The sequence below is a fragment of the Triticum dicoccoides genome, chromosome 7B (genome assembly GCF_002162155.2).
Source record: "Triticum dicoccoides isolate Atlit2015 ecotype Zavitan chromosome 7B, WEW_v2.0, whole genome shotgun sequence".
NCBI lineage: Eukaryota > Viridiplantae > Streptophyta > Magnoliopsida > Poales > Poaceae > Triticum > Triticum dicoccoides.
In genome coordinates this window covers 74,124,350-74,189,848 of record NC_041393.1, presented here as the reverse complement: position 1 = coordinate 74,189,848, position 65,499 = coordinate 74,124,350, and the positions used below count along the sequence as shown (strand labels likewise).

The 65,499-nt window shown below is 45.4% G+C and overlaps 2 pseudogenes; one reads left to right on the top strand and one right to left on the bottom strand.

The window, feature by feature from the left end:
- Window positions 1–34,146: 34,146 nt before the first annotated feature.
- Window positions 34,147–35,205, bottom strand: LOC119338641 (annotated as a pseudogene).
- A 1,092-nt stretch (window positions 35,206–36,297) lies between these two features.
- Window positions 36,298–57,090, top strand: LOC119338640 (annotated as a pseudogene).
- Window positions 57,091–65,499: the final 8,409 nt, after the last annotated feature.

Sequence of the window (65,499 nt, the reverse complement as noted above, 5' to 3'; positions counted from 1 at the left end):
TTTAAAAAAAATAAAAGAAAATGATGAAAATGTCAAAAAAAATAAAAGAAAATAAGTTTCCCATGTGATATGTGGTCTAGTTGTTGGGAAAATTTGCAAATATGAATTTCGACTTTATTTGCAAAATCTCTCGAGAATTTGTAAAAATGGGCATAACTTTTGCATCCTAACTCGGATGAAAAAGTTTTTTATATGAAAAATCATCTACTCAAAAAGTTACATCCAAATTTAACCGGGGGAACCACGTTAAACATTTTCAAAAACCTCAAAAACCTAACAGAAAAAAAGTTACTGGGCTTTTAAGATCTTGAGGCAAAAAATCATCAAATTTCAGTTTTTTTATTTTTTCTTAAATCTGGTCAAACTATCGTCAAATTAATTATTCAAGAATATTAGTGTTACTAAATAATTATTTCTGTTTTTTTGAATTTTTGTCAAATCTGGTCAAACTATGGTCAAACTGTGGTCAAACAATGGTCAAACTAATTATTCAAGAAATATTAGTGTTACTAAATATTAGTGTTATTTTTAGAACAATAGTTTCAAACTCAAACAGTGAAATGTGTGACTTTATGCTCAAGCTAAATTCCTGAGGTTAATAGGATTGACATCTTACTATTGTCAGGAAAACAACAAGTGCAGACTTGGAAACGAGGGAGAATAGAACCCGGAAGTTAAGCATGCTCAGGCTGGAGTAGTGAGAGGATGGGTGACCATTCGGGAAGTTAGATGACTTGGAATGATGAGGGGTGATTAGAGATTAAATTGAGCAGCGATGAGGGGTGATTAGAGATTGGAGGTTAAAATAATTCAGAAATTTGAAAATTAGGGGAAAAAATCGAATTTTAAAAAAAAAATTCAAAAAATCGAAAATTAGTAGTAGCACGGGTTTTTACCCATGCTACTACTAACGGACGTAGTAGTAGCGCGGGTGGCACCCGCGCTACTGCTATACATTAGCTCTAGCGCCTTATTAGTAGCGCCGGCCCCCGCGCTACTAATAGGCCCAAAACCCGTGCTGCTGCTAGGCTTTTCCCTAGTAGTGGGAGAGCATGGGTGGTGGGAGGTAGCTAGTTTTAGGAGTAGCGCGGTATAGGTAAATGCGCTACTGCTAAACTACCTAGCAGTAGCGCCCTTCTAATTAACGCGATGCTGCTATAACTAGCTTTCTGGCGGGGTTGTGGGAATAGTAGCAGTAGCGTGGCTTATTGGAGGCGCGCTACTGCTACTTTTCTTTTAGCAGCGTGTTGTAGTGGAACGCGCTACTGATAAATTGCAGAAGCGCCTTATTTTAAAACTCGCTGCTGTGTATAGGCTTTTCCCTAGTAGTGTATGCCTTTATCTACTTTGATTGAGAATAATAATGAATCTATGGATGTGAATTTTGTTGGTAGGAATAATTTTGGTAACAACGTGTATAGAGGAAACTTTAATCCTAGGCCGTTTCCTAGTAATTCCTCTAATAATTATGGCAATTCCTACAACAACTTTTATGGAAATTTTAATAAGATGCCCTCTGATTTTGAGAATAGTGTTAAAGAATTTATGATCTCTCAAAAGAATTTCAATGCTTTGCTTGAAGAAAAATTGCTTAAAGTTGATGAATTGGCTAGGAACGTGGATATAATTTCTCTTGATGTTGATTCTTTGAAACTTACATCTATTCCACCTAAGCATGATATCAATGAGTCGCTCAAAGCCATGAGAATTTCCATTGATGAGTGCAAAGAAAGAACCGCTAGGATGCGTGCTAAGAAAGATTGCTTTGTAAGAGCGTGTTCTTCTAGTTTGCATGAAAATAATGATGAAGATCTAAAAGTGATTAATGTGTCCCCTATTAAATCTTCTTTTTGCAATATGAATCTTGATAATGATGGGACTAGAGATGAGTCAACTTTAGATAAAAGGCGTCCCAATGATTCGGAGTTTTTGGATCTTGATGCTAAATTTGGTAAAAATGGGATTGGAGAGGTCAAAACTTTACATCGCAATGAACCCACTATTTTGGATTTCAAGGAATTTAATTATGATAATTATTCTTTAATAGATTGTATTTCCTTGTTGCAATTTGTGTTGAATTCTCCTCATGCTTATAGTCAAAATAAAGCTTTTACCAAACATATCGTTGATGCTTTGATGCAATCTTATGAAGAAAAACTTGAATTGGAAGTTTCTATCCCTAGAAAAACTTTATGATGAGTGGGAACCTACTATAAAAATTAAAACTAAAGATCATGAGTGCTATGGTTTGTGTGATTTGGGTGCTAGTGTTTCCACGGTTCCAAAAACTTTATGTGATGTGCTAGGTTTCCGTGAATTTGATGGTTGCTCTTTAAACTTGCACCTTGCAGATTCCACTATTAAGAAACCTATGGGAAGGATTAATGATGTTCTTATTGTTGCAAATAAAAATTATGTGCCCGTAGATTTTATCGTTCTTGATATAGATTGCACTCTTTCATGTCCTATTATTATTGGTAGACCTTTCCTTAGAACGATTGGTGCAATTATTGATATGAAGGAAGGAAATATTAGATTCGAATTACCATTAAGGGAAGGAATGTAACACTTTCCTAGAAAGAAAATCAAATTATTTTATGAATCTATTATGCGAGCCACTTATGAGTTGAATACCAAATATGGCAATACCTAGATCTATTCTCGCTTTTATGCCTAGCTAGGGGCATTAAACGATAGCGCTTGTTGGGAGGCAACCCAATTTTATTTTTGTTCCTTGATTTTTGCTTCTGTTTAATAAATAAATCATCTAGCTTCTGTTTAGATGTGGTTTTATGTTTTAATTAGTGTTTGTGCCAAGTAGAACCTATAGGATAACCTACGGTGATAGTTAACTTGATTCTGCTTAAAAACAGAAACTTTTGTGCGCACGAGAATAATTTTAATAAATCACAGAACGTGATTTTTAGTTGATTCTTTTTGCAGTAGATTAATAGACAAATTTCCCAGGACTTCCTATTTTGGAGGAATTTTAGAGTTCTAGAAGTATTCGAAAGTTACAGATTGCTACAGACTATTCTGTTTTTTGATAGATTCTGTTTTTCGTATGTTATTTGCTTATTTTGATGAATCTATGGCTAGTATCGGGGGGTATGGACCATAGAGAAGTTGGAATACAGTAGGTTTAACACCAATATAAATAAAGAATGAGTTCATTATAGTACCTTAACTGGGGATTTTTCTTTCTTGCACTAACTGAGCTTATGAGATTTCCTGTTGAGTTTTGTGTTGTGAACTTTTCAAGTTTTGGGTAAAGATTTGATGGACTATGGAATAAGGAGTGGCAAGAGCCTAAGCTTGGGGATGCCCCAGAAGGAATCCCCTCTTTCATTTTCGTCTATCGGTAACTTTACTTGGAGCTATATTTTTATTCACCACATGATATGTGTTTTGCTTGGAGTGTCTTGTATGATATGAGTCTTTTCTTTTTAGTTTACCACAATCATCCTTGTTGTACACACATTTTGGGAGAGACACAACATGATTCAGAATTTATTAGAATACTCTATGTGCTTCACTTATATCTTTTGAGCTAGACAATTTCGCTCTAGTGCTTCACTTATATATTTTTAGAGCACAGCGGTGGTTTTATTTTGTAGAAATTATTGATCTCTCATGCTTCACTTATATTATTTTGAGAGTCTTTTAGAATAGTATGGTATTTGCTATGGTTACAAAATTGGTCCTAGAATGATGGGCATCCAAGTTGGGTACAATAAAAACTATCATAGAAGTGAATTGGATGCTATGATCAATTTGATGCTTGATAATTGTTTTGAGATATGAGGATGGTGATATTAGAATCATGCTAGTGGAGTAGTTGTGAATTTGAGTAATACTTGTGTTGAAGCTTGTGATTCCCGTAGCATGCACGTATGGTGAAGAGCATGATTTATTTATTGATTGTCTTCCTTATGAGTGGCGGTCGGGGACGAGCGATGTTCTTTTCCTACCAATCTATCCCCCTAGGAGCATGCGCGTAGTACTTTGTTTCAATAACTTATAGATTTTTGCAACAAGTATATGAGTTCTTTATGACTAATGTTGAGTCCATGGATTATACGCACTCTCACCCTTCCACCATTGCTAGCCTCTCTTGTGCCGCGCAACTTCCGCCGGCACCATACACCCACCATATATCTTCCTCAAAACAGCCACCATACCTACCTATTATGGTATTTCCATAGCCATTCCGAGATATATTGCCATGCAACTTTCCACCATTCTGTTTATTATGACACGCGCCATCATTGTCATATGCTTTTGCATGATCATGTAGTTGACATTGTATTTGTGGCAAGGCCACCTTCATAATTTTTTCATACATGTCACTCTTGATTTATTGCATGTCCCGGTACACTGCCGGAGGCATTCACATAGAGTCATATTTTGTTCTAAGTATTGAGTTGTAAGTAAATAAAATGTGATGATCTTCATTATTAGAGCATTGTCCCAAGTGAGGAAAGGATGATGGAGACTATGATTCCCCCACAAGTCGGGATGCGACTCCGGACTTTATGAAAAATAAAAGAGGCCAAAGAAGCCCAAATAAAAAAAAGAGGCCAAAGAAGCCCACCAAAATATAAAAAATGAAAAATGAAAATGAAATGAGAGAAAAAGAGAGAAGGGACAATGCTACTATCCTTTTACCACACTTGTGCTTCAAAAGTAGCATCATGATCTTCATGATAGAGAGTCTCCTATGTTGTCACGTTCATATACTAGTGGGAATTTTTCATTATAGAACTTGGCTTGTATATTCCAATGATGGGCTTCCTCAAAATGCCCTAGGTCTTCATGAGCAAGCAAGTTGGGTGCACACCCACTTAGTTTCTTTTGTCGAGCTTTCATACACTTATAGCTCTAGTGCATCCGTTGCATGGCAATCCCTACTCACTCACATTGATATTTATTAAATGGGCATCTCCATAGCCCGTTGATACGCCTAGTTGATCTGAGACTATCTTCTCCTTTTTTGTCTTCTTCACAACCACCATTCTATTCCACATATAGTGCTATGTCCACGGCTCACGCTCATGTATTGCGTGAAAGTTGAAAAAGTTTGAGAACATACAAGTATGAAAAAATTGCTTGTCTTGTCATCAGGGTTGTGCATGATTAAATACTTTGTGTGATGAAGATAGAGCATAACCAGACTATATGATTTTGTAGGGATAGCTTTGTTTAGCCATGTTATTTTGAGAAGACATGATTGCTTTGTTAGTATGCTTGAAGTATTACTATTTTTATGTCAATATGAACTTTAGTCTTGAATCATTTGGATCTGAACATTCATGTCATAGTAAACAAAATTACATTGAGAAATATGCTAGGTAGCATTCCACATCAAAAATTCTGTTTTTATCATTTACCTACTCGAGGACGAGCAGGAATTAAGCTTGGGGATGCTTGATACGTCTCCAACGTATCTATAATTTTTGATTGTTCCATGCTATTTGAAAGACCGTGGATGTCGCCTAGAGGGGGGGGTGAATAGGCGTTTTAAAATAATTACGGTAGAGGATTGAACAAATGCGGAATAAACCTAACGGTTAATTTGTCAAGCACAAAACCTACAACAACTAGGATCACCTATGTGCACCAACAACTTATGCTAAGCAAGATAAGCAACTATGTGATAGCAATATATATGACAAAGAACAATATGGCTATCACAAAGTAAAGTGCATAAGTAAAGGGCTCGGGTAAGAGATAACCAAGGCACTCGGAGACGATGATGTATCCCGAAGTTCACACCCTTGCGGATGCTAATCTATGTTTGGAGCGGTGTGGAGGCACAATGCTCCCCATGAAGACACTAGGGCCACTGTAATCTCCTCACACCCTCGCACAATGCAAGATGCCGTGATTCCACTAAGGGAACCTTGAGGGCAGTAACCGAACCCGTACAAATGGCAACCCTTGGGGGCGGTCATCGAACCAGTACACTTTGGCAACCCTTGGGGGCGGTCACCGGTACCCGTCAAATTGCTCGGGGCGATCTCCACAACCTAATTGGAGACCCCGACGCTTTCCCGGAGCTTGACGCCACAATGATTGAGCTCCGAATAACACCAACCGTCTAGGGCACCAAGGCTCCCAAGAGGAACAAGCTCTAGGGTGTCCAAACACCCAAGAGTAACAAGCTCAAGGGTGCCAAGCACCCAAGAGTAATAAGCTTCTTAACTTGTAACTTCCACGTATCACGTGGAGAACTCAAACCGATGCACCAAATGCAATGGCAAGGGCACACGGAGTGCCCAAGTCCTTCTCTCTCAAATCCCATCAGCAACTAATGCTATGGAGGAAGATGAGAGGAAGAACAAGAAGGAGAACACCAAGAACTCCAAGATCTAGATCCAAGGGGTTCCCCTCACATAGAGGAGAAATTGATTGGTGGAAATGTGGATCTAGATCTCCTCTCTCTATTCCCTCAAAAACTAGCAAGAATCCATGGAGGGATAAAGTTAGCAAGATCGAAGAAGGTCAACATGGGGGAAGAACTCGAGCTCAAAGGATGAGGTTCAATGGGGAAGAAGACCCCCTTTTATAGGTGGGAAAAAAATCCAACCGTTATGCTCACAGCCCGCACAGAGCGGTAGTACCGCTCTAAGGAGCGGCACTACCGCTGGGGCGGTAGAACCCCTTTGAAAAACAACATCGAGGAGGTAAAATGCCAGTAGAACCGCCAGAGCGGTACTACCGCTCGTCCTCACGGTACTACCGCTCGACCTCACGGTACTACCGCAAATGGTAGCGGTACTACTGCTTGCGAGTGGTACTAAAAAAAACTTCCGTGCCTACCTCCGCTGAGCAAAACACGAGATTTTGGTCCGGAGCGGTACTACCTCTCAGGAGCCGCGGTAGTACAGCTCTGGAGCGGTACTAAGCGGTAGTACCGCTTTGGAGCGGTAGTAAAAAATTTACATCCGCTCTAGTCGCGGTAGTACCGCTGCAGCCTTTACCAAAACAGACTCCGAATTTTTGCAAACGGACTCCGAATTCAACGAAACCAAGTTTGTTGGAAAGCTAACGACATGGGCTAACACAATCTTGATAGAAATATCAATAATAAGCAAATGAGAAAAGGCCCATAAGAAAATGGTGAGAATCCTTCCTCGGATAAAACAGGTAAAACCTCCAACACCGAAAACATCATAGAAGACGCATGCGAATTCCGTTTTCGATGAACTCAAGCTTGTCATCGAGATGACCATAAGCTCTAAGACTCACAAAGAGAACCAAACAAGAACCAAGAAACATGATGCAATGATGCAATGGTTTGAGCTCTCTAATAACGATACGATCAAGCTACCAACTTGAGAGCCCCCCTTGATAGTACGGCAGACGATCCTATAACCCGGTCTCCCAACTACCACCACGAGACCGGTAAAATAGAAAACCTATCAAGGGCAAACCTTTGCCCTGCACATGGTCCACTTGAGCTAGATGAGGACGATCTTGACTCCCTCAAGTTGGACCACCTTTCTTGATTGCGTTGGCTCGATGAAGACTAGATGATTGCTCCCCCATAGTCCACTATGGGTGAGCCACTCTTTGGCACATCTTCACAAGTCCATTGACACCACAATGGATGGAAAGATTCAAGCACTTGATCTCTTCGTGATGCTCCACTTGAACTTGCACACGGCAATCTTGATGATGATCACCACTTGATGTCATCCTTTCCATGGTTCGTATGATATCTTCCTCTTGACGCAAGCCCATGGACACATACCTAACCCCACATAGAACTCTCACATAGACCATGGGTTAGTACACAAAGTTCAATGGATAATGCCTACCATACCATGGGATAACTTGATCCCTCTCGGTACATCTTCTATGCTTAGTGAGTTGATCAACTTGATTCACTCTTGACTTAGTCTTGATCGACCTTGAATCTTTCCAACTCTCTTCATTTAGATGATGTCTTGAAGGTAAACATGAATGATGACACAATCTTATTCTTCAAGACATGCTTGCAATAATCTCAACACTCACATGACCAATCTTTGGATAATTCCTGAATAGCACCTTGGTCAACTCATAAACTCCTTGAAACCAACACATGGACTTCAAGAAAAGCCTATGGACAAATCCTTAAAATATAACTCAAGACAACCATTAGTCCATAGATATTGTCATCAATTACTAAAACCAAACATGGTGGCACCGCATGTTCTTTCAATCTCCCCCATTTTGGTAATTGATGACAATCACTTTCAAGAGAGTTTATATAAGGAATTATGCATCACCATGCAATGCAACAACCAATAGTGCATGTGAATGAGATGCAAATGCTAAGGAACAAAACCAAAGCAAGAGGAGATAACTCTCTAAACTTCTCCACAAAACTCTCTGAAACTTCTCCCCAATTGGCATTGATTGCCAAAATGGGCGAAAATCTAAGAAGACCAATATAAATTGTGGTCCTCCATAAATTGTGTATTTCTCAACAAGAGAGTGTAATGCAATACACATACCCAAAGGTAAATACTTGGAGGAACACAAACTATATTGAGGCACAAAGATTTCTAAAGAATGATATGCCACAAAGACATAACAAAGAGAGACACAAGCAATGAAGCAGTCAAAATATACCAATTGAAGCAAGCAATCAAAGGATATCAACTGAACCAACTAGACCAAGGATCCTACGAGCCACAAGAATAAATGATATTATGATATGAGGAGAGGAGTGTTCTAAAGAAACTAGAGAAGCTCCCCATGATTTGTGCACAAATAAGAATTTTTGTATTTGAATACAGAGTGCACAAAATAGGATCATAGCTCCCCCAAAATCAATAGAAACTTACAACAAGTGCAAGTGAGCATATAGGAAACCAAGCCTAGCACTTGCAACAAACAAATGGTTGAGCAACATATAAACGGAGCAACTTAAGAGTAGGCTCAACCAAAATGATGTGTGTGAGTCATGGCAAAGCACTTCAGAAGACTAATGTAAGGGTGAGCATTAAGCATCAACATGGTCTTGAAAAGTATGAGGCACACGGTCCAAGGCCTATCATTCCCACACGCAACTAGCAAAAAGGGTTCACAAGCTTACTAATAAGCAAATAAGGAACCTATGCTTGTGACAACCCATGGTGAAGATATAAAAGGAAGCTCCGTTAAGAGGAGGGATACCAATTAAATTGGAAAAGCCTCATCATAACAAGCAAGAGGGAAATAATCTTCACCACACAAGAGTGCAACAAGATGCAACGAGAAATGGCCTGCACTCAAGATAGATCCTTTCACGAAACCACCAAGGAAAAAGGTGGATGTGAAAGAATAAGGATATCAACTAGAGATGTAATTTCTCTCAGGTGTATAAGGTTCTAGGTAGATGAAATCATGATGATATATGTCTACAAAGAAGGATGTACACCTGACATAGTTACAACACGAAGGAACAAGATATCCAAAAGGAAGTCATACATACCAATAAGATATTTGCTTGGAAGCATAGCACATGGCTAGATATGGTCTTATTGTATATAAATGAATTCCTACCACACAACCATCAAAGACATCACAACTAGCAACATGAGATCATCGTTGAGATGCTTTGAGAAAGGAAACAAGTATCACAAGAAAGAATGAATTACATGCCATGATATAACCTACACAAGGTTGATACAAGAAATATGTGCATGAAGAAGATGATGATACTTGTTACCGAGATACCATTGGAAGGATGTAGTAGATACCAATTGAAGGTAGATGGTAGTTCATTGATCATCCTAGCTTGACTCCAATAAGCAGATGGTGACAACACCTTCCTTGTGAGTGATTCGAGCATCCAATGCATCTCCAAATGTTCCTAGAAGAAGAACACAAACTAAATGGTACCCAAACTCATTGGGACCAAATAGTTAGAAGCACCAATACATAGGACAAACTCCACATAAATATGTGCATATAGATATGAAAATGAATTTCATGCACATCTCATCCAAATTGAGACTAGGTGGAGTTTCCCTTATATATTGGGTCAAAGAAAGAGAGCATGCCAAATAAAATACATGAAGTAAACATGCATGCTCAAGACTTTCAAGAACCGAAACCAATTAACAAAGAAATGCCAAGTGAAAAGGATACCAAATGGTGAAATCATCACTTGGAAGATATCATTAAAGATACATCAAAGAATGAGATATACATTGAAGCACACTAAATTAAAGATGTCAAACTCCCAAAGAGAGGATGGTTCCAAACAAACCAAGCTCTCAACAAAGTTTCATGATGGCACAAAGTACCAAAAAGAAATGGCTTGCCTTGCACCAAGACACACTTGATAAGGATCACAAGAAGAGTGTTCTAAAGAAAATAGGATAGCTCCCCCACAAGTTGTGCATTATATAGGATTTGCATTTGAATACAAAATGCACAAGGTGGGATCACCACTTTCACTATATCTAGAAAACCCTAGACAAGAACAAGAAATAAACAAGATCCACAAGTGGTAGGGAAGACAATGGGAGTTGACACAAACCTTGGCAAGAGAAAAGGCAAATAAAAACAAAAGCCAATGTAAATATGATCAACAAAGTCTACCAAACATAAGTGACTACCAATTGTCAAAAGACAAGAAGTATTTGGAAATAATTCCCGGTGGTAGATAACAAGGGCATCCAACATCATCTTCACAACAAACACAAGACAATTGCAACTTGTAGAGCTAAAATGTCACTTAGGAACTAGATAATTAATAATATCAACTCTAAGTGACAATATCTCAAATGAACACATTTTCTAGGCTTGTAATATGCACATAGCATATTACTCCCCCATAATCTGATACCAAAGAAAACTTAACAAGAGGCAATAAGACGATCCAACGAGAGATAATCAAGGACTTTTTTTAGAATTTGAATTTCTCATGAGAGATATACCACCTAGCGACTAGATAATCTTGAAATATCACTACTAGATGGTATTCCTCATGTACACACATTTAGGATTGTGAGGTGCACAAAGCACATCACTCCCCCAAAATGGGATGTTCCATTAATCTCTCACACGAGCCAACTAGGATACAAACAAGAAGCAAAAAAAGGCTCAACGCATGACACACACGTACATCATGTGCAAACCAACACACACATATTTGATTGCTCAAGATAAGAAAGTTGGAAGCACAACATATACAAACACATGTAAGAAACAAAACCAAAACATGCATGGGGGCAAGTAACTTTCAATGTAACCAATTGAAGTACAAGTTACCGCAAGGAGGCACATTAGATATAAGATAGAAACTTGATAATCCAATTGACTTGGCTTGAGACAAAAGGAATGATGATGTCCCCTTAATTCTTAATAATGTAGCCAAGTCTCCAATGCCCTCCAACAACACATATTGATCAAATTTTAGCATCGTGGTCCCCAACCAAGTTGGGTCCTAAGAGGTTAGTCACAATAGGCTTGGCTACACAAATGGTTCTTTTCTTGATACCACTTTGAGTACCAACAAACTTGGCAAACACATCGCCAACCTTATCCTTCCCAAGAGAATAGATATCACCAATAATAATTGGGTTGTATAAGTTACCATTAGTGCATGAAGAAGCGACATGACCTTTCTCACGACATAAGTAGCAACGTCTACTCTTCACTTTCTTCTCACTTGATTTCTCAACAAGAGAAGCATTAACTTGAATCTTCTTGGGAAGTGGCCTTTCTTCAACTTGAGGTTGAGCATGAGATTGGACTTGTGGCCTCTTCCATTGTTTCTTGACACTAATGGACTTCTTCTTCAATGGGCAAGATCTAACATGATGCCCTTCAATTTTGCACTTGAAGCAAATGATCTTGGCCGAATTCTTGACTTGTTTTTGGGCATTCTTCTTGTTGCTCTTGGACTTCTTCTTCTTATGGAGTTGAATCCAAGTCCACCTTTGTCATTGGGAGATTTTTGCACACTCAAGATATTGTTGAGTGTGGCCTTCCTTTCATGACACTTTTCCAAGTCTTTCTTCAAAGAAGTGACTTGGGCCTTGAGCTCTTTGATTTTCTCTACATGGTTAGTCTCAACACACACACTAGAGGAAGTATAAGCTTCATCGTTAGAGCAACAAGGCAAGGAAAGCAATTCATCACAAGATGTACCAATGTTATGCATGGATGAATCACGAGGACTAGCGCAAGGCAATATAGTATTTTGACTAAAAGTATTGCTAGTATCCACATGAGGCTCACTAGATGTTACCTTAGCAATCATGGCCTCTTGAGCTATCTTTAGCACATTACGGGATACTAGAAGATCATCATGAGAGCTTGAGAGCTTTTCATGGCTTTCTTCCAATTTCCCATAATTGCTAGATAGCAACTCAAGTTGAGCATGTAGCTCAACATTCTCCTTCAAAATGGATGCTTCACTAGAAATAGAGTTAGTAGCACAAGCATCATCAATATTATCAAGAGGAGAAGGCAACTTGGCAAGCTCTTTCAAATAGGAAGCTTTAAGTTGAGCATGAGACTCGGTGAGTTCGATTAGCTCACTCTTAATGACCCTAAAGCCATTTTCGAGGTGCTCAAAGTCCTCATGGAGTCTAGCATGAGCAACTTCAAGCTTAGCATTTTTAGTTTTGAAATCATTGGTCATCTCAAGAGCTCTATCATGAGATTCCCTCACTCTAGATAATTCTAGAGCAAAAGTCTCCTCAAGAGATTCGGAGGTGGTTTGTTCATGTTCAAGAGCTTGAGATAGCTCTGCGATCTCATTTGCGTAATCACGCTCATGAGCTTCCATTTTCTCAATGATGACCTCATGCCACCCTAGATGAGATTCCAACTCCTCAATGTATTTCTTGCCATCAATGGCAATGGAAATTATTTCCATGAACCTAGAACGAGCAATCTTATTTTTATGAAGAGCTTTAAAAATCATTTCCCCCTTAGTTTTTAAGGAGGCAACATTATCATTCTCTTCATCATTATCCTCATCATCATTAGCATCAACGTCATCATCAAGAGACATATTGTGGTACAAAGTAGGAGATACCTTTGACGCCTTAGCCATAAGACAAAAAGCAATAGATGATGATGTAGGAACCCTTGAGGCAGCATTAAACACCACATCTTGTTCCATGGAGTGTTTGGTTTCCTCTACATTGTTAGCACAACAATTCGAGGAAATAGATGCACTTTTATCATGGAAACAAGACATAGGAAGCATATCATCATTAGATTTAGTCAAGCAATTTCTACATGATATGCAAGGACTATCAACACAACCATGTGAAACATTTGGAGTGCTCGAAGTGTTAAAGCCCAAAGAAGGAGCATTGCAATAAGATAGTGATGAAGGATCATCCACAATAAGCATACTATCATCATTGCAATGACCAACACTACTCACCATATCATTACCTTGTGGCAAACCACATGTAGGTGAAGTAGAAGAAGTTGAGAAGATTATACGACCGGAGGTGCAGGGAGAACAATCATCCCCACAAATCTTGGACACACCATATTCATCTTGAAGCTTCGTCCACAACTCATGAGCATCTCGGAACGACATGAGTTAAAAAATAACTACATTGCTCAAAGCATCAAAAAGCACATTAGAAGCTTGTGCATTGAGATAAGAGTTTTTCTCATCCTCTAAAGCTAATCTTTGGGGATCCTTTGGAGGAGAAAAACCCATATCTACAATTCGCTCTAAATTTTGGTCCATGACCCTAAAGTGATTAAGCATGTGAATTACCCAAACATCAAAATTTGTGCCATCAAAACTAAGAGTGTTAGAGAATCCTAATCCCCTAGTCGACATCTTTACTCTCTAGGCGGTAAAGCCTAATAAAGAGAGACGAGGCTCTGATACCAATTGAAAGACCGTGGATGTCTCCTAGAGGGGGGGTGAATAGGCGTTTTAAAATAATTACAGTACAGGCTTGAACGAATGTGGAATAAACCTAATGGTTAATTTGTCAAGCACAAAACCTACAACAACTAGGCTCACCTATGTGCACCAACAACTTATGCTAAGCAAGATAAGCAACTATGTAATAGCAAGATGTATGACAAAGAACAATATGGCTATCACAAAGTAAAGTGCATAAGTAAAGGGCTCGGGTAAGAGATAACCGAGGCACTCGGAGACGATGATCCCGAAGTTCACACCCTTGCGGATGCTAATCTCCGTTTGGAGCAGTGTGGAGGTGATGCAAGATGCCGTGATTCCACTAAGGGACCTTTGAGGGCGGTCACTGAACCCATACAAATGGAAACCCTTGGGGGCGGTCACCAAACCCGTACACTTTGGCAACCGTTGGGGGCGGTCACCTGTACCCGTCAAATTGCTCGGGGCGATCTCCACAACCTAATTGGAGACACCGACGCTTTCCCGGAGCTTTACACCACAATGATTGAGCTCCGAACAACACCAACCGTCTAGGGCGCCAAGGCACCCAAGAGGAACAAGCTCTAGGGTGTCCAAACACCCAAGAGTAACAAGCTCAAGGGTGCCAAGCACCTAAGAGTAATAAGCTTCTCAACTTGTAACTTCCACGTATCACCTGGAGAACTCAAACCGATGCACCAAATGCAATGGCAAGGGCACACGGAGTGCCCAAGTCCTTCTCTCTCAAATCCCACCGAAGCAACTAATGCTAGGGAGGAAGATGAGAGGAAGAAAAAGAAGGAGAACACAAAGAACTCCAAGATCTAGATCCAAGGGGTTCCCCTCACATAGAGGAGAAAGTGATCGGTGGAAATGTGGATCTAGATCTCATCTCTCTATTCCTTCAAAAACTAGCAAGAATCCATGGAGGGATGGAGAGTTAGCAAGCTCGAAGAAGGTCAACAATGGGGGAAGAACTCGAGCTCAAAGGATGAGGTTCAATGGGGAATAAGACCCCCTTTTATAGGTGGGGGAAAATCCAACCGTTATGCCCACAGCCCGCACAGAGCGGTACTACCGCTCCAAGGAGCGGTACTACCGCTAGGGCGGAAGAACCCCTTTGAAAAACAACAGCGAGGAGGCAAAATGCTAGTAGAACCACCGGAGCGGTACTACCACTCGTCCTCACGGTACTACCGCTCGACCTCACGGTACTACCGCAAATGGTAGCGGTACTACTGCTTGCGAGCGGTACTAAAAAAATACTTTCGTGCCTACCTCCGCTAAGCAAAACATGAGATTTTGGTCCGGAGCGGTACTACCGCTCAGGAGCTGCGGTAGTACATCTCTAGAGTGGTACTACCGCTCAGGAGCCGTGGTAGTACCGCTCTGGAGCGGTAGTAAAAATTTACATCCGCTCTAGTCGCGGTAGTACCGCTGCAGCCTTTACCAAAACAGCCACAACTTTTGCAAACGGGCTCCGAATTCAACGAAACCAAGATTGTTGGAAAGCTAACGACATGGGATAACACAATCTTCATAGAAATATAAATAAGAAGCAAATTTTAAAAGTCCAATAAGAAAATGGTGAGAACCCTTCGCCGGATAAGACCGGTAAAACCTCCAACACCGAAAACATCATAGAAGACGCATGTGAACTCCGTTTTCGATGAACTCAAGCTTGTCATCAAGATGACCATAAGATCTAAAACTCACAAAGAGAACCAAACAAGAACCAAGAAACATGATGCAAGGATGCAATGGTTTGAGCTCTCACTACTATGAAAAGGCCTACTAATGGCGCACCGGTTTTGCCTACTAATGGCGCACTACCGGTGCGCCATTAGTAGCACGCCATTAGAATTTTTTACTAATGGCGCACCTGGTAGTGCGCCATTAGTGTGTAACTCCATGCGCCATAAGTATGCCTCCCGGGGGGCCATATGTAACCATGTGCTTTGTCACACTAATGGCGCACTTTGCCTTGATGCGCCATTAGTATCCTTTGGCATACTAATGGCGCACTCTGCCTTGATGCGCCATTAGTATGAATATTTGGGTTTTTTTTGCTTTTTTGATTTTTGCACAGGTTACAAAATATATTATTGGACAGAATATAGACAGCGGCACACAACAACATCAGATTCATCGAATACAATAGAAGATTAGTCTCCGAATACAATTCATCATATTAGTCTCCGAATTCAAAAGACCGAACAAAGATAAAACATTACAAGTCTCAAGACCGCGAGTATCGAGTTTGTCTTCACATTACAAGTCGATATCGATCATCTAAACTACCATCACATAAAAGAGAGTTGTGGTCATCACGATGAGCATCATCGCGATCAAACTGGTCCTCATCCGGTTCATCCAACGCTCCCTCCTCTCTCCCGCTAGATAGCGGGCATATCTAGATTCGGCCTCTGCACTAGTGGTGTACCCTTTGTAACTGTTACCGCTGAAACGGTGAACCTGTCTCCAACACTCCTCCCAGTCGTCATAGACTCTGGGAACCTTACCCTTGTACTTGAGTGAATTCCTCCTTGATGGTGCGGAGCGCATTCGGACGCCGGTCCTTCCTTTGCTTCTTCGATTGGCTGCCATCTGTGTGTGCTCTGCCATCATCAGTGGTGGCATCCTCGGCGGCACCATCAGTGGTGTCATCCCCGATGCCACTAGGGGTTGTGTAATCAGGATCGGTGTCTTCCGCGGTGTCCTCATAGTGGTGAGGTTGTTCCTCCATCTCCTGGGACAGCTCCCAGAATTGCTTTCCGCCCGAACCACCGGCATCATCATTGTGGGCCATGTTTCGCTCTAAATAGGAAAAAAGTTTGGTCAAAAAGTTGGTTATTGTCAAGGAACAAGATCATGGTCTCATCATTTAGGGTTTGTCGACACCGAGGCACCCTAAAAGCCTAAGCTTTCATCATTTAGGGTTTGTCGACGCCGAGGCACCCTAAAAGCCTAAGCGTACATCATTTAGGTTCTCATCGACACCGAGGCATCCGGGGCAGCCAAGTTAAGTTTTCATCATTTAGGGTTTATCGATGCCGAGGCACCCTAGGTTGGGCCTAATCACTTGGCACTAATCACTTGGCTCTATTGCCACCTATGTTGGGTTTATCATCTAGGGTTTATCGATGCTAAGGAGAATTCTAAGTTGGGCCTAATCACTTGGCTCTATTGCCACCTATGGTTTAATGCAGCAAGAATGGCGGGGCAGTTGATCCTACTTAACTAAGTACTAAGATACCCCGGGCCATGCATTAGTCGCAAGTACCCCATATGTCCTATTTTTAGCAAAGTCATGCTAAAATTCACGGAAAATTTCAGCATGACCTTTGCTAAAAATAGGACATATGGAGTACCCGAATTTGCCGGAACGGAAGTTAATCAACATTCCGACAAACTCAAGGGCCTCTTGGGGTACCTGTAAATTCATCACGACACGATGGTCGGAGACATGACCTTTGCAAAATGGTCGGAGACACGGTGGTCTTTCTCAATGTGATCAATTGATGGATCAACACATAAAACATGTCCAATAAGTATGATTTATAGAGTCAACATCAGTATGAATATATATAAAGTTTTTCTTCATCAGCCAGGCCCATGCAAGTAACTGCATCAGTATGAATATATATAAACAAGCAAAGAATGCATGCAAGTTTAAAGTAAAACATTTCAGTTAATGCAAGTACTCCTCTTGCTCTCTACTTTCTCTCTTCTCTTCTTCAGTTAATTAACTGAATTTTACTGATGTTGTTGTTAACTGAATTTTAATCAGCTGCTGAAGAACACCTTCAGTTTCGTCAGATATAGGTGTAGTTTTCAGAAACAGGAGGGCCCACGTCTCCCCTCCTGGACGTTTTAGAAACAGGAGGGCCCACGTCTCCCCTCCAGAGTTTTTGAGGGCCCACGTCTCCCCTCCAAAGGGCAGGACGTTTGAGTTTTCGAGGCAACTCCCCACATCTCCCCTCCACTGGCAACTCCCCACGATGCAGAGGGGGTTTTCTTCCCACGTCCAGGTAATTCCCCTCCTATTCCATTTCCGCTCCATCTTCCTCCCTCTGCCTCCCCCCTCATTCCATTGCCGCTCCATCTTCCTCCCTCTACCTCCCTCTGCCTCCAGCATCAAGCAACTCCCCTCTGCCTCCACCATCGCTGGCCAGGAGGGCAATGGTGGAGGAATCGTGGAGCAACTCCCCTCCGTCTGCCAAGAGAATGGCGGAGGCATCATGGAGAAACTCCCCTCCGTCTGCCAAGGATCACCGTGGTGAGGCGTCTGGCAAGGAGCCGCTGGTGGTCGACGACGACGTTTTGGTCCTCGGGCAGAAGCGGGACTACACCGTGATGCTCAAGGTTGATATCCACCTGAAGGAGCCGCTGGATGTCGTATGCACCAGCAATCCAGACGAAGCCGACAAGATGATCCGCAAGATGAGGAGGAGGCTCGGCGGCATGCTTCCTCGGAATATCAGCGTTGATGTCGAGTATACCAGGGAAGACAAACCTCCGCAAATCACTGCAGTTTTGCAGTTATGCGTGGAGGATCTCGTCCTGGTATACCACATCACCGCGGCAACCAAATGGTAAAAACATCCAGTTCTGAAGTTTCTGTCTAATTAGTAGTTTCTGAAGTAGATGCAATAGTTATGAAGTTCTGAAGTAGATGCAATACTAGTTTCTGAAGTTTCTGAAGTAGATGCAATAGTTCTGAAGTTCTGAAGTAGATGCAATACTAGTTCTGAAGTTATGAAGTTTCTAAAGTTCTGAAGTTTCGTTTTAATTAGTAGTTTCTGAAGTTTTTGAAGTTTCTGAAGTTTCCGAAGTAGATGCAATAGTTCTGAAGTTCTGAAGTAGATGCAATACTAGTTCTGAAGTTATGAAGTTTCTGTCTAATTAGTAGTTTTTTGGTGATCATACAGAATGTTGTCTACAAGTTTTTGTGATCATTTAGTAGCTGTTATGAATGTTGTCTTGTAATGCAAAAGATTGCAAAAAAATACATCATTGAGATGTTATGCTTGCTGTTTTGATCATACAGAATGTTGTCTTGTAGTTGTTGTGATCATTTAGTAGTTGTTGTGATCATACTGTTTTAACTGAATTTTGTTCAGAACTGAAGATGCTATTTTAACTGAATTTTGCTTCAACTGAACCCATTTTAATTCTGTAGTTTCTGAAGTTTTTGAAGTAGATGAATTTGATGCACCAGATTAATTTGATGCAGGCCCAAGGAACTCCGCCCGCTCCTGCGGGAGAAGAAGCTGTACACCTTTGTTGGCTTCTGCATTAGAGGCGACAAGGAGAAGCTGAAGTTGTCTGGCTTGGAGATCAATCCCGACAAGTACGTCGACTTGCAGCGCAAATGGAGAGTTCCAAACAATGGAAAGAAGTGGCAGTCTTTGGCTGGGTTTGCAGCCAGCCTCATCCACCCATCCTACTCAAAAATGAAGCAGAAGGTCGACAGGAATTCGGACCACCTACTATAGGGGGACAGCCCACTGCCAAACAAGCTCATCGAGTACGCCGTGAAAGATGTGTACGTCACCTACGAGGCATGGAAGAAAATCGAAATCACCAAAGAAGGTTTGGAGCTCTGGCAAGAGGCGGAGGATCATTGGGATGACCCCTACTACTGGGGATATTGAGTTGTTTGTGTTATTGGGATGACCCCTACTACTGTGTCTCAGTTTGTAGTTATGTGGTTGAACAAGTTTGCTTTTGTTATGTTGAACAAGTTTGCTTTTGTTATGTTGAACAAGTTTGCTTTTGTAATGATGAACAAGTTTGCTTTGGTTGTCAGTTGACATCATCTCATCGCTGAGCATGGTTTAGTTTTACCTTTATCTATTTATTATTTAGGCAGAGCTATTCAAGCATGGAAGATATAATCATCCTTATGGTGAGGATCGCAATGTTTTTAGCTTCCAAGTTTCTAATGACACATGATCTTTCCAACCACATAACTTAACTGCAAACATTTCCCCTGTAAATTGTAGTTACACATTCCAACCAATACCTGCAGGTTGTAATTTCATACTGAATGACCATCAATGACTAAGTGAAGCAAATAATTGCTATGCATTTCTTGGAACGCGAGAAGGAAGAGGGGAGAGGAGGCGGAGCTCACCGGGGAGGCGCAAGGAGGCCCTGCGACAGCTTAGTAGCAACAGAGGTTCCCGAAGTTGAGGAAGACAGCGGCGACCCGAGGAAGAAGAGGTGGAGGGGGGGTGGAGGGGTCGAGCGCCGTGGCGCCCTGGTTCCGCAGCTCGCCGGCCCGGTGTTGAAGCAGATTCTGCCCGCCGCCTTGCCTGTCGCCTCGCACGGTTGAGCTCGAGGGAGGGGGTGGGTGGGTGCGGTGAAGGCGAGGGAGGGGGTGGATTGGGAGCGGACGGCGATGGGGGGCAGGGCAGGGGCTGACTGGGTGCGGCGACGGAGATGGAGGCGCGGGGGCGGCGGCGGCGTGGGTTGGGGCAGCGCGCGGGTGGATCTGGTGGCGAGGGAGAGAGGATCGAAGGGGATCTGGCGAGAGGGAGGGAGGATAGCTAGGGGAGGGTTCTAATGGCGCACCGTCCAGTCGTGCGCCATAAGTATGACTATTCTAATGGCGCACCACCCCTCGGTGCGCCATTAGAATTTTGTTTTAATCTAGCCCACTAACCATATCTACAACCTAACCCTATCTACAACAGAACCCACCCACTAGCTTGACTGGTCAGCATGCAGCACACACACCAAGAGGTCCTGGGTTTGATTCCCAGGCTCCCCAATAATTTTTTATGCATTTTAAATGCTGTTTTTTATATTTATTTGTGTTTAAATATGTTCAAACTTGTTTAAATCATAACAGTAATATTTTTTTTATAAAAACAGTAATAATTTTTTAAAAAATATGTTCAAATTTCTTACTTGAAAATATCATCGGCGGCGGTCGAGCGGGGGAGGGTGCGGGGATCGAGATCGAGATGGAGGGGGAATCGAGATCGAGATGGAGGGGGATCGAGATCAAGTGTCCTCATGAATTCAAAAAGTGCCCATGAAATTTGAAAATATTCATGATATCAAAAAGTGCCATGAAATACAATCGAGAAATGAAGACTACGATTTAAATATAATCAATCTTAGCTAGCTATCTGTTCACAATCTTCTTGCCCTTCTTTTTCGCAAATGGAGTTCTTCTGTGGAAGGGACGTCCTTTAGGTAGGGTGGTCCTGCTTCTTCTTGTGGTGTGTGCTGCTACTTCGTCGTCGTCGTCATGTTCGATCTTTGGGTCGCCGTACTTGTCGAAGTCTTGCTCATTGGCTACTCCATCCATTCCAATGATCTTCCTTTTGCCTCTCCTCACGACAACACGACTGGGCTTTGGCGGGTCGGTAATGAAGAAGCATTGGTCCACTTGGGAAGCCAGTACCCATGGCTCATTTTTTGCGGTGACGTTTGCGCCCGCGGTCTTGGATTTGGCTTCGGGTATAAACATGACTGGGCTTTGGTATAGTGCGCCATTAGTAGGTTTGCAAAAAAGTAAAAAAAAATTATATACTAAAGGCGCACTGTCTTGGTCGTGCGCCATTACTAGTTCTAACTAGTAATGGCGCACTTTGCCATCCCTGCGCCATTAGTTTGTATGGAAAAATGGGGAAAAAATAAATAGTAGTGGCGCACCGTGAGCACGGTGCGCCATTAGTATATAGTAGTGGCGCACTACTTACCTGGTGCGCCATTAGAATCAGTCCTATCTATAGCCCTTTTCCTAGTAGTGTCTCTACTAACGATACGATCAAGCTACCAACTTGAGAGCCCCCCTTGATAGTACGGCAAACGATCCTATAACCCGGTCTCCCTAATACCACCACGAGACCGATAAAATAGAAAACCTATCAAGGGCAAACCTTTGCCTTGCACATGGTCCACTTGAGCTAGATGATGACGATCTTGACTCCCTCAAGTTGGACCACCTTTCTTGATTAAGTTGGCTCGATGAAGACTAGATGATTGTTCCCCCATAGTCCACTATGGGTGAGCCACTCTTCGGCACATCTCCACAAGTCCATTGACACCACAATGGATGGCAAGATTCAAGCACTTGATATCTTCATGATGCTCCACTTGAACTTGCACACGGCAATCTTGATGACGATCACCACTTGATGTCATCCTTTCCATGGGTCCTATGATATCTTCCTCTTAACACAAGCCCATGGACACATACCTAACCCCACATATAACTCTCACATAGACCATGGGTTAGTACACAAAGTGCAACGGACAATGCTTACCATACCATGGGATCACTTGACCCCTCTCGGTACATCTTCTACGCTTTGTGAGTTGATCAACTTGATTCACTCTTGACTTAGTCTTGATCAACCTTGAATCTTTCCAACTCTCTTCATTTGGATGATGTCTTGAAGGTAAACATGAATGATCACACAATCTTCTTCTTCTTCAAGACATGCTTGCAATAAGCTCAACACTCACATGACCAATCTTTGGATAATTCCTTAATAGCACCTTGGTCAACTCATAAACTCCTTGAAACCAACACATGGACTTCAAGAAAAGCCTATGGACAAATCCTTCAAATATAACTCAAGACAACCATTTTTCCATAGAGATTGTCAACAATTACCAAAACCAAACATGGAGGCACCGCATGTTCTTTCACTATTATATTACCCGTTTTTGATGTTATGGGCTTTACTTTACACTTTTATATCATTTTTGGGACTAACCTACTAATTGAAGGCCCAGCCCGAATTGCTGTTTTTTTGCCTATTTCAGTGTTTCGAAGAAAAGGAATATCAAACGGAGTCCAAACGGAATGAAACCTTCGGGAGCGATGTTTTTGGAACAAACGCAATCCACTAGACTTGGAGTGGAAGTCAAGAAGCAGCTGAGGCGTCCACGAGAGTGCCAGGCACGCCCCCCACCCTCGTGGGCCCCTCGTGGCTCCCCTGACTGACTTCTTTCGCCTATATATACTTGCATACCATGGAAACACCGAGGGGCAGCACAAACACCTATTTCCACCGCCACAACCTTCTCTACCCGTGAGATCCCATCTTGGAGCCTTTTCCGGTGCTTCGCCGGAGGGGGAATCGACCATGGAGGGCTTCTACATCAACACCATAGCCTCTCCGATGAGTTGTGAGTAGTTTACCACAGACCTTTGGGTCCATAATTATTAGCTAGATGGCTTCTTCTCTCTCTTTGAATCTCAATACAATGTTCTCCTCGATCTTCTTGGAGATCTATTCAATGTAACTCTTTTTGCAGTGTGTTTGTCGAGATCCGATGAATTGTGGGTTTATGATCAAGTTTATCTATGAGAAATATTTGAATCTTCTCTGAATTCTTTTATGTATGATTGGTTATCTTTGCAAGTCTTTTCAAATTATCAGTTTGGTTTGGCCTACTAGATTGATCTTTCTTGCAATGGGAGAAGTGCTTAGCTTTGGGTTCAATCTTGTGGTGTCCTTTCCCAGTGACAACAAGGGCAGGAAGGCACGTATTGGATTGTTGCCGTCGAGGATAAAAAGATGGGGTTTATATCATATTGCTTGAGTTTATCCCTCTACATCATGTCATCTTGCCTAATGCGTTACTTTGTTCTTATGAACTTAATACTCTAGATGCATGCTGGATAGCGGTCGATGTGCGGAGTAATAGTAGTAGTTGCAGAATCGTTTCGGTCTACTTGTCGGGGACGTGATGTCTATATACATGATCATGCCTAGATAATCTCATAACTATGCACTTTTTTATCAATTACTCGACAGTAATTTGTTCACCCACCGTAATACTTATGCTATCTTGAGAGAAGCCACTAGTGAAACCATTGGCCCCCGGGTCTATTTTCCATCATATAAGTTTCAAATCTATCTTTATTTTGCAATCCTTACTTTTCAATCTATATCATAAAAATACCAAAAATATTTATCTTATCTTATTATCTCTATCAAATCTCACTTTCGCAAGTGGCCGTGAAGGGATTGACAACCCCTTTATCGCGTTGGTTGCGAGGTTCTTATTTATTTGTGTAGGTACGAGGGACTTGCGTGGAGCTTTCTACTGGATTGATACCTTGGTTCTCAAAAACCGAGGGAAATACTTACGCTAATTTGGTGCATCACCCTTTTCTCTTCAAGGGAAAACCAACGCAGTGCTCAAGAGGTAGCACATGTCTGCCACCAACACACAACTGTGAGTGTCGCCACCGACTGCAATTGCATGTCTTCAACGCAACTGCAACTTGGTGTTGTTTTGTTGGTGTAGGGGCGGTTGCATGTCTGCCACCAATACGCAACTTCAAGTGTCACCCCCAACTACAACTGCATGTCTTCAATGCAAGTACAACTTGATGTTTTTTGTCCGGGGAGGGTTTGTTGCATGTATGCCACCACTAAGCAACTGCAAGTGTCTCCCACGACTGCAACTGCATGTCTTCAACGCAACTGCAACTTGCTGTTGTTTTGTCGGTGGAGGGGTAGTTGCATGTCTGGTACCAACACACAACTGCAAGTGTCGCGTCCGACTACAATTGCATGTATTCAACATAACGACAACTTGGTGTTGTTTTGTCGAGGGAGGGGCAGTTGCTTGTCTATCACCAACATGCAACTGCAAGTGTCACCCCCCGGTTGCAATTGCATTTCCTCAGCGTGACTGCAACTTCGTGTTGTTTTGTCGGGGAGGGGAAGTTGCATGTCTATCACCAACACGCAACTGCAAGTGTTGCCCCCGACTGCAACTGCATATTTTCAATGCAACTGAAACTTGGTGTTGTTTTGTCAGTGGAGGGGCAGTTGCATGTCTGACACCAACACGCACCTACGAGTGTCGCCCCGACTATGATTGCATGTCTTCAACATAACTACAACTTAGTGTTGTTTTGTTGGAGGAGGGTTAGTTGCATGTCTGCCACAAACACGCAAATACAACTTGGTTGCAACTCGACTTTCATTTTTGTTGTACGGGGAGAGGCGCCAATTTGCATGTCCCACAATGGGCACGCAACTGCATGTCTTCTAGCTTGGTCGTAACTAGTGAACCTTTGCTTTTGTCGGAGGGGGTAACGTTGAGACAGATGGGGCTCAGTTGCATGTCCCACACTAGGCATGCAACTGCATGTCTTCTAACTTGGTCGCAACTGCATGTCTTTTATAACTTGGTTGCAACTCGACTTTCATTTTTGTTGTATGGAGAGAGGCGCCGGTTTGCATGCCTCACAATGGGCATGCAAATGCAAGTCTCTAGCTTGGTCGCAACTGCATGTCTTATAACTTGGTTGTAACTCAACTTCTTTTTTTGTTGTACGGGGAGAGGGGCCCAGTTGCATGTCCCATGCTAGGCACGCAACTGCATGTCTTGAAGCATGGTCAAATTGTTTTTGTACCAAGAGAGGGGCCAGTTTTGGAGGGGGCGGCGTCAAGAGAGATGGGTGAACTTTGTTTTTGTTCCGAGGGGGCGGCATCGAGAGAGATGGGTCCAATTGCATGTCCCACAATAGTCACGGAACTACATGTTTCCTAACTTGGTCGCAACTGGGGGGACCTTTTGTTATGTCGGAGGGGGCGGCGATGAGAGAAGAGGGGGGCCAGTTGCATGCCCCACACTAGGCACGCTACGCATGTGTTTTAACCTGGTCGTAACTACATGTCTTACAACTTGGTCGCAACTCGACTTCCTTTTTTGTATGGGGAGAGGCGCCTGTTTGCATGTCCCACAACGGGGGAACGCAACTGCATGTCTTTTAAGCACGGTCGCAACTGCGTGTTTTATAACTTGCTTGCACTCGACTTCTCATTTTTTGTTGTACGAAGAGAGGGGCCAATTGCATGTCCCACACTAGAACACGCAACCACATGTCTTTTAACTTGGTCGCAACTGGGTGGTCTAGTTGCATGTCTACTACTAGGCATGTAACCACAGGTGTCTCCCTCGATTGCAACTGCAACTCAGTTGTGTTTTATCTCGATGGTGGGGCAGTCGAATGTCTATTGATAGACATACAAGTGCAAGTGCCACTCTCGACTGCAACTACATGTCTTCAACACGACCTCAACTATGTGTTGCTTGGGGGTGGGGGTGCTTAGGCGGCTTGTATGTGGGTTTATTATTTACTTTTTCATTTTCCATTTTTGTACTTTTTGTTTTTTTGTTTTTGGATTTGTGTTTTCCTTTTTCTTTTCATAATGGTGATTTTTGGAATTTTTATAAATAACGTCACTCAATTTTCACGAAGGTCGATCGTGCACAATTGCATGTACTCCGGCCATGCGTGTGCACTTCATCTTTTATGTGCTCAAAGTAATACAAACACACTACATTTTTTATGCATTATATTTCATAGAGACACACTCGAGTGCACATTGGATGGGATCGTTAACATGAACACTGGTATCCCAAATACAAGTCAAAAAAAAGAACCAACCACTACCTCTGTCCTGGTTTATTGATCCCCTTTGTAATTTGTGTCAAATTTTGACCAAATAAATAACTAACAAAATGTTTATGCATATTATAAAAAATTATATCGTTGGATTCGTATTTGAACATAATTTTCAAAGATATATTTTTTTATGATATGCATGAACATTTTGTTAGTTAAATTTATTATCAAAATTTGGCACAAAATACAATAAAGACTAATAAACCAAGACAGAGGTAGTAAGTAGGAGACAAGAAAACAAAAAAAATTGAAAAAACTGCCCACATACAGCAAGAAAAAATGACAGCCAAGCACGAGATCTTTGGTATGTACAACAGCCACTTAAAATGACAGGTAAACAAATACAAAGGACAAAGCCGCGTACATGATAAACTAGGCCAAGCTAGCCCAAGTGAGCGAGTATAAACTAGCCCAAGCAAGCCCAAGCGAACAAGTAGGAAATCGATCAGGCCATCGGGGCATCAGGCCTATACCAACAATGCTGACGTTAGCCGGTTAAGTTCTAGCCAGACCCATATGAGACTACACACAATGGGAGTAATATATGTAGTAACATCACACATATCTAGATAAAGTAGATGATGTGACAAGCAATAAATGAAGAAACAGAGGCATGTGGTAACATAGCTAGTTACTACTAGTATGAGGCTGGTCATAGTGGGGAGTAACTTAGACTAGTAACATGCATATGTTACAAGTATGTGTTACTATCTCTATAGTATATAGTATTATAGATTAGTATCATAGGTGGTCTCATTTATTGTCATGCATGACACATAATAGCATCACATTTATTATGTTAGGGTATCTATCTATGTTATTATGACCATCTCTCTCTTCTTTAATTGCCTGCCACATAAGCATGTTTGCGAGTCCCAAATGCATGATACTATTTATGTTACCCCCACTACGGCCAGCCTGAGTAATATCACACATATCAAGTCAAGATGTGTCTATAGTCTAATAAATGAAGTGTTACATGTTACCACATATATGTTACTCTCACTATAGAGATAGTAACATAGAGTAGTAACATGGGCATATTACTACTTTATGTTACTATCCATTGTGGCAGTCTGAAAGATCCAAGAGGCACACAAAGCTAGACACAAACTGCTGGTACTAATGTAGGGGATCGTCCGGGACTTTGCGCCGTTATGTCTAGACGCGCTAATGAAGGGCATCGTTATTCCTGAACTGCATGGAACGCTGCCTTCTCTGATGCCTCCTAGGTCTATTCTACACTACTACATGCACCGAAGGATAGTGGTAGCTAAATGAACTTCAAGTCAGTCACCTTTACTGAAGTGCAGAGGCATGCCTTGTTTCTCCTATTTTATAGGACGAGCAATGGAATTGTACTTTGTTTGATTTGGTTCAACAACCTCACAGCCATAGATGATATGGTTCGAGAATGATGTACTCCCTTCGTCCAGAAATACTTGTCGGAGAAATGGATATATCTAGATGTATTTTAGTTTTAGATGCATCCATTTATATCCATTCATGCGACAAGTATTTCCGGACGGAGGAAGTACTCCGTTAGTAATTCTCACAACCATGCATTTCCGACCACACATTAGTGATTCTCGGTTGTATTGGAATCTACATTGATTATACTGTTTGGTTAAAAAAATTATACGGTTGTTAAAGAGGTTACTGAAGCTGTAGATTCTCTGCATCAATAAGGCTCACTACAACGACAGGAAAATCCATGGTGCAAAAGCTTCAGAGCAAAAAATATCATGAAAAAATTGCATGTTCTACTAAGCTTGGCGTCTTAGTTAGCTTAATTGCCAGTTGAAATTACCAACTCGAGGGTCGTCAATATATTCTCGAGGTGAAACAAAGCTTTTAGCTAATTAATCACACTAGTTTCTCTTTTCAAATGGGGGATAAAACCCAGACCTCTACATCGTAGATGCCATGACCATATAATACTAATTTTTGAATGATGATATGCCACGCAAAGTCAAGCATTAGTGCAGAACGTATCAATTTTAAAGAAAAAACCCAAACTCATCCACATTTCATATGTCAAATGGCATCATATCTAAATCCTACTGGGTAGAAGGCAAAATTTGCAACACTAAGACAACATTTTCAGAAAAGATTCACAAAACAATAGAGGTACTCACACAAAGGGAGTACATTCACTTAAAACAGGTTCACTAGTGAGTCACAAAATAATAATTCTATATTCACCTCAGGGTTTGTTCGGTTAATCTCTTCCTCCCGCAAAGAGATTGAAAAGTATATTGAAGAGGATTTTGACGAATTTATTCTTCGAAGGGCATCTCTACATGCAGCAGAGAACGATGTTCTCTCTGCACCGTTTACTGAAAAAGAGGTTCATCTGACCATAACCCAAATGTAGCCGAATAAAGCACCGGGACCAGATGGGTTTCCAGCTGAATTCTATAAGAAATGTTGGCATATCATTAAAGATGATCTTATGCCTATGTTTCACGATTTTTTTCGATGGCCATTTGGAGTTGTTTCACCACAACTTTGGTACGATAACGTTGTTACTTAAGAAGAATGAGGCGGTTCGGATCGAACAATTCCGACCCATTTGCTTGCTGAATGTGAGTTTTAAAATTTTCACAAAGGTAGGAACCAATAGAGACTCAAATTGCTCACTCAGTGGTCCAACCTAGTCAGACAGCTTTCATGCCAGGACGACACATACTAGAAGGAGTGGTCGTCTTACATGAAACGCTCCATGAGATTCACTCGAAGAAACTAGATGGGGTTATCTTCAAAGTGGATTTTGAGAAGGCCTATGATAAAGTAAAATGGCCTTTTCTTCAGCAGGCAATGCGCATGAAGGGTTTTAGTGAAACCTGGAGGAACCAAGTGGATACTCAAGTCCAGAAAGGTAGTGTCGGAATTAAGGTGAACGATGACATCGGTCACTACTTCCAGACGCATAAGGGGTTGAGACAAGGGGATTCCATGTCACCTCTTATGTTCAATATTGTGGTAGATATGTTGGCCGTTATTATTGGCAGAGCTAAGCAGCATGGCCATGTAGAGGGTCTAGTTCCTCATCTAGTTGATGGAGGGGTGTCCATTCTACAATATGCTGATGACACTATTTTATTCATGGAACATGACATGGCTAAGGCATGTAACATGAAACTTATTTTGTGTCTATTTGAACAATTGTCTGGCTTAAAAATTAATTTTCATAAGAGCGAGGTGTTCTATTTTGGGAAGGCCAAAGACGAGGAGCATACCTACAGACAATTGTTTGGATACGAATTAGGTGCTTTACCTTTTAGTTATTTGGGTATTCCGATTCATCACCGTAAGCTATCCAATAAAGAATGGAAATGTATTGAAGAACAAACTGAAAAAAAAACTCAGCTGCTGGAAGGGCAAGCTGATGTCATATGGAGATCGGCTAGTTGTGATTAACTCAGTACTGACTAGCATGCCAATGTTTCTACTTTCGTTCTTCAAAATTCCGAAAGGGGTTCGAAAGCGACTTGATTTCTTTAGATCTCGTTTCTTTTGGCAGTCTGATGAGGCCAAGAGGAAATACCGTCTCGCGCCATGGGATATCCTTTGTCGACCTAAAGACCAAGGGGGTCTCGGTATTGAGAACTTGGAAATTAAGAATAAATGCCTTATGAGCAAATGGTTGTACAAGTTAGAGACAGAGCCGGATGGCATGTGGTCTCAAATCCTGCGCAATAAGTATTTGCACTCGAAAATGCTAGCCCAGGTTACCATCAGACCGACTGATTCGCCGTTCTGGAAGGGACTCATGAGAACGAAGGACATGTTCTTTTGTAGGGTCAAATTCTTCGTTAGCAACGGGATGTCAACAAGATTTTGGGAGGATACGTGGTTAGGAGAGATGCCTCTGGCCTTACAATATCCTACCCTATATAATATTGTGCAACGTAAGGAGGATTACGTAGGTATCGTCCTTAAAACTATTCCCTTGAACATCCAGTTCAGACAACGTTGGTGGGCGAGCGATGGACAGCCTGGATGCACTTGGTTCGGAGATTGATTGAAGTTCGACTCTCCGACCTGCCGGACTCAACACAATGGAAGTTAACTAAAAATGTGATATTTACGGTGAAATCCTTTTATACGGATCTGATTAATTCTGGCCCACTCTCAAGGTCACTTCATATTTGGAAGGTTAAGGTTCCTTTACGGATTAAAAATTTTATGTGGTTTGTCCACAAGCAAGTAATACTCACAAAGGACAACTTACTTAAGAGGCGATGGGTAGGCAATTCGCGGTGTTGTTTTTGTGCTCAGGATGAAACAATACAACATTTATTTCTTGAATGCCCACTTGCCAAGTTACTTTGGGGAACGATTCATATAGCTTTCAATATCAATCCTCCAGTAGATATTGCGTCTTTGTTTGGGACGTGGTTAGCTGGGGTGGAACATATCACGGCAGCTCGTATTCGGATTGGAATATGTGCGCTATTATGGGCTATATGGAACTGCAGAAATGATATGATCTTTAACAGATAACACAATTTAACTTTTTTGCAGGTTATCTTCAAAGCTACAGCTTGGATCCGTACATGGTCCTTACTCACTCCTATGGACTTCGGGGAACCTTTGGTTACTCGGTGCAACCAATGGGAGATGGTGGCTCTGGTTATATTCAACCGGTTTGGATGGCGTTCACATAACAAGATAGGAGTCTAGAGAGCTTATCCTTATTATTACCGTCCCGGTTGTTTTTGCTCGCTTGTAATTTTTCGGTTTATTTATTTTGTTGTGCTCCGTTTGCGAGCTGTAAGATCTTTATGACGATACTTTCTAGATTTTTAATAAGAGGGCCGTATGCATCATCATGATGCAGAGGTCGGGGGTATTGCCTCCCCTAAAATGTCAACCCCTAAAATGTCAACCCCTAAAATGTCAACCCCTAAAATGAACACGCTATTTGTGTGTTGACTGGTCCAGACCAGTCTACAGACACGGATACAGGAGTCAGCTTCCAACTGCATGCATCCCCTAAATGTCCGCTCCGATCTGACCAACCTTCATTTCAAATTCATTGAAATATGAGCAAATTAAAGTGCTATGTTCATAGCGCCTGATCACAACCAAAAAGAGAGGGATGTTCATAGTTTTACACATGCCTCATCATAAAAGATCTAGTCAGACAGTCCATGCAAAACGAGCATTTTTGCCCTCCTAGGTTGGCTGTCCGAGCCTCCTCACTCGCTCTGCCACCGCCTCCTCCTCACCAGCCACCAAGCTCTTCAACATCCGGCTGGTCTGCATCATCATATGTCGTGAACAAACAGCGGGCATTGAGCTATTTCGTACTCGGCGTCTGCGATCAGACAAGCCGCGGGGATGACGATTTGGCGAAATGGAGTGGCGTTGCATGGACGTAGTAGCAATAGGACATGTGTCCAGGGACGAAGGCATTGGACTACTGGCCGAGCTGATTGGCCGCATAGAAGTAGGGCATCTGAAATTGCTCCGGCCAAGTCGACACGTGCATAGACAATAGCTGCGGCGCCTCGCGTCCCCGCCCTGACCGGCCCCTACCCATGTCCTCACCCCCGCTCGACCCCTGCACCCCAACCGCCACCCCTCCCAATGCCCTCTTGAAGTCTACCTTCCTTTTGATGCAGTAGGCTTACCATGTTGCCGAGTTGATCTTGCGTACAACCACCTTATATGAATCCTCCACTTCCAATAGCTCTGGCAGGTCTTCGTAAGGGTCCATGCGGTGGTGGATGGCGAAAGGCCGGGAAAGGGGATGGAGAACGGCAAGGATTAGAGGGTGGGAAAGCGCAGGTTTTTGTGTAAAAATAATGCGGACCATTTCAAATGCGCAGAGTCTGCCTCAATTTTGGATGGGCCCGGGATGTCGGAGTCCTACGTGGCGGAGGTCCGCACTCCCGCAAAACCCTCTTTTTGTGTTCAGTTTAATTGGGGAAAATGGACAAGCGGACAGGTCCTCATACAAATATGGATCCAGATCCGGACATCTCAATCGGAACAATTACAGGCATTTCGAGGGTCCACGGAGATGCCTTTAACGTCAATTTTTGTGTGGCTTTTTGGGTATTTTAGAATAATATGTCCTCAATCTGTACTCACCTAGTTTATTCTAAAAGTCCAATCAAAACGTTATTCCGAAAGCCTACTAGTCAATTTTTAATTAGTAGACTTCTAAAAATATAAATTTGGTTGGTCTTCCAAAATAAACTGGGCAGGGGGCTTCCAGCTTATTGTACAAGCCAACAAAAAATGCTGATCTTCCTAAAAAAACTGTTTCTCAAAAAAAAAAACAGCAAATAAAACTAGGCTAAGTCCCCTTCAATTCCCAAGAAACGGATTCGAGTCCTAAAGAAACTAGTAGAATGCCCGTGCGCTGCTACGGGCTTTTAAAATATTTACTCATCGGAATACCAGTTGGGAATAAATGTTGCCATAAACGTTTATCGTAATTCCAGCCGGTTTGCTTTATTTTGAGTGCGTTGTTGTTGTGGGATATCATCACTTGCACATCTTTTTGTTGTATAAAACATGGTGAATTTTTGTCCCCTTCCAATGACGTCGCCCCAAAAGCCCTCTGAATGGTTTTTTTAACCCCGACATAATTCATCTTCTCTCTCTCATATTCTACCAAATTAAATATATATAGAAATATACCTTTTGAGTATTATATCATGTGCAACATACATACAAAGAAGAACAATTATTTGCATGCACCTCTTTTGGTTGTGTAAAACTCGTTGAATTCTTAGCCCCCTCCATCATCGTTACATCAGGGTCTTTGTCAGTCGACATCTCTGAAGCACAATCAAATCCATCAGTTTTTATGACGTACAAAGGTATTCTAATATAAACAAAGATTAGAATAATTTTTTTATGATGGTGGTATGGAAAATATATATTCATTGGACAAATGCTAGAAATGTGCAGTTTCTAGTAGATTGAGTGGCATCCCAATTTTAATAATTTTAGGCTCACCTCTAAATCACATGTTGATGGTTATTCTCACGAATATCTACTATTTAGGGTATGTGGTATATTGCCCATAAAAAACTATGTTACATTTCTTCACGAGCAAAGAACGGATTTCTCCTTTATACAATGATAGTCGGTCATCTCTAATTTCTTGGATATTTTTAAGTAATTTATTGAGAAAATATTTTATGCTATTCTAAATATATATAGTGTATAGGTATAAATAAAGCTTTATTTTTATGATATTCCCATTATACCCCTCCTATACGACTTGCTGTCCTCTCCCGCACGACCGCACTCTATCCACTCCCTCTTCGCACCACTCACTCTCTTGTTCCCCTCCCTCTCTAGATCCATAGACTTCACCGGCGTCGCTCACTCTCCTCTCTCCGCCCTCGCCCCCACAACCAACAGAATCGGCGACCTCATCTCCCACCCCTCCACCCTTTTATCCCTCCCCTCTTCTCACCAAAATTAGTGAAGGGGGGGGTCGAGAGACTAGACGGTTGCCTGATCCGCCCACAAACCGGCGAACAACATCACGCCAAGGTCACCAACGCCGTCATGAAATGACAGGCTTCTTCCACCTCGACAGACTTGCTCGCACACCAAGATATGCGAGAGGGGCTTCTACTTCTCCCTCGCTCATCACCCCTTTGGCCAAACCATGGATCAACCTTCGTATACTCTGACCCATGCCATGGACCGAGCTCATTTCCCTCCTCAATGTCATCTCTTCACCCCTTTCCTCGTGTGTCATGTTGCACCGCTAACCCTCACCTTATCTCCCTCCCTTTCCTCCCATATCGAGACATGCATGTGTTTCTGCTAGGCCGCTTCACCTCACCGCCGCCTTCATCTCCTTATACAATGTCGTATCCGCCGCCTTCTGCCAGCTGTAGAAGAAGCGTGTTCGATTCTTGAACCTAGAAAATATAAAATGCTGAGGTCAATAAGTATGATTTTCTTTTGTCCCTAGTACTATATTTTTACACATGCTTATTGCATAACCAACCTGTGTGTCGTAGTGTACTGTGGACTTACTGAGCTGCTCAACCTTGAGCTTGTCAGTTTGGCAGAGCACGTTCTTCGTCTTAACCTCCATCTGCAGCTCGGCATCGCGGATGGCGACAGCCTTGGTGGTCTCAACCTCGGCGACCTTGGCCTGCTAGTCCCAGCCTTCCCCTTCAATCCTTCATGGCGAGGTCGGTCATTGAGGCGGCGTTGTCGGCCTTCCTAGTGTTTTCAAACACCCACACCTCCGCCTTGACCTTGGCCTTCTCCTTGAGCGCCTCGCCCTGCTGCCGCACAGAGAGCACCTTGTTCTCGGCGTCCACCTTGGCGGCGTTCTGGCACGTGAGGCCATCCCGCTCCACAAACATCCACCTTGGCCCTTCTCGCTGCCTCATGTTGAGTCTTCTCGCTGAGGTAGGAGAAGTACTCATGCCCCGACACGTCCACCAGCTGCTTCACAGTGGCATTGTAGATGAAGAGGCCGAATTGGTCTAGCTCCTTCTACACGTTGTTGAACACCTCCTGCTTGAACTTTTTGGTGCAGGTGAATATCTCGTCCATGGTCAGCTGCGCCACCAGCATCCGGGTCTCACCCTCGATCAGCCCTTTTGCCCTTCACCATGTCGTGCCCGTGGCTCCTACCGTACGAGTGCAACAGCGCGATCAACTTCACATGGAGTAGGAGCTTCGCTTCGACGGTGGGCAGGGCTGGACGTACCGCTCATGGCTCAATCGGTGTTTGACACGCTCGGTCCTGGCTTGTTAGAGAAAATGGACGATCTGGTCTGCTAAAATCGGCCTGGAAAATTGTCGGCCCGATCCAGTCTGGTGTTCAACCGGTCCGACCAAGAGGACTGAGAAAAAATGTCACTGTCGCCGCCATTCGTTCTTAGCGTGCCGACCGGCAGCCCCCGGGTAAACTACCATGTCCCCAAGCTTCCCCTCTCCTTCTTTTCTCTCCTCCCATCCACCATAGCCTCTCGTCGCCCCTGTCGTGCATGCACCACTGACGATCTCAAGTTCTCAACTTGGCGCTGGCAGCGTTCTAGCTACGGGTTTCGCTACCATGGCAGCGACCGTTTTAGCACAACACACATGCAGGCCATCAACTGGGGAAACGGTCGATTGGGTGTGAACTTCGGATCGTGCGAGAATCGCTTAGCCGTGATTTCCGCGTGAGATTTAATAGCCTCCGCCTATAATCACGCACCATGATCCTACGCTGTCGTTTTCTTTGTTGAAGCATATGTTCAGGTCCACCTGCCGCCACGTGATTCTCTCTCTCCCATTGCTCTCTCCGTAACAACCTTTCCTTATCGTCTGCGTCTTTATCGCGAGTAAAGGATTAGTAAGGTCAGCTCAGGACTTAGTTGGGTTACTGGCCGCACCTGCCTGTGTATATCTTGTATAAATGTATACCTCTATAACTGAATATGACTGCTTTCAGTCGTGTTGGTGTGTTCACTTTCTGCACTTCTATTCAGTCGAACAGGAAATAGGAAGTACAAAAGAAACATGGCTTGATACGAAAATCACAGCACCATTTGACAACAAACCGAGCGTCATGTTTTTTTTCATGGTTAATCCGCTAATTATGGCAAGGCACGAACATAAAAAAACATGGTCTCATGAAAGAAACTGCTATGGAAGGTTCATGGCTAACAGCCGTGCACTTTCCACGGCACATCACCGACCTCATCGCTGGCGCTCCCGCATGTCCACTACCTCGCCACAGCACCCGCACACACAACCCACCTCGCCGCTGCCCCAGCACGTTGACGCCGGTGGTGGTTGGCCGGTCCAAATGGTGGCTCGATGAGGGACCAAACCAACCCGGACCGTGTCGCCTTGGTAGCATCGCCAAGTTCCAGGGTGGTCACCCGGGGACCGATGCTGAAGACAACGGGCAGCACGAAGGGCAGATTCTTGGAGCTCTACCAATACCCACGCCTTCTTCACCAGCATTAAGTCCTCGATGCCCCAGCCGGTGATGGCCGGGTACTACGACGCGTACACGGCGATGATGCTCGCCGTTGACTGTTTTGCCCGGCTGTACAGTTAGGTTTTCTTTCCTTCTTACCTACGTAGGACATAGGAGTGTTGACCGATCAAAAGAAATAAATAGAACCTGTTAGTACATATAGCAAAAATGCCCGTGCGATGCAACGGACCTATCAAACTTGTTTTACGTGATCTTTGTTGTATGTTCTTTCTCTATTCCAAAATTCCACTCACGCGAGTAAGAAGTATTTCACTGTCTTATGCAAGTAGTTCAGTGCATACATATGCTACTCGTTCGTAATTGCAACCTCAGCAGAGTAAAAAAAATCGGTTTGGTGCATGGATGGATTGATGGGAACACACTGTCTAATGAAAAGGATAAGAATCACATTGGCATGCATAGGTGATTTGAAATTTTAAAAATATAGTATCTACATCTGCGCATCATGAGGAACAATTCCAGAGAAAAAGTTGATCCAGTCAAGTGTATCTTTGGATATTTCATTATCCACTTAGGCCATATTAGTATTACTTCTCATGTGTTGCACATCATCCTGATGCATGGGTGTGCCTCGGCCCTTACATTGCAAATGTTATTATTGCAGGAAGAGCACACATTCATAAGCTAACGGTTTCACAATGCGTTCTTGCTGATAGTAATTGAACCAAATGAAACGATGGACAAGCAGATTGATTAAAGAACTCTAGATAATACTTCATGCCGTAAGCATTGGCTCAAAAAGTTAATTTGTAAGTAACAAAAAAAGGCCTAGAAGAATAGTTCTACCTAAATAAAGTTTACTGCTGCACATGAGCAGATCCACACGAAGCAGAGGGGAGGTGGAGCAGGCCGGTAACCAGGGGAAGGAGCAGAGTGGGAGAAGATTTACACCGCCGTCTCCACTGGATATGGTGTCTCCGCCGCATCTGTGGAGGCGCCGCGGCTCCGCCTTGGATGGTGCTTGTGGCTATGGTGAAGAGGAGGGGCGACGCATGGGCGAAGAGGCAGGCGGTACTCGTGGCCAAAATAGTGGGTCGTTCGAGCTGCGGGAGGGAGGAGGGGATCGCCGGGAGGCGGCGAGATCGGTGGGTGGCGGCGGCGGCGTCCAGGTAGGGAAGTCGAGGTAGGGCACTGTGTTTTTTTAGGGGAATTGCTTGTGAAAATAACGTGCCACGACGAGTAGCGAGCGGATCCCCTTAAAAAGACGTAGCGAGTGGATTCCCTTAAAACTGGTAGAAATGGACACGATTGATAACGTTGATAAATAGTGGTGAATGTTGGCCTAATTTGCTATCATCATGCATGGAAACGAATCATCAAGAAAAAGAAAACTTCCTATTACTACGCTCATAGGAAGCTTCCTAATCTCTGCTACCAAACAGTTTCTGCCCAAACAAGGAAGGAAAGTTATGGACCTGATTCGGAAGGAAACAAACGTTATGAAGATTAATTAATTTAGATTTGATCTTTAGAGATTGATTGTGATTGATTCTTTTACATGAAGACATTACTAAATAATTTGTGTTAGTATGGAAAGTTCTGATCCGTTCAGTTTTTATCGGTGTGTGAGAGGGTGAAGTGAAAATAAACCGATGAAGTGGGGGGAGGGGACGAAAAAAAATCTACGAAAAAAACCAGCGAAGGTGGGAGGAGGTACCAAAAACTACCATGGTAGGTGGGACGAAAAAACCTGGAAGCAAGATTACCAACCGCTCCATTAGAAGTAGAGAAAAGAATCCGGATTCTGAAAAAAAAGGAAGAAAAAAGAATCCGCGAACCCAAAAACTACAACCATCCTTTTCCCAGATCCACCAATCCCCAATCCCCTCACACCCTAAACCCTAGCGCACACACAACCTCTGTCTGCTGCCATCGCCCCGCGCCGCCGGTGAACGGCAGCTCCGCGCCAACTACGCCGCGGGCGGCGGCGCGGAGAACACTATCGAGGAGATGAACCAGAAGAACACGCCGCTGGAGCAAATCCGTCTGCGTCCGGACACCCACGTCGGCTCGGTCGAGAAGCACACGCAGACGCTCTGGGTCTACGAGGAAGGTGCCATGGTGCATAGGTCCGTCACCTACATCCCCGGCCTCTACAAGATCTTCGACGAGATCCTCGTCCAGGCCGCCGATAACTTGCAGCGCTACCCGTCCATGGACTCCCTGCGGGTGGACATCGACGTCGAGCGGTGCTGTATCTCTGTCTACAACACAGGAAACGGCGTGCCCGTTGAGATCCACCAGGAGGAGGGCCTCTACGTGCCGGAGATGATCTTCGGCCACCTCCTCACCAGTAGCAACTTTGATGTGAACGAGCGGAAGCCACTGGCAGGAGGAGCGGCAACGGTGCCATACTCGCCAACATCTTCTCCATGGAGTTCATCGTCGAGACAGCCGATGGGCGCCGGCAGAAGAAGTACAAGCAGGTTTTCTCTGAAAACATGGGGAAGAAGTCGGATCCCGAGATTACAAAGTGTGAGCCGTCAGAGAACTGGACCAGAGTTACCTTCAAGCCCGACCTTGCAAAATTCAACATGACCGAGCTCGACAATGATGCCGTGGCACTCATGAGGAAGCAAGTTGTTGATATGGCGGGGACCCTCGGCGAAACCGTGATGGTTGAGTTGAATGGTGAGAAGTTGTCGGCAAAAAGCTTCTTAGAGTACGTGCAACTCTATATTGACTCTGCTTTCAAAGAAGGAATTGAGCTACCAAGAATTTTCCAAAGGGTAAACGATCGTTGGGATGTGTGCGTGAGTCTAAGTGAAGGCCAGTTTCAGCAGGTTAGTTTTGTAAATCGAATTGCGACCGTAAGAGGTGGAACTCATGTTGACTACGTTGCAGACCAAGTTGCCAATCATGTGATGGGCGTTGTGAACAAGAGAAACAAGCATGCTAACATGAAATTGCATACAGTCAAGGGCTACCTATGGGTGTTTGTTAATGTCGTCATTAACAACCCCACATTTGATTCACAAACCAAAGAAACCTTGACCACTCATCAAGGAAGCTTTGGGTCCAAGTGCGAGCTCTCTGAAGATTTCCTTAACAGAGTCTCCAACTCGGGTGTTGTCAGCAAGCTCCTTTCTTTGGCTGAGTTCAGACTAAGCAAGGAACTAAATAAGACTGATGGAAGCAAGAGGACAAGTTTTGTTGCCAGATGACGCTGGTGGGAGGTGTTGGAATAATTATGCATCTCCGGGATGCCATTAGCAGGAACTGATTGCATCTAGATCACCTAAAAGCATGAACAGAGAAGGGTTTAGGGGATCATTACATGTCACGGGAGTGGACATGACCGCCTGCTCGGTGCAGGCGTGATGCAGGGGTGATGTAGTCGAAGTAGATGTTCTCCTCGACGTCCTGATTCCTTCAGGACGCCACCGGCACTGCCCAGGGACAGCGGCGGCGGCTGGCTTAGGTCTTCCCGTCGCTGCAGCACCCCCCCCCCCTGATCGGATGGGGTGAGAGAATATCGGGAGGAGAGTAAACCTTACGTGAATTGTAATCTCGCAGGTGCCCAGCTCTCTCCCGTATCCCTTTTAATATGGCGCTGGCGACAGGGGACCCAAAACCTGAGTTGGTTTTTGGGCGCCCCCGATCAGGGCGCGTTAGTTCTGATCGAGGCTCACGTACGTTGGTACGTGGACCCCTTCACTTATCGTTATCCCTTTATCCCTTTTTTTTTCTTCTGTTAGACTAATAGATCTAACTGGCCTGTTTAAGCCGTCAGATCAAAACCAACATTCTCCCCCTTGATCGTTAGGCTTAACTTCATTCGCCCATTCTATATAGGAATGATGTACCAAAGTGAGGTGTTACAACAGCTCAAAACTCCATAGAACCTCAACACTTATAGTACACCCGCCTATTTCGAAATGGAAAACATTTTACTAATTGGGGAGTGGTTTATTTTAATGGTCCTCTTATTCCAGAATCAGCAGGCCTCCAGTAGTCCCATGCCGGCAACATACTCACGAAAGATACTGGGTGGTAAGCCTTTTGTTAGCGGATCGGCAAGCATATGCTTCGTTCTTATATGTTTAACATCAACTGTTTGATCCTGGATTCTATCTTTCACAACACGATACTTTATGTCAATGTGTCTGGCAGCATTACTTGACCTGTTGTTACTCGTATAGAAAACTGCTGGTTCATTATCGCAGTACAATAAAAATGGTTTAGATATGCTGTCAACCACTTTAAGTCCGGGTATAAAATTCTTTAGCCATACAGCCTGCCCGGTGGCCTCATAACATGCTACAAATTCTGCTTGCATCGTAGATCCAGCAGTTAACGTTTGTTTGGAGCTTTTCCACGATATAGCTCCTCCCGCGAGTGTGAATATATAACCTGACGTGGATCTCATACTATCCACACACCCGGCAAAATCAGAGTCTGAATAACCAACAATTTCTAGGTTATCAGTTCTTTTATATGTAAGCATGAAGTCCTTAGTTCCTTGCATATAACGCAAGACTTTCTTTGCGGCCTTCCAGTGGTCCGGTCCTGGATTTGATTGGTATCTGCCAAGCACCCCGGTTACAAAACGTAAGTCTGGGCGTGTACACACTTGAGCATACATGATGCTTCCAACAGCTGAAGCATAAGGAACCGAATTCATCTGATCAGTTTCACATTGGTTCCTCGGACATTGAAATGTCCCAAACTTATCGCCCTTAACTATAGGAGCAGGTGAGGGTGAGCACTTATGCATATTGAATTTTTTTCAGTACTCTCTCAAAGTATGCCTTTTGAGATAGTCCTAACGTTCCTCTGGACCTATCTCGATGAATCTCGATGCCGAGGACGTACGAGGCTTCACCAAGATCTTTCATATCAAAATTGGATGACAGAAAATTCTTGGTCTCATGCAGCATATCCTTATCGCTACATGCCAACAATATGTCATCAACGTATAGGACTAAAAATGTGAACCTACTGCCTTTAAACTTAACGTATATGCAGTTGTCCACAACATTTTCGGTGAAACCAAAAGTTTTGATAATTTTATCAAACTTGAGGTACCACTCTCTTGAAGCTTGCTTCAAGCCATAAATTGATTTCTTTAGACGACATGCTAAATGTTCCTTTCCTTCCACAACAAAGCCTTCTGGCTGAGCCATGTAAACATCTTCTTTTAAGTCACCATTTAGAAATGCCGTTTTAACATCCATTTGGTGTAGTTCTAGGTCGTAATGAGCTAGTAATGCCATTATGATTCTGAAAGAATCCTTGGTTGACACAGGAGAGAAGGTTTGCTTATAATCAATGCCTTCTCTCTGTGTATACCCTTTTGCCACTAGCCTTGCCTTGAACCGTTCGACATTCCCTTTGGAATCATACTTGGTTTTGTGGACCCACTTGCAGCCTACTTTCTTAGCTTCATCGGGAACTTCTACTAAGTCCCATATATCGTTTGAGCCCATAGATTTCAACTCGTCTTCCATGGCAACCAACCATTTGGACGAATTTTCGCTTTTAATGGCTTCCTTATATGAGGTTGGATCCTCCACCTTTCCCATATCATTCATGTCCTCCATCAAAAAAGTGATATAATCATCTGATATGGCTTTCTTCCTCTCACGCCGTGGTCTACCCATGGGCGGAGGTGGTGGTGGAACATCATCATTTTCATTATTTTCTCGGAGATCCTCATTTGTGTTTGGATTCTCATTATTAGTTTCTGGATCACCATTTGACTGAGAGACTGAACCGTGAGATTCAGGATCATCAGATGTCACATTTCTTCGTATTGGAAAAACAATCTCTTGGATAGTCGGGGATGGTACACAAACCCGCTTCTCCTCAAGATTGATCTCCCTTAAATTTGTGACCTCATTATCCTCAAAAATTACCGCTTGTCTAGTCTCCACAAACTTGGTGGTGTGTCTTGGACAATAAAAACGATATCCCTTTCCCCTATGAGGGTATCCAACGAAGAAACAACTAACTGTTTTTGGATCCAGTTTCTTAAGTTGTGGATTGAAAACTTTAGCTTCAGCAGGACAACCCCACACCCGTAAGTAATTCAAGCTCGGTTTCTTTCCCGCCCACATCTCGTAAGGTGTGTTCGGTGCTGACTTAGTTGGAGCAAGATTTAGTATGTGTGCAGCTGTCTTTAATGCCTCTATCCAAAGGCTTACTGGTAAACTAGAGTGACTAAGCATGCTTCGCACCATATCCATAAGGGTGCGGTTGCGGCGCTCGGCCACACCATTTTGTTGTGGTTCACCAGGCATTGAGTACTGAGCAATGATTCCATTTTCAGATAAGAACTTGGCAAAAGGTCCAGGAATCTGCCCATAAGGAGCATGCCTACCATAATACTCTCCCCCGCGATCAGACCGTACAACTTTGATTTTTGCGTTCAATTGATTTTCAACCTCCGCTTTATAGACTTTGAATTTCTCCAAAGCTTCCGATCGGTCACGTATGGGATAAATATACCCATAGCGGGAAAAGTCATCTGTGAATGTAATGAACGAATCAAAACCATCTACAGACTTAACATTAAGGGGTCCACATATGTCGGTGTGAATTAATTCTAAAACCCTTGTGGCTCTAACTGCTCCTTTCTTAATTGTTTTTGCAAATTTTCCTTTAATGCAGTCGACACATTTGTCTGCATCTGAGAAGTCTAATGGGAGGAGTATTTCATTTTTAACTAAGCGTTCCATTCTCCCCCTCGAAATGTGGCCCAAACGACAATGCCACAATTTCGAAGAATTACTTACTCCTTTCCATTTCTTCTCAACATTAATTGCATCACTCACATGCATATCTGAATCATTATTAAGAGATAACATGTATAGTTGGCCTCGTCTAACACCGATGCCTACATTCTTATTACATTTGATCAAAACAAATTGTTCCTTGCCAAAATGGCACTCATACATATCATCATCTAAACAAGAAACTGAAATCAAATTCCTACTTAAGGTAGGCACATAAAGAACATTATTCAATCTAAGAGTGTGGCCAGTGTGTAGCTCCAACGTGAGAGATCCCACAGCTTCAACATCGGCCTCAACTCCGTTCGCAACCTTAAGCTTTCTTGTTCCTCCTCTTATGGTTTGGATCGTATCGAATCCCTGCATAGAGTTAGCAACGTGAGTGGTTGCCCCTGAATCAATCCACCATGACTTTATTGAAAAATCAACATAAAGTGATTCATCTACAAAAGTAATTTCATCAATACCTTTTTTGTTCATCCATTTTAGAAAGCCTGGGCAGTCCCTTTGATAGTGTCCCTCTTCTTTGCAGAAGTTACAAGCATTTTCTCCAGCAGTGGAGCTGCTAGGAGCAGAAGAACCACCGGCTTCTTTACCCTTGAATGCCTTAGGGTTGAATGGCTTAGTGCCTTCTTTCTTGACTTGCCTTTTCTGAGGCTTAGGGAAACCTTGTCCGTCATGCTTTCTCTTGTTAGAGCCAACATGAAAGACATGGTCTTTCTTCTGCCTCATGATCCTTTCTTCCTCCTGGACGATCCTTGCGGTCATCTCAGAGAGTGGCCATTTTTCCTTTAGAGAGTTATAGTTGACCTTAAATTGTTCAAACTCTTCAGGAAGAGACTCAAGAATAATTATGACAAGAAGGGTTTCACTTAAAGAACACTCCAAAGCCTTAAGCTTGGTGAAAGCATTTACCACCCTCAATATGTGTTGCCTAACATTTCCGTCAATAGTGTATTACTGAAGAAGTTTAGCAAAAAGCTCATGAGCATACACTTTGTCGGAGCCTTTAAATTGCTCCTCCATTTCAGTGAGGAAATCTTTAGCAGTATCTTTCTTAGGGAGTGCTTCAGAAATGTCCGGCGATATTGTCGCTTTCATGATGAGAAGCACAATATGGTTGGACTTATTCCACTTTTCCATCTTAACATCATACTCCTTCTTGAGTTCTGCATACCCTGTGACACCCGCCACAGGTGCCACAGGTTTTTCTTCCCTCAAGGCATAGTCAAATTCATTACAACCCAAACATAATTCGACTTGGGACTTCCAACGAGGGAAGTTACTCCCCGTAAGTGGTTCGATCGTGTCGGACCGGAATAGAGCGGAAGCTGAAATCATCATAAAAGTTCATAAGTAAAGTTGCATGATTATAAATTTACGTTGGTAAATAAACAAACATGCCAAGTATTTAATTTCAACTCCATGTCAAAACACCGTTGGGCAGAAAAAACATGGAATTAAAACGTCATAAGTGCTGACTCATAATAATAAAACAACGTTGGTCCGAATTAAAATCAGAGTCATTTTATTCTCAATTTAGACATGAACATAAGAAAAAATATTATTATTTTTGATGTCTAAAAATTCATCATACAAACACATAATAAATTCTGAACAAAATATCTCGTTGGTTCAATTTTACCCAGAAGAACAATGTGTTCATTATATTTTTAGGCATTTTCTGTTTTTAAACAGTGCAAAACATAAAAGATATTAACTTACAGTGCACTGGAAAACACAGAAAAAACGCGATGGCCCAAAATACCCACGATTATACAGCGGCCCAAAACCCAGCAGCGAAAACCGTAAGGAGAAAAAAAACGCGCTGGGCTAAGTCAACCTGGGCTGAAGCCCGTGGCCGAAAATGGCCCATTAAGTGCTCGCAGGCCCGCGCGGAGCCGAGCGTTGCTGCCAGCCATCCGATGGAAATCGACGGTCTGCGTCGATCGCGGCTGGAACAAAAACAGCCGCCCGGCCAGAACCCTAGCACATCCCCCTACCCCCCGACCCCCCGCATTTCACGCTCGACGGCGATGGCGTTCGACGGCGGCCCGAGGCGCGCCGGCCATGGTGGCGCGGCGGCTGCGCTCGCCAGAGGAGCGTGCAGCAGGATGAATCCCGCGCGCTCCCCCGTCGAACGTGGCCCCGGCGTCCGTGCTTCATGGCGCATCAAGGGAGGAGGGACGCCGGCCACCGCGACATGAGGGGCGACGGCGACGAGCTCGTCCATTCGAGTAGCGGCGGTGGAGGCTAGTAGACGTTCCGCGCGTCGCTCCGGTGGGAGGCGACGGCGTCGCGGCGTCTCCGCCCTCGCACTACGGTGGATGCAGTGCGGGCCCCGAAGGGAAAGGCGGCTACGCGGCGCATTAGGTGAGGATTCTCCTCATTCTTCTCCAATTCGTGTACATAGTGCGTGATTTGTGGTGAAAACACTCCTAATTTCAGAATTAGGGTTCTTTCGAATTGGGGAAAAATTCTAGGGTTCTTGAACATGGGAGGGTTTGCTACTGTTGATCCCTCTGCCTTCTAATTTGTTTATCAAAAACCGGAATCAGTACTTAAACATGATTGATTCTAATTAACCGTGACATAACCATGAGCATTAATCTTTAACATGGGTTAATTAAAAGGAACTGACATTAACAGTAATGATCCGAAGCAAAATTAGTGTATCACATAATTATTTGCAGATGGCAATTGGCATGAACGTCAAATAGTAGCATGATCATAGGGCTAAACTTGCAATCATGATCTTAAAAACCCTAAACCTGACTTTATCTAAAACTTGATGTTGATCTACAGATCAATAATGTAGGGACCTATTGCAATCAAAAATTGGCGACTGATACCATTGTTGGAATAATTATGCATCTCCGGGATGCCATTAGCAGGAACTGATTGCATCTAGATCACCTAAAAGCATGAACAGAGAAGGGTTTAGGGGATCATTACATGTCACGGGAGTGGACATGATCGCCTGCTCGGTGCAGGCGTGATGCAGGGGTGATGTAGTCGAAGTAGATGTTCTCCTCGACGTCCTGATTCCTTCAGGACGCCACCGGCACTGCCCAGGGACAGCGGCGGCGGCTGGCTTAGGTCTTCCCGTCGCTGCAGCACCCCCCCTGATCGGATGGGGTGAGAGAATATCGGGAGGAGAGTAAACCTTACCTGAATTGTAATCTCGCAGGTGCCCAGCTCTCTCCCGTATCCCTTTTAATATGGTGCTGGCGACAGGGGACCCAAAACCTGAGTTGGTTTTTGGGCGCCCCCGATCAGGGCGCGTTAGTTCTGATCGAGGCTCACGTACGTTGGTACGTGGACCCCTCCACTTATCGTTATTCCTTTATCCCTTTTTTTTTCTTCTGTTAGACTAATAGATCTAACTGGCCTGTTTAAGCCGTCAGATCAAAACCAATAGGAGGGACTCTGAAAAGTGCACCTTGATCCTTACTGAACGAGATTCAGCGAAGGCTCTTGCTGACCATGATGGACCCCACATCAAAGGGTTGCTGATCAATTTGATTCACTCATCCTGGCCATCTCTCCTCAAAGTTCCTTCTTTCTTGGTTGAGTTCATCACTCCAGTTATCAAGATAACCAGTAACATGAGTAAATCTGTCAAGTCATTTTACTCAATGGCAGACTATGAAGCACGGAAAGAGAAGTTAGGAGGAAATTCAAGTTTGTGGTCTACAAAGTACTACAAGGGACCTGGAACCAGCACAACGCAAGAAGGCAAGGAATACTTTGAACATATTGACCATCACAAGAAGGATTTTGTTTGGGCAGATGACCAAGATGGTGAATGGATCGCTGGGAGGAAGGAAGGGCAACACATCAAATACAGTGATTTTATCAACAAAGAGCTGATACTCTTCCCGATGGCAGACCTTGCATCGCATGTACCTTCAATGGTTGACGGCCTTAAACGAGGACAGAGGAAGGTTTTGTTTTGCTCACTCAAGAGGAATTTAGTTAAAGAAGCTTTTGTCACCGAGCTCATTGGTTATGCGTCAGCACACTCAGCATATAGTAAGCAGAGTCTAGCAAGCATAATTATAGGAACGGCTCAGGATTTTGTTGGCAGCAATAATATTAGTCTTTTGGAGCCCCAAGGCCTGTTTGGTACCAGAAATTTGGGTGGAAAAGATGCTGGTAGTACTAAGGACCTCTACACCAGATTACCACCTGTCACCCGTTTAATTTTTCCAAAGGATGATAATATTCTTCTGAACTATTTGAATGAAGATGGACAACCCAGTTGGTATATACCAATCATTCCCATGGTTTTGGTCAATGGAGGTGAAGATGTTGGCACTGGCTATGTCCCAAACTATAATCCAAGAGACATTATTACTAATCTGAAAAGGATGCTAAATAAAGAGCTTGTTATGCCAATGGACCCTTGGTACAAGGGGTTCCAGGGCTCTTTGAAGAAGACAAGTTCAAAGGAAACTGGTGTGACATATACCATCACTGGTGTTATAGAGGAAGTTGATTGCACGAAGCTTAAAATTACTGAGCTTCCCGTCCGCTGCTGGACTGCAGATTACGAACATTTTCTGAAATCCATGTATCCTCATAAGGACAAGCAAAAGGGTAAGGACACGGACAAGGACAAGGAACCACCGTTTCTAGAGGTATATAGGTCACGATGTAATCATGCAGACGTTTTTTTTAGAGAAAAGGCGATAGCCCGACTTTATAGATAAAGCCACCAGGCAGAGTTATACCACCAGCACCAAACACCACATAAGTTTAACAAACCAAGGGACTGAAGTAACATTACAAGGCCTCCAGCCTAACATGGCACGCAGGCCAGCAAAACAGCAGCCACACAGCAGGGGAATTAGGAAGCCGTCCTCGAAGTGCGCCGTAGCAGGGAAGACCCCGTAGATTTCATTTTGGATAGCATGACGTCGAACGCCTGGAGGTCCCCTTCCTTAGTCAATGATCTCCACTGCTGGAAAAAGACATTGGCTTTAAATAAACAGCTTACAGGGTTAGCCGGGAAAATGTGTTCAATCATGAACTTGTTCCTAGTAGTCCAAAGCGACCAACCAATCGCAGCCCAGTCCACCAAGAAGACCCTCTTATACTGGCCTGATAAGGAGTTAGTATATTGCCTCAGGTCCTCAAAAGAGGAGGGAGTCCAATTAACACGAAGCCAAAGTCTGATGCAACTCCAAATGAATTTAGCTAAAGAGCAATGGAAAAAAATATGTTTAGTGTTCTCAAGAGCCCCACATAGCTCGCACCTATCAGTGCCCGGCCCGTTCCTCTTCTTAATTTGATCAGCCGCCGGAAGCTTACAGCGGACAGCTTGCCAGAGAAAGATTTTAATCTTAGGGGGGATTCGGGCTGACCATATATCCTTAAACTTCATAGAGCGGCCGCCGAAAATAAGCTTAGAGTATGCCGATTTAACAGAAAAACGCCCCGAAGAGGAAAGGGGCCACACCACGGAATCCTCTTCCTCCGAGAGCAGGGGGAAGCAAGCAGTAAGGCGTTGCCAGTCTTCGAACTCCACAGGGGAAAGAGAGTGCCGGAAATCTAGAACCCAACCCTGAACCGGGAGCTCAAAGATAGAGATCTCGGGATCAGTACAATACGAAAACAAAGTCGGAAAGGCTACCGCAAGCGTGGTATCCCCGACCCACCAGTCTAACCAAAAACGAGTGGACTTACCATTCCTGACGACAAATTTGACCAGGCACCGGAAAATTGGCCGCACTTTAACAAGTTGATGCCAAAATTGAGAGCCACCAGAAGCAGAGGCGAACATTGGGCTCGAGGAAGTGAAGTATTTAGATTTAAGAATCGATAGCCAGATCGGGCGCTCTTCAAGAGACATTATCTTCCACCATCATTTTATCAAAAGGCAATTGTTCATGACTCGCGTATTAATAATGCCAAGACCCCCCTGTCCTTAGGACGGCATATGAGGTTCCATTTAACCAATCTATATTTGCGTTTATTGTCGGCGGAGTTCCAGTAAAAGGCTCCCCTATGCTTGTCGAAACCAGAGTGAATCCCGCCGGACAGAAGGTAGAAGCTCATTAGGAACATCGGCAGAGAAGAGAGGCACGAGTTAGTTAGGGCAATCTTGCCCGCCTGAGTGTTATAGCGGCATCTCCATGGTAGGACTCTGTTGCCAACTTTAGCGACTATCGGGGCAAAATCTTTTGCCAAGAGCTTAAACGGGGAAATAGGTAAGCCCAAATATTTGAGAGGGTAGGACCCTAGGGAGCAGTTCAGAAGATGTGCCACCCGTTGCACTTCCAAATCAGGAACCCCAGTCCCAATGACCTCGCTCTTAGAGAAGTTAATTTTAAGACCCGAAAGAGCTTCAAAGAAAAGAAGAAGAAATTTCAAATTCGTGAGACTGGTCTCGTTGAGCTCCACCATAATGATGGTATCGTCCGCATACTGTAGATGAGTAATGCCATTAGGGATAAGGTGAGAGCTAACCGGGGAGATGTGTCCAGCCAGCGCGGCACGAGAGAGGATACGAGATAAAGCATCGGCAACAAAGTTGAAAAGCAAAGGGGACACCAGATCCCCTTGTCTAAGGCCCCTACCATTAGCAAAAAAATCACTAGTTTGGCCATTCACAACCACAGCCGTGTGCCCACCAGATACAAGTTGCATCAGACGGTGCATCACCGGGCCCTCGAAGCCCTTAGCCAGTAAGACTTGGCGAAGAAAATTCCAACTCACTGAGTCGTAAGCCTTCTCAAAATCGAGCTTAAGGACCACAACCATGGTTCCCTTAATCCGTAGATCATGAATTATCTCATGTAAACAAAGCACCCCATCCAAGATGAATCTCCCCTTAATGAACGCAGATAGGAAAGGGCTAATGACCCGATGGGCTATCGGGGAAACCCTAGCGGCCATGCCCTTAGCTGGCATCTTCGCAAAGTTGTTAATCAGAGCGATGGGCCTAAATTGAGATATCAAGTTAGCACCTTTGATTTTAGGGATGAGGGTGAGAACCGCGTAGTTGAGCCTCGAAATATCAACGGTGCCCAGCCAAAATCCTTGGATAATTGCCTTAATAAGGCCTTTTAACTGAGGCCAAAATTGCCAAAAGAAAGGAATGGAGAAGCCGTCAGGGCCTGAAGCCGCATTAGAGTTGGCAGTCCGAATCGTCTCGAAGATTTCCTCTTTAGAGGGGGGGGTCAGCAGGAAATCATTATCAGCGCTCGACAGCTGCTCAAGGGGAGGTCAAAAGGCCGGAGCTAGCTAAAAGCCCAGTTTAGGTTTAGCCGCTAACAGGTTAGAGAAGAATTGAACCACATGGCGAAGAATGACCGAAGGGTCAGAAACCCTAACACCATCGATCAGAAGGCTATCGATTAAGCATCTTCGACGTCTACCATTTGCAATGGCGAAGAAATAGGACATGGGCGCATCACCCTTAAGAGTCCAATCGATCGTGCCTCTTTGCTTCCAATACACTTCCTCCTGCCGGTGAATATCCAAGAGCGCCTCTTCTAAGCCATAACGGATCTGCCATTCGGCCTCGGAAAGACCAGATCTGTCCGCACGATTGTCAAGGTCGTCGATTTGAGCAACCAGCCTCACTTTGTCACGCCTTGACTCAGCAAAATAATTTTTAGACCATCCTCTAAGGAATCTACGCAGGCAGTAGGAAACTTGATGCCAATCATCCATTGGGCCAAAAGAGCGACGAGAAGAGGATAGGAAGACCGTAATCTTCTGAGCCAACAAGGTGGAGAAGCCCTCCACTAAGAGTCAAGACGCATCGAATTGAAACCTCGGGCAGCCTACCGAACGAGACCCATCGTCGAGGATTAGGGGGGCGTGATCAGAGCCTACAATGGGAAGGGCTCGTAAGCACACCCGGGGGAATAGAGCATCCCAGCTAGGACAAAGAAAAACCCTATCAAGAACAGAGCAAATGGGGGATATTTGACGGTTAGTCCAGGTGAATCGGGCTCCAACCCTAGGAATTTCACAAATGGCCGTATCCCTGATGAAAGCATTGAAGGCCTCAGCCAGAGGCCAAGAGAAGTTAGAGGTGCTCTTATCAGAGGGATATCTCATCAGGTTAAATCACCCCCAATCAAGAGAGGAAGCTGACAGGAGTCAATTTTATTATAAATTTCATCCAGAAAATTGTAAGAAAGAGAGTGGTCTGCCGGGCCATAAACCACCATGATCTCGAGAAGACAATTGAGAGTACGATGGGAAACCACCGTGCTGGCCCAGAAAATTCCATGATCAAAAGCAACAAAGTCAAATACGTCATTTTTAGTGCCCAGAAGAAAGCCACCCGATTAACCAACAGAGGCCACATAATTCCATTTAAATCTATCTGTCCCAGCAACGGCCGAGAGTTCACTCGGGGAGAAGGAGGGTTTGAGGGTCTCGACAAGGCCAATAAAATCCACATTTTCAGACCACACCAAATCTTTAAGTTGATCCCTGCGCCTCCTAGCGCAGAAACCTCTAATATTACAGAATAAAGCCTTCATCTGAAGGAGAGGTTTTTAATTCTAAGACTCGACCTGCACGGAGCCTTGCAGGGTTTAGCACGCTTCCCAGCTCCACGTTTCTGAACCGGGAGACTTGACACCTGTCAGCTTCCCCCACAGCCCCCCGGCCACAACCAGAGGGGCAGACACACCTACCCCGGCCTCCTTGGCTTTAGCAATGTCAGCCTGAGCTAATTCGTTAGCCCTAATCACATCAAGTAAAGAAGAGGGGGATCCCAAACTAGAATCTAAGCAAATCCCAACATCATCTAAAATCTTAAACAACTTCTCATCAAACTGAGAAGGAAGAACTAAACGAACAGGGGACAGACCCTTAGGAAAGGAAGAGAACGGGGCTGGGCGCGAACTTGAAGGAGGAAGATCCCGAGCAGCCGCACGCCGAGCCGCCCGATCAGCCACACGCTCGCCGCTGTTGGAGACACGACCGCTCTTGCGAGCAGTAGAGGCAGGCAAGCGAACAGGCACAGGGAGAGCACGACTGGGGGAAGCGGCCGTCGAGGACGGTCCTGAGGCCGCACCCAAATCCACATCCAACCTGCGGCAGAGCCCAGCCGCGGACTGCCTGGAATCACCGGACGCCCTGCTCCTTGCTAAGAACTTCTTTACCGACGACTTCTTCCTCTTCTTGGACGCCGAAGGACCAACCGGGGGCAAATCTTCAATGCCAGATAGCGAAGGGGAGGTGGGGCGAGCAGGAAGATTAGAACATGCTGCCGAGAATGGAGTGCCCTTCGTCCCACCAGAGGCCGTGGCCCCACCACCCAAACCTGGCATGGAGTCATGTGCCCCACCGCCTGCCGGAGCACTGTCCTTCAACAGATCTTGGTCTTCAGGGGGCAGCCCATCCCATTCTGATTGGGTAAAGCGAGGATCCGTGCCATGCATCGAGTCGTCTGGGCATCCATCACCATCCTTGCTCTTGTCATCATTGCCGGAGGCCGGAGGCGGGGGGGGAGGGAGGGGGAGGCAACACCGGGCCTGGAGCACCCTCCACCCGGACCCGAAGCCGAAAGCCACCCGCCGCCGGAAAGACATCAATGGATCCACGAATGCAGACAGGGTCAACACACCAGACTCGGAGACGAGCTAGTCCCAGAACAGCCAGAGAGGCTTGATCAACCTCGATCGGCTTACCGAGGAGCACCCCAAAAGCCATCAAGAAGGCCGTGGTGCGCATGTTAGGAGGAACATCATCCACTAGCACCCAAACATCAGACATAGGGGAGATAGCCTTGGACCCATTCGATGCAGCTTTAACCGAGACCACTAGTTGATTCAGAGGGAGCGTGAAGCTAGTACAGGAGGAGATCATGCGGAGGCTCTCTTTAGAAGGAAAGGTAGCAGCAAACTCAAACTCAGATATCTGGCGGATTTGCCAATCCCACCTGCCCTCATCCCACAACCGAAGTTCATCAAGAAGGACCTGGGAGGAGATGCGCTTGTCCTGAACAGATATGACAACAACATTGGAAAGCGAGGGGCTAGGAGCTGCTACAGGGACCTCCCTATCTACGGCAAAAAACGAGCACCCAGGAAGGCCAACACCATAGTGAACGAAGGCAGGAGGTTTGACATGGTTTTGACAGTCCACTGTGAGGTGGCCGTCTTCCCTACAAATGAGGAAGAATGGAGGGTTTTCACAGCGGGACTGAAAGTGACCAGGGCGATGACACGCGAAGCATGTGAGGATTGGGTTGGAGACTGAGAGTAAGGTGGGATGCGACTAGGACCTCGAGAGGGAGGAGGAGGAAGGATGCCATCACCAGGCGCACCAGCACCAGAGCCGGCGCCATGCCCCGTAGCAGCGCCAGCAGGACGGCGAGCAGGGGCCCCCGACGCGCCACGAGGAACGAAACGAGACGGACCACTACCAGCCACCGCCGGCGCTCGCGGCAGCCCGCCACCCCGGGGGACCGCACCCAGCGAAGGGGGCGGTGAGGAAGGCCCCGAGGAGCCCGCCTGACTCCCCAATGCCGCCTGCTCCCAGGGATCGACCGCAGCCACCGGAGCACCAGGCGCGGGAGGCGGAGGGACCGACGGCCCAGATCCAGAAGCCCGAGGGGACGCACCGGCCGGCACCGTCGCAGCCCCCGCGCCCGGAGCGAGCGAGGCCTGAAGCTTGGCATGGAGCGCAGCCTCGTACTCCAGATCTGCGGCATCGTCGCCAGAGCCATCACGCCCCCGCTTCTGGCCGGAGACCGCCTCGCTGGAGGACCCGCGGGATCGATCCATCGCGGCCACCGTCGCGAAGGAGAGAGAGAGAGAGAGGAGGGGGAGGAGCAGATCTGACGAAACAGCGGATGGGAAGGCGGCGCCAACGCAAATCGAAGGAGGAAGCAGGAAACCCTAGAAAAGGGGGAGCCGCACCCTTCCGAACCCATAAATAGCCAGAGCTAGCCAAGCCGTGCTCGCCAAGGGGGGCGAGGGAGGATTGGGCTGAGCCAGGGCCAAACCCGGCCCAGGGACCATAGACAGGAGGGGAGGGAAATCAAAAGGAGAAGCCAGCGAAGGGACCGAAACAGGCCCACTCGGCCCAACAGCAGTCAAAGGAGCCCGCAACCCAGACAGGGGCACCAGCGCCAGCTCCGATCCCAGATCTAGGGTTGGCATCGGCGCCGCCACCGCCGAGGAGGCGGGAACCGCGGCCGCAAGTGAGCCAGGGAGGGCAGCCGCCGGAGAGGAAGACGCCGGCGACACCACCCCCGCCTCCCCAACAATGACCCATCCAGAGGCCAGGAAGCAGTGCGCCGGCGACGACAAGTGACGCGACACCATCCATCCACGCCCATGCCGGGCCCGACTAGCCGCCCCCTACCCCCCGGAGCAAACTTGCGCCGGCGACCCACCGCTAGAGCAATCGACCACCCACCCAACTGAGCCGGACAGGAAGGACGGGGAAGGGCCTCAGAATCCGAGCCAGAATCTTCCGAATTGAGCGCCCAAAATCTGTTAGCCCAGAGCACAACCGGGGCCGCAGCATGGGGCGGGGGAGCCGAGGAGAGGGGGAGGACGGGGCTCGCCGCCAGTGAGGAGCCCGGAGGAGACCTCAGAGTGGAGGGAGAGAGGGAAACCGAACGGGGTAGGGACATCGACGAGAGGGAGCCGCGGGTCGGCGACGCCCCAGGAGAGAGGGGGACGAGAGGAGAAGAGAGTGCCATGATGTGTGAGCCGCTCGGGTTTTAGCCTTGCAACGAAGAAGCCCACAATCATGTAGACGTGGATTTCGAGGTTATCTTGAGTGAGCAAAACATGAATGTTGCTAAGAAAGAAGGCCTTGAGAAGAAATTCAAGCTAATAACCACAATAGGAACAACAACGTACCTCTTTGACTCACATGATAAAATCAGAAAATATGACACCCCAGAAGATGTACTTAAAGAGTTCTTCCCACTGAGGCTCGAATTCTATGCCAGAAGAAAGGCTGTAATGGTGGAAAATATTAAGAAAGGGGTGGTGAGGGTTAAGAATAAAGTTAGATTTATTCTTGCTAATATTTCTGGGGACATCATAGTCATTAACAGAAAGAGGGTAGAGCTATGGCTGGAGCTGAAGCGGAAGGAGTATCCTCCTTTCCCAGAGGAAAAAGTCATAGATGAAATAGGTGTCGACAGTCTTGATGAAGCCGCAGCAGGAATTAATGCAAGTGATTATGATTATCTTTTCGTTGCCTTGTCTACAGAGAGTGTGCAGGACCTCATTGCGCGTCAGGAGAAGTTAGAGGGTGAAGTTGAAAGCCTGCTTAATACAGCACCGGAAATTCTTTGGCTCAGAGATCTTGATGCTATCGAGAAGGAACTAGATGTGCTTGATGAAATATTTGAAGCTCAACAGGAGCAAAGAAGATGTGAGCACCTGAATTTATTTCCGGAACTTGCGAAGGCATCTAAAGCAGCACCCAAGATACAGCCTGAGAAGGCTGCGGCCAAATCCTGGAAGGCAAATTTGTCAGTGGTTGACAATGAAGAACATGCAGCACCGATTCTGATGGTAGCACAAAACAAGAAACCACCCAACAAGGAGAATGCACCGGTGAGAGGTGATGACTATTAGATGTGTATAGTTCCTTGTGTACATCCCCATTGTATAAGGGGCTTTTCTGCACTTTTCCACACCTGTATATGTACTGGCCTTTGGCCCTCAGTAAAGAGTTAGTTGCTCACCTATCCAACATGGTATCAGTTGCCAGGTTCTTCTTCCTCTTCCGCACGCTCCAGTTCCGTGCCTAGTTTTCTCGTCGCCAGCCACCTCCTCCCCCATCGCCAGCCACCTTCTCCGCGCCCGGCAGCCCCTGCCGCGCCCGCGTGCTCAGTCTCGGCCAGGCCGCGACCTCCCTGGCTGGCTGTGCCCAGGCCGCCCCCCGGCTGCGCTCTTCCCGCCCGTCTGCGACCTGGCCGCGCCCCGGTCGAGCTCTACCCGCCCAGGCCGCGCCCCGGCCACGCTCTCCCTGCCCGGCTGCATCCAGCCCGCGCCCCGGGCTCTGCATCTGGTTGGTTGCTGCTGGCCGCGCCCCGCGCCCAGGCTCCGCATCTAGCTGGCTGCTGATGGCTCCTCTGCTGCCGCAGGAGCAGCCCAGGGCCGGCCCTCCTCGTGGCTTCCCGCTTCCTCCCGATTCCCCACTCGGGGATGCATCGGGCTAGCGTGAGGCTCTCAGCCCCGATCCCACCGGGGAGAGTTGACCAAAAAAATAGAGGAGAAAACAGAGTTCCCTCATGTCTTCTTCGGGCTCAGTGATCTTCGATGGCACCAACTATGCTGAGTTTGTGGGATTCATGCGCATCCATATGCGTGGTCTTCTTCTCTAGGGTGTTCTTTCTGGCGAGGTTCCCTGCCCGCCATGCCCTGTTGCGCCTGTGGCCCCAATCCCACTGGTGCCGCAGGTACTTGCTCCTGAGGCTTCCCAGGCTGACCGGGATGCCGCCAAGGCCATTGATGATGCTGCAGTTGATGCCTATGATCAGCAGGTATCTGCTCACTCCGATGCTCTTTCGGTGTACCGGGATGATCTATCTGCTTACACTCAGTGGTGCAATGATGATGCTCGTGTTGCTGCTGTTCTTACTGTCAGTGTCCTCCCTCGGTTTGCTTCGGAGTTCATGGGACTTGGCACAGTTGCAGCGATGTGGTCCTACCTTTGTCAGCGCTATCAGCCCTCTGGTGATGCTCTCTATGTCTCTGTGGTGCGTCAGGAGCACGCCCTCCAGCAAGGTGATTCCTCTATTGATGAGTTCTATTCACGGTGCTCTGCCATCTGGCGTCAGCTTGACTCTCTTTGGACAGTTGTTTGTGGCACCTGTCGTTGCGGTCAGACTACTCGGTCTGATTTGGAGTTTCAGCGGGTCCATGAGTTCTTATCTCGTCTCCGCTCTGAGTTTGAGCCCAGACGTGCTCACTTGCTTTCTCGTGGTCATATTCCAATCTCGGAGGTGCTTGCTGAGCTTCGTGCTGAGGAGACCCACCTTCGCTTTGCTGGTTTGCTGGTGGTCCCTGTTGGAAATATGCCCTAGAGGCAATAATAAAATGATTATTATTATATTTCCCTGTTCATGATAATTGTCTTTTATTCATGCTATAACTGTATTATCCGGAAATCGTAATACACGTGTGAATACATAGACCATAACATGTCCCTAGTGAGCCTCTAGTTGACTAGCTCTTTGGTCGACAGATAGTCATGGTTTCCTAACTATGGACATTAGATGTCATTGACAACGGGATCACATCATTAGGAGAATGATGTGATGGACGAGACCCAATCCTAAGCATAGCACAAGATCGTGTAGTTCGTTTTGCTAGAGCTTTTCCAATGTCAAGTATCTCTTCCTTAGACCATGAGATCGTGTAACTCCCGGATACCGTAAGAGTGCTTTGGGTGTACCAAACGTCACAACGTAATTGGGTGACTATAAAGGTGCACTACAGCTATCTCCGAAAGTGTCTGTTGGGTTGACACGGATCGAGACTGGGATTTGTCACTCCGTATGACGGAGAGGTATCTCTGGGCCCACTCGGTAATGCATCATCACAATGTGCTCAAAGTGACCAAGTGTTTGGTCACAGGATTATGCATTACGGTACGAGTAAAGTGACTTGCCGATAACGAGACTGAACGAGGTATTGGGATACCGACGATCGAGTCTCGGGCATGTAACGTACCGTCTGACAAAGGGAATTGTATACGGGGTTGTTCGAATCCTCGACATCGTGGTTCATCCGATGAGATCATCGAGGAGCATGTGGGAGCCAACATGGGTATCCAGATCCCGCTGTTGGTTATTGCCCAAAAGCCGTCTCGGTCATGTCTACGTGTCTCCCGAACCCGTAGGGTCTACACACTTAAGGTTCGGTGACGCTAGGGTTGTATGAATATGAGTATGCAGTATACCACATGTTGTTCGGAGTATCGGATGAGATCCCGGACGTCACGAGGAGTTTCGGAATGGTCCGGAGGTAAAGAATTATATATAGGAAGTGGTATTTCGGCCATCGGGAAAGTTTCGGGGTCACCCGGTATTGTACCGGGACCACCGGAAGGGTCCCGGGGGTCCACCGGGTGGGGCCACCCATCCCGGAGGGCCCCATGGGCTGAAGTGGGAGGGGAGCCAGCCCATAGTGGGTTGGTGCGCCCACCTAGGCCCACCCCCTGCGCCTAGGGTTGAAACCCTAGGGTGGGGGGGGCGCACCACATGCCTTGGGGGGCACTCCTCCCCCCTTGGCCGCCGCCTCCTTGGGAGATTGAATCTCCCAGGTCCGGCGCCCCCCCTGGGGGCCTATATAAAGGGAGGGGGAGAGGGGCAGCCGCACCCTGAAGTCCTGGCGCCCCCTCCCCCTGCTACACCTCTTCCTCCTCCGTCACGTGCTTGGCGAAGCCCTGCCGGAGTGCTGCTGTTCCACCACCACCACGCCGTTGTGCTGCTGCTGGAGCCATCATCATCAACCTCTCCTTCCCCCTTGCTGTATCAAGAAGGAGGAGACGTCACACGCTCCGTATGTGTGTTGAACGCGGAGGTGCGTCCGTTCGGCGCTAGGATCTCCGGTGATCTGAATCACGGCGAGTACGACTCCATCATCACCGCTTCATCTAACGCTTCCGCACGCGATCTACAAGTGGTATGTAGATGCAAACTCACTCCCTTGACTCGTTGCTTAGATGAACTCATAGATGGATCTTGGTGAGACCGTAGGAAAAATTTTAATTTTCTGCAACGTTCCCCAACAGTCCCGTCTGTGTTGGCTGCTCGGGCTCCTGTGTTGTCTGCTCGGCTCACCGCTCCACCGCTCCTCCCCACACCTATAGGGGGGGGTGAGTCGCCCTGCTTATACTGAGAGGGGCCGGTCGCGCCGAGACACCTTCTGTGGCTACTGCTCTCGGCCCGGTCACCCAGAGTCTGATTGCAGTGAGAAGAAGCGAGACCAGCGGCACTCCTCTTCCAGTGGGACTCCTGGATCTTCCTCGACTCCGTCACTCACTGACCAGGACATTGTGAGGCTCAAACGCCTCCTAGCTTCCTCAGGCTCTTCGTCAACTGGTTCAGTTGCTGCTGTGATTGCAGCCACTTCTCCACCACCGCAAGCATCTACACAGTCAGGTACATCTTCGTGGGTTTTGGATTCTGGAGCCTCCTTCCACATGTCTTCTGATTCTTCTGTCTTGTCTTCTCTCTGACCTCTTGATTCGCCTGTTAATGTTCTTACTGCCGATGGCACACCTCTTCCTGTTGCTAGTCGTGGCATTCTTTCCACTCCCTCCTTTTCTGTTCCTAGTGTCTCGCATGTTCCTCGTCTTACCATGAATCTGTTTTCCGCTGCTCAACTTACTGATTCTGGTTGTCGTGTCATCCTTGATACCGACTCTTGCTCCATTCAGGATCGACGCACCAAGGTTTTGGTTGGTGCCGGCCCCCGGCGTAGTGAGTCAGAGGGCCTTCAGGAGGTTGATTGGCTTCGTGTTCCTTCCGCTGCCACCACTCTTGCCAGCTCCCATGCTCTTGCTGCCTCTTCATCTGCATCCTTCCAGTAGTGGCATCATCGCCTTGGTCACATCTGTGGCTCTCGCTTGTCTTCGCTAGTTTTTCAGGGCCTCTTAGGGTCTGTATCTAGAGATGTCTCCTTACCTTGTAATGGTTGCAGAATTGCACTAGTAGAAAACACCTAATAGTCCCGATTCGTAAGGGCCTTTAGTCCCGGTTCACGAACCGGGACTAATGGGTCGTTACTAATACCTCCACCCATTAGTCCTGGTTCAAACACGAACCGGGACCAATGTGCCTCAACGTGGCCCTGTGCGCCGAGCCCAGTCAGGTGGCCTTTGGTCCCGGTTGGTGGCTCCAACCGAGACCAAAAGGAATCCACGCGTCAGCATTCCAGTGGCTGGGGTTTTTGTTTTTTTTAAAGGAGGGGGGTTGGGGGTTTTGGGGGGTTAATTTAGGTGTTTCATATATTGTGTTAGCTAGCTAATTAATAGAGAGAAGTGTCCTCTCTTATGTCCGTGCTTGGTCGACGCTACGTACTATATATACATAAGTGATCGAGAGGACCATTCAGTACAGAAGTTCGTCATGCATACCGAGAGAAGTGATCGATCGACCTCTCCTTCTCCGAGAGATTGGTCGAACAACAAGTTTTCGTATCATGTATCCGACGCTACTAGCTACATACATGTACAATATGTATAAGATCTCTTAATTACAACCCCCTAGCATTTGAAATCAATTTCCACATGGTATTCTCCGGCTTTACTGATGACATGGTCAAGAAAGAATCCCGCCAATTCCTCTTGAATTGCTTTCATGCGATCTGGTTCTAGGAGTTCATTCCGCATCTGCCACGTCTAATTTGAAGAGCGGGGTTAATTAATACATATATATGAATGAAACTCAACAGAAATGATGGTGTAATAAAATGAAATTGTGAATATTATTGCTTACGCACTTCATATTGTCTTTTAGAGTAGCCCCGCTTGTTTTTCAAAGTCGCGGTGTGGATGAACTCGCACACGTAGTATCCACAGAAATCATTCCCTTCCTCCTGCCACAAGCACTTTACGAGAAATAGAGGTCAATCAAACTGATAATGAAGCATTATAAATGGCATTGATGAAAGTATAGCTATAGAATCAACGGGAGATGCGCGCAACTAGCTAGCCCAGTAGTACTTACTTTCGGGTAGCAGCTCCTTTGGCAGTCCCGGAGCTTCTGCGGTGAACTGTTTCCAAACCCTGCAAGACAAAGAAAATAATTATTATTACTTGAGATATCAGGAAATGAACAAAAAGTTGCCGATATGGTGCGATAATGATCGATTGAACTTACTTGCTGAGCATTTCAGTCATGTCCGCATAGGTTTCAGGATCTTTCCGTCTCGAGTCTAAGACGGTTACTAGTCCCCGCTCAAGCTTAATCTCCGGAAGAATATAGTGGTACCTGCGCACACATGCATAACTCATCAATTACAATACTATAACCTCGCTCGAGTAATAAGGGAAACCGAATATGCACACGACAGTAACACTCACTTGCTGTCGTAAGGAAAGAGTATGGTATCTTTGTTTTGATTTTTGATCAACGATCGTAGCAAGTTGTCCTCGGCCTCTTTCACGTTCTTTTCAACCAGAAATACATCTATGATATTTGTGTTAATGAACCCAATATCATAAATTTCTTGTTTTTTACACTCGACGATCTTCAATCTGCATAATATATTGAGGATAATTAATTATAAATACATGCAATGAAAGAGCCGAGCTATATAGAGAGACTTAATGACAGAAATAGTACTTACAGGGAGTAGCAAAAGACCATTAATTTATCGAGGGCCTTTTGATTGAAGGACGCGAAGAACTCATCAAATGGAACACACAATAGATCACTTGAAACTAGGTCGTGCTCCTCTTTAATGTTCAGATACAAACTGTTCGTCCCCTCAGACTCTCTGTAGGTTTTCATGTACCAACTATGGAATCTTCGCATCATTGTTGTCAGAGATTTTTTCATCTTTGACGAGAGGCTTCCCGTACTCGTATCTGTGTTCATCCACCGCCATGAAATCAGGAAGTGCATCATCAGGCAGGTAATCTTCAAGATTGCCATAACCGGCCACCGTCCCCGAAGCATTAGACACATTGAGCGGGGGGCATGATTGTTGTGCTTGTTCGCCGAGCTGGGCAATTTTTTCCCCTTTGCTCGTTCTTTTAACCTTTTATCACTGACAGTAGTTCCCGACCGCTGGGCTTGGAGATATGTCTGTTCAGTAATGCGCTCATAGTTAGTTCTCGGCGGAGACTTTGGTGGTTTCCTCAGGGCATCGATAGTGCGCTTTGCTTTCACCGGATCTACCTTCTCCTCCAGAGGTGGATGTCTCTTTGCTTTCACCCCTTCAAATAACTCCTTCATGTGGGTCCGCACAATGGTATCGTTTTCCTCCTCGGACCTCTCGTACGGTAACTTCTCTAGAGGCTTGAGAGATGGACCGTATTTGTATTGCCTCCCGCCTCTGGTTGTGCTGCTAGACGCCGGAGCAGACGGAGCAGCTGCGGCGTCTGTCTTCTTTCGTTCTTGCTTACGAGGCAGAGGAGAAGGAGTACGACGCGCCGGAGCAGCCGGGGCGGCGGCGAGTCTCTTCCGCCCTTGCTGGCGAGGCGGAGAAGGAGGAGGCTGCTGGCTGCTCGGGAGCGCCGGCGCAGACGGAGAAGAAGGCGGAGTACTGCCACGCGTGCCCTGATCGTCACTCACCGGAGGAGGAGGCGGTGGAGGAGGCAGAGTGCCCTGACTCGCCGGAGGAGGAGGAGGAGGTGGAGGCGTCCAGTTCGGAAGGTTGATGAGCTCCTTCCTCCATAGGCATGGAGTCTTCAGAGCAGAACCCAGCCTAGTCTCCCCTTCACCGGTAGGGTGCTCAAGCGGGAGGTCCTCAAATCCCTCCGTTATTTCATCCACTATCACCTTAGCATATCCTTCTGGAATCGGCTGGCAGTGATAAGTTGTGCCGGGTCCACTAGGATAAACTTGGCCAACAGCCGCCTTGACCTTCAAATTCATCCATCACGCCATAATGTGGCAATGTTGAGACTCCGTGATACCATCCACGGGATAGCTGGCAGGAGCCGTCAAGACATGCTCCAGCTGAAGCAGCTCGGTGGAAGCCATGCTGCTTCTCCGCTGAGATGGCGGGGTAGCTTCGAAGGAAGCTTCGGCAGGTCGTTTGCTACGATTTGCTGCTTCTCGTTCCTCTAGCCCCATTACCCTTTCGTGCAGCGTCTGCAGTTGGTCCTGCTCTAGTTTCTTCCTCCTCTCGTGGGTTTTGTAACCCCCTGTGTCCGGAAAACCAACCTTCCACGGAATGGAGCCTGGCGTGCCTCGTGTCTGTCCAGGGTGCCCAGGATTCCCAAGGGCCATTGTGAGCTCGTCCTTCTCCCTGTTTGGAAGGAAGGTCCCTCGCTGCGCTGCATCGATATAGTGTTGAAGGTTCTTGACTGCTATTTGCAGTTGCTCATCCGTCCATTGGCACTTCCCTGTTACAGGGTCCAAGGTTCCGCCAGCCCCGAAGAACCAAGTCCGGCAACGGTCTGGCCAGTACATTGTCTCTGGTTCGATCCCTTTTTCAAGCAGATCATGCTCAGTCTTGGACCACTTAGGTCGGGCTTTGAGGTAGCCACCTGACCCCGTGCGATGGTGAAGCTTCTTCTTCGCAGCATTTTTCTTGTTTGTCGCCGACATCTTCTTACTCTTTTTCGATGTCTTGTGGGCCACAAATGCGGGCCAGTGATCTTTGATCTTCTCATATTCGCCGATGAATTCTGGTGTCTTTTTTTTCGACAAACTGGTTCAGCTCTTTCGTCCACTTCCTCATTAGGGTTGCCATCTTCTTAAGAGCACAAGACTTGATTAATGGCTCTTTAACTGGCTTCTCCGGATCCTCCTCTGGCGGTAGGGTGAAATTTGCCTTCAGCTCAGTCCAAAGATCTTCTTTCTGCATATCATTGACATAAGACACCTCAGGGTCTTCCTCCTTAGGCTTATACCATTGCTGGATGCTGATCGGGATCTTGTCCCTAACAAGAACCCCGCACTGAGCAGAAAATGCATTCCTTGTCCGGATGGGTTCAATCCGTTCACCGTCGGGCGCGATTTCTATGATCTCAAACTTTTCATCCGAGCTCAACTTTTTCTTCGGGCCTCGTCTCCTTACCGAAGTTGTGCTCGATCCGGAGGGCTAGAAATTATAAGGAAGAAAGACGAGAGTAATTAATATGTGTACATATACCAAAACAATGGAAGCATCAATTAACTAGTCAGCATGGGCTTAACTAATATATATATACCTGGCCGGACTCACTTCGGTCACCGGAGCAGTCAGCACGGTCTCCTTCTTGTACCTCCATTGTGTCACCGGAGCCATCATGAACATAGTCCTCTTCTTGTACCGGCATTAATGGGCCGAAGCCATCATGAACATAGCCCTCTTCTTCACCCAGTTCTTCCAGCTGACCATCGGTGTCGAGGAGAAATGACGCAACTTCATCACTTCCATTTGCGATTATGTCCCCCAACATCGCTTCTGTTTCTTCGTCTCGGGAGTGCTCCATAGTTTCTGCAAATATTTACAACATATCAATTATTATTCAAACATGGTACAGATGGATATATATATATATATATATATATATATATATATATATATATATATATATATATATATTAGTGGCAAACGTAGAACTAGCTAGCTATATCACAATAAGGAATCATGTTAGTGGCCTCGACGCTGCTTCTCTAGGGTTTGGGGTCGCCTCAACACAACGCTTCAAGGGTTTGGGGTGGCCTCGACGACAACGCTCTTTTAACTTGGTAAATTTGGATGGCCTCGAGAGAGTTAATTTGTCGGGTAGGGGCGCGGCGGGAGGGGGTAGGAGACCAACATCATTTTCTCTCTAGGGTTTGGGTGTCCTCGAGAGTTTTGGTCGAGCGAGAGGGCTGAGGGGGGGGTGCTGCCGTTGTATAAGTTATCACGGTCGAGAGGGGGTATATATATCGACCGCCCCTCATGTCGAAGTTATCTCGAGGGGGTTATATCGACAACGACACGACAACGACGCGACAACAACGAGAAAGGAAAATAATTAAGGAAAAGGAAGAAAAGAGGAAGAAGGAAGAAGGAAGAAGAAGAAGAAAAAAAAAAGAGGAGAAGAAGAAAGGAATAGAGGAGAAGAAGAAAAAATAGAAATTTTTCTATTTTTTCTTCTTCTCTTCTATTCCTTTCTTTTTCTCCTCTTCTTTTTCTTCTTTTTTCCTCTTCTTATTTATTTCTCCTCTTCTTCCTCTCCTCTTTTCCTCTTCTTATTTTCCTTATTCCTCTCATTCTTTTTCTTCTTCTTCTTCCTTCTTCCTTCTTCCTCTTTTCTTCCTTTTCCTTATTTTACTTTCTCCTCTACACTAACCTAAAATGCACTAACCTAAAATCGATATCTACTAACAACCTAAATAAAAAATTAATACATATATGAAAAAACATATATAAACAAAAAAATGCTATGAACATTATATTCATACATACATATATAGCCACATCCATTCATCATATATAAAGCTACCACATACATATATACATTATATATATGAAAAAATGCAATGAACAAAAAAAATACACTTATGAAAAAAAATACTATGAACATGTACACACATATATATATACACATACAAACACATATACACAAAAAAAATGCAAAAAATTGCTATGGAAATTGCAGGGGCGGCGGGGCGGCGCGCGGCGGCCGCGCAGGGTAGGGACGGCGGCGCGCGGCGGCCGCGCAGGGTAGGGACGGCGGCGCTTCGGCCGCGCAGGACAGGGGCAGCGCGCGCCGGCCGCGCAGGGCAGGGACGGGAGGGGCACGGGAGCAGGCTGTGCTCACAGAGGGCAGCGGCGAC